General features: G+C 34.1%; 10 protein-coding genes across 17 annotated transcripts; 3 read left to right on the top strand and 7 right to left on the bottom strand.

Annotated features, from left to right (window-relative positions):
- The first annotated feature begins 6681 nt into the window (after positions 1-6681).
- Positions 6682-15829, top strand: LOC107410565 (protein SCAR3). 3 transcript variants are annotated; one of them, XM_048472230.2, is made up of 9 exons: positions 6682-7137; positions 8728-8891; positions 10008-10131; positions 10242-10374; positions 11083-11153; positions 11242-14656; positions 14781-14870; positions 15178-15288; positions 15392-15829. In XM_048472230.2, exons 1-9 carry the CDS (start codon positions 6983-6985, stop codon positions 15440-15442), a joined length of 4314 nt encoding a protein of 1437 aa, XP_048328187.2. In that variant the 5' UTR covers positions 6682-6982; the 3' UTR covers positions 15443-15829. The 3 variants fall into 3 exon arrangements, with proteins under 3 accessions (XP_048328187.2, XP_048328184.2, XP_048328191.2); XM_048472227.2 differs by having other exon boundaries at positions 14778-14870; XM_048472234.2 differs by lacking the exon at positions 6682-7137 and having other exon boundaries at positions 8751-8891; positions 9997-10131; positions 14778-14870.
- Positions 15830-20888: 5059 nt separating this feature from the next.
- Positions 20889-21731, top strand: LOC107410557 (dof zinc finger protein DOF1.5). The gene has a single exon (XM_016018001.4). It carries the CDS (start codon positions 21085-21087, stop codon positions 21577-21579), a length of 495 nt encoding a protein of 164 aa, XP_015873487.1. The 5' UTR covers positions 20889-21084; the 3' UTR covers positions 21580-21731.
- A 2862-nt stretch (positions 21732-24593) lies between these two features.
- LOC112489392 (protein AGENET DOMAIN (AGD)-CONTAINING P1) lies at positions 24594-25010 on the bottom strand. Its single transcript, XM_025067835.1, has one exon. It carries the CDS (start codon positions 25008-25010, stop codon positions 24594-24596), a length of 417 nt encoding a protein of 138 aa, XP_024923603.1.
- Positions 25011-26335: 1325 nt separating this feature from the next.
- Positions 26336-27403, bottom strand: LOC107411042 (olee1-like protein). Its single transcript, XM_016018557.4, has 2 exons — positions 27125-27403; positions 26336-26783 (listed from the first exon to the last, which is right to left on the bottom strand). Exons 1-2 carry the CDS (start codon positions 27276-27278, stop codon positions 26440-26442), a joined length of 498 nt encoding a protein of 165 aa, XP_015874043.1. The 5' UTR covers positions 27279-27403; the 3' UTR covers positions 26336-26439.
- A 1469-nt stretch (positions 27404-28872) lies between these two features.
- Positions 28873-32979, bottom strand: LOC107411359 (14-3-3-like protein D). Its single transcript, XM_016018935.4, is given in 8 exon segments — positions 28873-29268; positions 29404-29462; positions 31030-31123; positions 31125-31179; positions 31333-31442; positions 31914-32001; positions 32075-32381; positions 32738-32979. Coding segments are annotated over 8 exon segments (789 nt in total). The 5' UTR covers positions 32811-32979; the 3' UTR covers positions 28873-29265.
- A 3202-nt stretch (positions 32980-36181) lies between these two features.
- Positions 36182-43914, bottom strand: LOC107411415 (putative lipase YDR444W). 3 transcript variants are annotated; one of them, XM_048480081.2, is made up of 11 exons: positions 42931-43888; positions 42104-42251; positions 40971-41080; positions 40192-40262; positions 39802-40068; positions 38336-38499; positions 38160-38215; positions 38034-38086; positions 37056-37224; positions 36861-36958; positions 36182-36780 (listed from the first exon to the last, which is right to left on the bottom strand). In XM_048480081.2, the coding sequence occupies exons 1-11, from the start codon at positions 43133-43135 to the stop codon at positions 36676-36678; spliced, it is 1446 nt and encodes a 481-aa protein (XP_048336038.2). In that variant the 5' UTR covers positions 43136-43888; the 3' UTR covers positions 36182-36675. The 3 variants fall into 3 exon arrangements, with proteins under 3 accessions (XP_048336038.2, XP_015874486.3, XP_048336039.2); XM_016019000.4 differs by having other exon boundaries at positions 40971-41038; positions 42931-43878; XM_048480082.2 differs by lacking the exons at positions 36182-36780; positions 36861-36958 and adding an exon at positions 37702-37768 and having other exon boundaries at positions 37062-37224; positions 42931-43914.
- Positions 43915-46063: 2149 nt separating this feature from the next.
- On the bottom strand, positions 46064-47846 carry LOC107410547 (heavy metal-associated isoprenylated plant protein 28). Its single transcript, XM_016017992.4, has 3 exons — positions 47676-47846; positions 46671-46746; positions 46064-46562 (listed from the first exon to the last, which is right to left on the bottom strand). Exons 1-3 carry the CDS (start codon positions 47679-47681, stop codon positions 46162-46164), a joined length of 483 nt encoding a protein of 160 aa, XP_015873478.3. The 5' UTR covers positions 47682-47846; the 3' UTR covers positions 46064-46161.
- Positions 47847-50749: 2903 nt separating this feature from the next.
- On the bottom strand, positions 50750-54236 carry LOC107411383 (plant-specific TFIIB-related protein PTF2). Of its 2 annotated transcripts, XM_016018970.4 has the most exons (2): positions 52504-54236; positions 50750-51431 (listed from the first exon to the last, which is right to left on the bottom strand). In XM_016018970.4, the coding sequence occupies exons 1-2, from the start codon at positions 54028-54030 to the stop codon at positions 51426-51428; spliced, it is 1533 nt and encodes a 510-aa protein (XP_015874456.2). In that variant the 5' UTR covers positions 54031-54236; the 3' UTR covers positions 50750-51425. The 2 variants fall into 2 exon arrangements, with proteins under 2 accessions (XP_015874456.2, XP_015874450.2); XM_016018964.4 differs by lacking the exon at positions 50750-51431 and having other exon boundaries at positions 52136-54233.
- On the top strand, positions 50931-51344 carry LOC107410536 (uncharacterized). The gene has a single exon (XM_016017983.1). The coding sequence runs from the start codon at positions 50931-50933 to the stop codon at positions 51342-51344; it is 414 nt and encodes a 137-aa protein (XP_015873469.1).
- A 424-nt stretch (positions 54237-54660) lies between the features above and the next one.
- On the bottom strand, positions 54661-57095 carry LOC107411391 (probable inactive dual specificity protein phosphatase-like At4g18593). 3 transcript variants are annotated; one of them, XM_048479594.2, is made up of 3 exons: positions 56889-57095; positions 55098-55416; positions 54661-55002 (listed from the first exon to the last, which is right to left on the bottom strand). In XM_048479594.2, exons 2-3 carry the CDS (start codon positions 55372-55374, stop codon positions 54848-54850), a joined length of 432 nt encoding a protein of 143 aa, XP_048335551.1. In that variant the 5' UTR covers positions 55375-55416; positions 56889-57095; the 3' UTR covers positions 54661-54847. The 3 variants fall into 3 exon arrangements, with proteins under 3 accessions (XP_048335551.1, XP_024933135.1, XP_048335558.1); XM_025077367.3 differs by having other exon boundaries at positions 56904-57092; XM_048479601.2 differs by lacking the exon at positions 56889-57095 and adding an exon at positions 55870-56858.
- Between the last annotated feature and the right edge of the window lie 13555 nt (positions 57096-70650).

Here is a 70650-nt window from a genome sequence, read left to right as displayed (position 1 = left end):
TCGAAAAAAACCAATACGCCCAAGATTTTTCTCAAAAAGTAGTATTGCTGTCCAATTACTATACCTTAATATTAATCAAACCACATACACAAGGACCAAATAGTGATGAGACATAAAACGGTGAATAACATACACATTACAATAATCATAAATTTATTAAAATATTTATTAAATTTATTTACTAAAAATATATAATTAATTTGTATTTTAATTTACATATTTATTTAAAGATTCGGTTGTTTCTATTTCAGTTATATAAATATACAAACTAATAATAATATATTGACACACATCATTTAATAATTTTTTTTATAAATATTTTGATTTTTATAGTACTACTAATATGTTAGTTTATTTAAATTTGTCTGTCCTATTATAATAATGTTACAATATCAAAATAAATAACAAGTACCATGTATTTATAATTAATTGAGTTATATTTAGTTATATATATATATATATATATCCCTTCAAAAGTTCAACTTAATGAATTGCTCTTAATAATGTTGATAAAACTTGAAGCGGAAGGCAAAATACATGGCATCAAGCTAGGAAGAACAAGCCCGGCTATCTCCCACCTGATGTTCGCCAATGATATATTCCTTTTCTACAGAGCTAATCAGGCAGAAGTTCAAGCATTATTTTCGTGCCTTAATGATTATTGTAGGTGGACAGGTCAGAAAATCAACTTGGCCAAGTTGGGTTGTTTTTTCTCCAAAAACTCCCACGGAAATACCAAGGCAATGATTAAGAGGATCTCAGGAATTAAGGAATTGCCAAAGGAGTCCAAATACTTGGAAACCCTCTTTTCTGTGATCGCAAAATGTCCAAAACCTTTGAGGAGCTAAAGAAGAAGATGGAATTCAAGTTAGAAGGGTGGAAAGCTAAACTACTATCTCAAGCCGGAAAGTACACCTTGGTGAAATCAGTGGGGAATGCCATCCCCATTTATGCTATGTCAGTTAATTACCTTCCCGCAAATTGGTGCAATGACATTGAGAGAATGGCGTGTAACTTCCTGTGGTATCGAAGTGAATCGCGAACACCCTACATTCCAATTTCTTGGTCCTGCATATGCAGTCCCAAATCCATTGGCGGGCTTGGTATACGGAGACTAAAAGAGATGAACCAAGCCTCACTTAGTAAACTGGGGTAGTACCTGGCTACCAATCAGACCAAAGTTTGGGTTAAGGCCTTGAAAGGGACTACTTTGCTGGGAAGTCTTTGTTACATTGCAAGAAAAAAAGAAGGTATATCTAGGAGTTGGAATGGCATCTTGTTGTCTAGACAACTATTATTAAATGGCCTGTGTTACCGAGTGAGAAGGGGTTCTAATATAAACATATGGGAGGACCCTTGGATCCCAAACGACCCAGCTTTTAAACCCATTCCTCTGTTACCACATTCACATAGCAACATCGAAACACTGAAGTGTGAGGATAGAAGTTGGAACATCGTGAAGATCCAAGCGATGTTTGACAGGGACACGGTGAGAAATATCTGCAAAATCCCATGCACTAACCACCTCGTGAAGACCAGCTAATATGGAGCGGAAACAACAATGGTAGCTTTTCAGTAAAGTCAGCGTACCAACTGGAATTTTGGAAAGATAACGCTGGTGATCCTTGGTGGAAACATCTATGGTCCTCCAACCTTCATGAACGAACAAAATTCTTTTTGTGGAAATTGGCAAACAAAGGTCTCCCCATTGCTGCCAATTTACTAGAAAGAAACATGCGGATTGAGAACCAACTGTGTGTGCATGGTTGTGGCTGATATGAGACAGATAATCACTTATTCTTTCATTGCCAAGTCGCTCGAGCAATATGGTTCGCTACTTCTTGGAGCTCAAGATGGGACTTGTTTGAAAACCTTTCTCTCGAGGACAAGTGATTGGTGATTTCCAATCCTACTGGAGTGCTCCCGATCCATCAAGAGGACCAAGGAAACTTCTTCCTATGTGCTTCCATGATTTTGGACCTGTTATGGAAGATACGAAACTCTGCTTCGTTTAAAAACCAAACCTTCTCCCTGTCGGAAGCTATGTCTACCTTAAACCTTAAAATACAGGAAGCAAAACTCCAGCTAGGAGAAATACGACAAACTTTAGTAAGTTCCATAGACGGATTACTTGGAGTAAGCCCGCCCCTCATTGCATTAGAATTAACACAGATGCAACCATAAGGAGAGAAGGCAGTCTAGCAGGTGTTGTAGCCAGAGATCAACAGGGTGCCATCCTAAAAATCAAAGCAATACAGTGTCACTCAAACATCCTGGAAGTAGTCGAAGCCTTTGTAGTCCTGCAGGCATTGACTTTAGCTAAACAAGAAGGATGGAGGAAAATTTGGTGTGAGTCAAACGCACAAACCATTATTCACAGTATAAACAACCCCGAGGACCCAACATGTCACTGGGCAGCTTCAGGGTATATTTTTGAAATTTTGTCTTAAAGAGGGAGTTCCAGGGAATTTACTTTGCTCGGATCCCAAAGGAGGAAAATTTCTTAGCTCATTATATAAGCAGTTGGTGTATTCAATCTAATGTTAGTGGTTTTGTATCTATTTCCTCCCTGCCTAGCTGCTTTGTTGTTTTTGTAACCCAGGAGGAGACTGGCGAATAGCCAACTCCCTGCTTCTTTTGTACTGTGGGTTTTTTGGTTTAATACAACCTATCCAATTACCAAAAAAAAAAAACAAAAGAACAAAAATCTATAATTATTGATCAAATTCTTAATTAACAGTTACATAAGGTTGACTGTATTAGTAAGTTACCTACATATTTTTTTTAGATGGTTGTGATTTTGAAACATCTGAATGGAAAAAAATTGTAAATGTTAAAAAAAAATTCTTGATTCATAATAAATTTATTTTTTTTAAAACTAAAACTACATAAAGAAATATGGTTACTTTATTAGCTTATTATTCGTTGCTTTCAAATTGATTCTTGGAAAAATATGACAGAAGTTCAAAATATTGGGTTTCATGTAATAAACCAACCCAAAAAATTATGAAGTAAAGAATTTTGCCCCTTTTTTTTTAAAAAAAAAAGAAGAAATATCAAGAAGGAACTGCAGATACGAAATAGCCCAGCCCAAAATATAAGCCTAACAAAAATCATAAATTTAGTACCATTCTTATGATCCTAGCCCTAGATGCGTATCAAATATGATTAAAATGGCTTTCAAAAAGTTGGTACATTTTTTTATTATTATTATTTTTTATGTTGTTTTCTTAGAAAAAGTAAATCTATATATTGTCAGCAAGCAGCAATCTGTCTGTCGTATTTGGCCTAATAAATGCATATGCTTGTATTTGGCCTAATAAATGCATATGCATGTCTGGTAGATGGGGCCTAATGATTTCATGCACATATGTGTATCAGAAATTAATCTATATTATGCTAAGGTCGTATACAAGGAATTATTACTGAATGAATTCTATTATTTGGTAGAACTTTAAAATGAGCATATCGGATTTTGTTATATTAAAAAAAATGGTATTGGATCTAAAATTTTATGGAAAATAAAGATGAGTTTTATTTAGACATTATTCTTCTTAGTAGACACGCCATTTTTTTATCAAAGATATATACATATATATATATATATATAAAGGCACAACAAATTGCTAGACTCACCAATGTTATTGTGGACCGATGTGTTCTACTTCTACAATTCTAGTCACTAAAAAAATTATTTTCTACTTTCTGCACAGTTTGCAGACCAATTAATTGCATCCAATATGCCTTGTTTGCATCGCCAAATCTGATCTCCTATTACTAAATATTTTAAATTTCATGATGTTTTAACTGGGCCTTGGGCCCTCAAGGCCCTCATTGAACAACTGGTTACCTTTCTTCCGGGTATGATGATTAAGATTTGTGGGCTTCATTTGTTTTGTTTTTAGTTTTTTTCAGCCTTCAAGGCTTCATAACCATCTTCATTTATAAAAAAATATATAGTTATATAAAAATTCTTCAAAATATCCCTTCGTTTAGTACATGTAAGAAAAAACATAATAAGGAAAACAGCTCACCAAAGATTTGCCTCCCTCCTTGCAGGACGATTCGAGTTCAAGCAGAATAAATAAATAAAACATCGAGATTAAATATGCATAATAACAGTAAAAATTTGAAAGATCATTATAGCAGTGATCCAGAGCTAATAAGCAGCGCGATTTATCGAAGATCGTATTCTGGACCATTACATATATATTTTAATTTCAAGAGGCACTTGTCACGCAACTCACACCTTGAAGTCTGTACTACATAAATTCTTTCTACCTCACTCATCGTTTTCTTCAAATAAAAAGTTTAACATTATTGGCCACTCTCTCTGCCTCGGTGCAACGCATTTATTGTTGCCAGTTCCCCAGAAGCCCACCCTTCTTTCACCTCCACCAACAACTCAATACTTTGGAGCTCTACTGTTTATTTTCTATTTTATTTTTTAGAGAGTTTGGATCCTATTGTCTGCTTGCTTGGTTTCTCATTGAATATTATCTATCTCCATAATTTTATAATACCCACTGCTCCACTATTTGTTTATGGATGAATGAATGAATGATTGTGCCACGTTTAGATACAAAAGTTTATTTCATTCTACCATGATGATTATTATTTTTAGTTGTTTATTGTTGAAATTTAATAATAAGTTATATATATATAAATGTTTCGAAAAAAATAACAATATACAAATTGAGGTTACTATACTGATAAATTGAGATTATTCATGTTGTTTTGTTGGTTACACACGTTTGGTACTTGGTAGTATGTGAAAATGGGGTTAGGGTGCGGTGGTGGCAATAGGATTGTTGACTAGTGTTTTAAGAAAATTCTGGTAAATAAAATTTGTTGATTATTTGTCAAATCTCAAACCTGCAATGTTTTGGGTGGAGTAAAAGCTAACTAAGATTTATTAAGAAATAAAAAAATAAAAAATAAAAAGAAAGCTAACTGAGATTCTAGATTGCTGACAGGGTCAAACCTACTCCAAATCAGATGGTGGCCGTATTCTTTTTTGTGGTTATACTATTGGACAGGAATCTAATGAGGTAATCTTTTGCCCCCATTTGGATCTTCTTGGAGTTAATTTAAGTTTTGGGAACCTCAAATTACAACAATCTCGATTTAACAATTATTGATGGATAGGAGATTAACGTCTAATAGGTCTGATCCGATCTGATCAAACCAAAGAAGGACAATAAATGATGCATTAAAATGATTTCGATCAAATACAATCTCTCTCTCTCTCTCTCTCTCCCTTGGAAGCAAGGATTTATTTTAAACATAATATCTTTTTTAACTGTTGCAGACTCAAAAAAAAAAAAAAACAAGGGTTGCAATCTCATCCTTGGAAAATTTTAATAATGCGATAAACGTTGACCTTTGAAGTAACTTCTTTTGGACCAACTTTTTAGGTAAACTTTCTAATAGTTTGGATGAAGTTACAGTTTTGACATTGCATAGACCCTGAAATAAGTTGTTGTATATACCATTTTTACTTGTAAAATTCTCAAATTATTTATATTGATTTGGAACTGCAATGCTATTGAATTATTAAAACCGCAAAAAAAAGAAAAGAAAAAAACCATACATAGTATATATATATATATATATAATAGTTGCTCTGCATAAAATTATTAAAAAAAAAATTGTCAAGGCTAATTATTGGGTTGGAGTAGCTGCTTCCTCAGTAGTCATTAATGTAATAAAATTCAGATACTTATCATTTTTATTATTGCTATTATTATTTTTGGTTCTCTATAAAAATTGCCTAACTCTTCCAATTTTATCCATATTCAGCCGAAAAAAAAAAAAAAAAAAACTGCTTAAAAAAATTTCTGTGATTCTGGAATCATCTAACTTTACAAAGACTTTCTATTAAAATTTTGAGGAATGGTTGATGGAATTTTCAAATTGCCAAATCATTTTTTTAAAAAAATTATTTTTGCTGGTTCCAAAATCATCTTTAAAAAAAATAAAAAATTTTCCATTACTGATTTGATTGCATTTTTGCTATGCAAAAATTTATTTTTGTTAAATTTTTTTTCAAAATTTAATCTTCTAATATTTTCTACTTTTACAATGTAAAAGTAAACTTTTCCAGTTCAATATTTTGAATTTTCATTTTTTTTGGTGACAGTAACACTCCCTTACTTTTTTACCCAAAATAAAAAATAAAAAATCGTAGTTACTCTGTTAGAAAGAATTTGAAAATATTGTAAGTTACTTATCAAAATTTTAATAGAGTCCTTTATAGAGCTAAATGGTTTTAGAACCAAAGGATTTTTCTCTCATCTTTCAAAGCCCATTGTTCATTTACTTACAGTAAATTGACATTCAATCCAAAATGAAAAAATAAAAATACAAAAATTGAAAAAATATGTTATTGAAGAGAAAATATAAATACAGAAAAAGTCCAAATCAAATCAAGCTGTACTGGTTTGCCAATTATAACCAAAAAGTCGAGGCAAATTTCCCAAAAAAGTGTTGGGCACCACGTTCCCCACACCCCACTGCCAAGTGCCAAAACCTAGGAGCCAAAACCAGCTAAAAAGCTTTTTGTCCAAATGGGGACATCCGAGTCATTCGGTCCAAAATGGAGGACAATTCAGTAATTTCGAGATGAAATTGTACGAACAATGATTTTCTTCTATTCCGGAATGGCTTGTGGAGTTGGCAATGTCCTCTAAAAAATCACTTAGCCCTTACTCTCAGATACTCTCCTCCTCGGCAGTTAAGCTGCTGCAATCGCCCCCCACCAACTCTTTCTCTCTACAATCAAAAAAATAAAAAATAAAAAATAAAAAAAAATAAAAAATTCTCTCTCCTAATTTCTTCATTTATTGACTGATTCGCATTCATTTTCGTTCATTCATTCATGTATTTTCGCTGCTTGCTTCTGCAGAGCAGAGTAGTTCCTGGAAAATTCTAGAGAGAGAAAGCTACAGAGAGAGAGAGAGAGAGAGAGAGAGAGAGAGCGATGCCTCTGGTCAGGTTTCAGGTTAGGAATGAGTACGGCCTAGGTCAGCCGGAGCTTTACAAAGAAGCCAACAAAGAAGATCCTAAAGCTGTTCTCGATGGTGTGGCCGTTGCTGGCCTCGTCGGGATCTTGCGCCAATTAGGCGATCTCGCTGAGTATGTTTTTTTTGCTTTTTTTTTTTTTTTTTTCAATTTTTCCGACTTGCATTTTAATTTTTTTCTTTTCCCGTTTGATTTGGTTTTTCCTTTGTGGTCAAAACGTTGCAGTTTTCAGTTGCGTTAGAGAAAAATAAATAAATAAAGTAGCTGTTTCAGTTTAGTTAATTATAAGGAAAATGTTTCATCCTCTTTTGTGTAATTATAAGGTCCTCATGTTTGATTTTGTTTTTGTTTTTGTTTGCGATTTTCTGTGGAAAGCTTGTAGGGAAAGGTGAACCATGACATGGATGTTTATCGGAGAGTTTCAGAATTAAAATTTTGTGTTCAACTTAATTTTAATTCTGAAAACAATTCATTTTTATCGATTTCGCTTAAAATTTTGTCTTCACTTAGTTTGAGGAAGTTTATATTTGCTCTTATTGCTTGTTTAGTGGTTTAATAAAAGCTGGCAAATGTTTTTGCTGATAAATTTGTGTGCCAAATTGTCATGTGCTAACGAGAGCTATGGGTGGGTTTTCGTTTGCTCTTTGGCATTCCATGTAGGTTTCAATCTATGCCGTTCTGCCTCTAGGTTTCCATACGGTTCTTGAATTGGATTAAAAAAAATAATTAAAAAAAAATTAAAAAGATTGGTACAAATGGCTCTCTTATTAATGCATATTTGGATACCTACACTATCAAATATTGCGTGGATTATAATTGGTGGAATGTTTTTGAATACGTCTGAAATCTTGCACTTGTGGATTGTGATGTAACAAAGTTTATATAGTGCATATATCACTTCTATTCCAGGATAGGCTCAATTTGGTGTTTTCTAGTATTAAAATAAGGTAACTTTGTGTAGCATTGTGGTACCTTCTGAGATAATAGCAACCTGGAATTACCGAATTTTCAATCTGTCATTGGGTTACTATCTAATGACAATTATCTAATGACCATGGTGATTTTCTTCATGGAGGCGTTATTTGTTCTCAAGCCCTTATTGCTGTAACTAGTTTGTAGGTACTAATCCATGACATTTAGTTCCTTATCATTAACATAAATATGGCTATATCCTGTTCTTGTTTGCAATTAAAAAAATAAAAATAAAAACTAAAAAATAAAAATTTCAAAGGAGACATGATTATGGCTCTGTTCAGTTCTTGTTGAACTAGATACCCAACAACGTCTGCCTGTATTAGAGATTGATATAGGTCTGTATAACATTGACATTATGACTGACTAGGTTTACATAAGTTTAAGATCTGTTTGTATTGACGTAATATGTTAAATGTTCCTTTTTCCGTTTAATTTTCTTATCGTTGGTTATATTTTTTGAAATTTTACTAGATCAAGTTTATCTCCTTAAATATGGAAGGCATGATAAAACGATGGCAAGAACATAAAATGTGGGGCATAAATGACTTATGCCAAAATTAGCTGCAATTATTGTACGGCAGTTTTTGGTATAGAATAAATCTCAGTCAAAATCAATTTATATGGAAAATGCTAATTTACGGGAGATAAGTGTCGTTGGAGTCTTCAAGTTGAAATGAATGGATCCTTTGCAAGATGAAATTAACTGAACACTTTGAGCTTTGTTTGCAGGTTTGCGGCTGAGGTTTTCCATGGTTTGCAGGAGCAAGTAATGACTACAGCTTCAAGAAGCCATAAACTGATGGTTCGTGTACAGCACATTGAAGCTGCACTTCCTCCCCTTGAGAAGGTTGTCCTGGCGCAAACAAGCCACATACATTTTGCTTACACAGCTGGTATGACTTATATACCTGTGCCATATCCAGATGTCTTATCTACATATGTCTGTTATTGAATTTTATATTAAGTAAGTTTCTTTCTACAAATTTGCTTAGTGATCCTTAAATATTGGTTGAACAAATGCGTTGGTTCTTCATAAATTTGTGTTGGCGAATTAGGAAATATGAAATATGTATGAACCAAATTATCTATAATTCATTAGGTCCTTTTCATTATTAGTCTAATCGTTATTGTATTATTTTCATTTTTATTAGGGATCAATAGCATCTTCACAAACATAAGCATAAGGTTGATCTAAGTATTGCACTGTCATAAATGACTATCAAGTATCAATTAAATAATTAGATAATCCTCTTCAATTGGAGACAACACGTTGGAAGTTCAGGGTAATGATTAAAATAATTAGATTTTTGAATCTGTGGCTACCCCTCTAAGAATATTTTAGGTTAAGCAGTTGGAGTCCAGTCAAATATTAGCAACAACTTAAGTTATACTTGATTTGAGTTGGGGAGACTGAAATTAGAACTATATTTAGATTACTTATACTGACTGTTTTGACTACAATAAACACACAAAATTGGCTCGTGTTGGACTCAGAATGTGTTTCTTGCAAATCTAGGAACTCAAAGAAGTTAGAGACTGCATGGCATGTGAGAAAACTATATTTTAGAAGCTTGAGCCGTGGTCTAGAATACGGCATTATGTTTCAGTTGTTTAAAGCTGATGAAATGATTTTCAAGCCAAAAAACTTTAAATATACCGTTTCACTATCATCTTGGGAAATAAATTGTATTTCAGAGACTAGAGCCCCTGGAAGGATTCATGTAGTCTGGAAATTATCTATGAAGATATTGTTCAACCACAATATGCAACCTAATCTTCTCGCTTCCCCATTATGGGGTCATTTTTATTTTGAACAGTGAAAAGTCCATATATCAGTATGGGTTGTAGGAAAGTGGTTGTGGCACTGAACGTTGACTTCCTAACTTTTAACTTCTCATTCACCGGCTTTTTTCTTGTTCTTGGTTCATTATCCTGTAGTCAACATCCTACTGTTCCATGTTAATATTCATGACAATTCAAATCCTATATGAAAAGCAGTTGCTTTGCAGGTTCGGAGTGGCATCCTTGTATAAGAAACGAAAGAAATCACTTCATCTACAATGACTTGCCTCACTTTATTATGGATTCTTATGAAGAATGCTGTGATCCTCCACGTTTACATGTTCTAGACAAGTATCACTTTCTGTTCCATAATATTTTCCTTTGTAGAAAAGACCAAGTATGGCTAAGAGATTAGTTTAATATTCTAACCATTTGATTGAATGTTCTACTTTACCATTCAGATTTGATACTGGTGGACCAGGATCCTGTTTAAAGAGATATTCAGATCCCACCTTCTTTAAAAGAGCATCAGCTACCTCTGATGAAGCAAATGCTGAGAAAATCCAAAGAGATAAGAAGGCTCGAAGAATCAAGGTATGAACAGACAACTTGAAGAAACTAACAAGAAGCTTACAATTGAAATTTGATCGTCTTTCAAACTCGGCAGCATCAATTTACTACTGTACCCTCTAAAAGTGTCATTGAAGCAGTTTGCTTTTCATTCATCTTCTTTTTTGTGAAACTCTTTATTGATCAAGATAAAAAATACATTGCCATTAGAAGAGCCCAAACCAGGCTAACAAGGTACACAAACAGAAGCTACAAACTGAATCACAATCCAAGAACAAACATATCTATTTTTATTTGGTAAAAAGGAGATCCATAGAGCTTTGCTAAAAATGAATTTCACTATCTTTTTACTGGTGTACCCTCCAAGAGTGTCAACTATAAAAAGCTACTAGCAGCAAGCCCAAACTAGGCTTATGAAACCCATAGACAGAAGCTAAAAATTAACTGTCAAATCTTGAAAGCAAAATTTCTTTTTTGGCGCTTTAATACTGCAACCAAAATTTGTGATCTTCCCATATATATTATTTTTGAGAAATCTGACTCTTTAAACATATGCAGTAATATTACATTCATTGCCTATAATCTAGGGATTAGTAAATTCTGACATAAACATCTTTATAAGAGCTTAGATTTCTTCATCTATTCCCATAGGATGTGCATTTGGTATTACAAATAGAATCTCTATTACTTGGAAATGGAAGTTTTTCTCAATTAAAATGTTGAAATGGACAGAAAAAGAGATCATCAAAACAGAATGGCGAGGTATCTCGTGGTGCATCAATATCCAAAGTTCATAGTTGCAGGTGATCAGTCCTTAAATAGATTTGACTTCTAATTCATTGCCATCTATGATTTAATGGAGCTGAAAGCTTATGACCTTTGGCCATGCAGCATGCAGTTTATTTCTCCTATTGCTGATGGACGAAGCTCTCCTTCTCAAACTGCCTCTACAGTTGACATGACATCAAAATATGATCTGGGAGACCATTCAAATTCTTTTGATTCAAGAACTGAGTCAGCATACATTGAATGTGTTTTCCATCCAAGTTCCTCAAAGCAATCTGATGAACAAGAATCTCAGGAAATTCCCTCTTCTAAATTGGTGCAGCATAATGATAATCTTGATTCAGTATTACCTAATGGTCATATGGGGTTTGTAGAGGATAACTTTCCACATAGTTCACTACAGGAGCAAGTTACCTCTAGTTCATCTTGTGTTACCTGGGATGAGAAGGCAGAAATAGTGGAGCCCAATGGGCAAGACAGTGGTGTATATGAAAATGAAACTCCAGATATGCTTCTGTACGATTCAAACATAGATGCACAAGGAGGTGTAGCTGGGAACATTGGACTGGGTGAACAAATGGAAGTCTGCCATGATGCTGGTGAAGATAACATTCTAGAATCAATCTCCAGCAGGAACCAGATTGAAGAAATTGAGAGTGAAACAGACAATTACATGGATGCCCTTAACACAATTGAATCAGAATCTGAAAATGATCTTGATTGTCATACGAAACGAGAGGTGGAGCAATTTGCCTCCATTGTTGACAGTGAAGGAAATCATGAAATGCATGAGCTTAGCATGCACATCAAGGACCATAAGCCTCCAACATTTGAATCTCAGACTGCACCCTACATTTCCTCTAACAAAGAAATGACCTCAGATCTACTGTACTCAGTTTCTTTAGAGAGTGTTGCCTGTGAGCATGAGCTTAGCATGCACTACCAGGACCATAAACCTCCAACATTTGAATCGCAGACTGCATCCTGCATTTTTTCTAACAAAGAAGTGACCTCAAATCAACTTAACTCGGTTTCTTCAGAGAGTCTTGCCTGTGAGAATGAGCTTAGCATGCACTACAATGGCCATAAACCTCCAACATTTGAATCTGAGAATGCAACCTACATTTCCTCAGAGAAAGAAATGACCTCAGAGCAACTGAACCCAATTTCTTCACAGAGTGTTTCCCATGAGAATGAGCTTAGCATGCACTACAATGACCATAAACCTCCAACATTTGAATCTCAGAATGCAACCTACATTTCCTCAGAGAAAGAAATGACCTCAGAGCAACTGAACCCAATTTCTTCAGAGAGTCTTGCCTACGAGAATGAGCTTAGCATGCACTACAATGGCCATAAATCTCCAACATTTGAATCTCAGAATGCAACCTACATTTCCTCAGAGAAAGAAATGACCTCAGAGCAACTGAACCCAATTTCTTCACAGAGTGTTTCCCATGAGAATGAGCTTAGCATGCACTACAATGGCCATAAACCTCCAACATTTGAATCTCAGAATGCAACCTACATTTCCTCAGAGAAAGAAATGACCTCAGAGCAACTGAACCCAATTTCTTCACAGAGTGTTGCCTGTGAGAATGAGCTTAGCATGTCCTACAAGGACCATGACCCTCCAACATTTGAATCTCAAACTACAACCTGCATTTCGTCTGACAAAGAAATGACCTCAGATCTACTGAACTCAATTTCTTCACAGAGTGTTGTCTGTGACGAGATGCCTGTATCTGACATGTCCTTGAACAAAGAAATTCCCTCTGATCTGTCCAACTCATTTAGCTTTGAAAATCAGCCTCATGAATTGAGTCAGAAAGCTGGAGGATCTTTGAATTCTGACTGTTCCATAGGCAGTGGTAGAACTGATGACATTTCTGATGGTCTGAAACTGGAATCTGTTACCATTGATAGTGTAAAATTAGCATCTCTTATTGGTGATCAATCAAAATTAGAATCTGTGATTGGTGATCCATCAAAATTAGAATCTGTGATTGGTGATCCATCATCCTCTGCATCTGAAGCTACTGATGAACGAGATCCGTCAGGGGATAAGACCATAAGCAGTTCTTGTGAGTCTCAAGAATCTTCTGCTGACATATCCAGCAATCATTCTGTGAAAATCTGGACTAATGGTTTCCTTTTAGGACTTGAGCCATCAAAGCCTCCTGATTTTGCCATGTCAAGGGCTGTAACTGAGGATTCTCTTAATAGAAGTATAGCCGAGGCAATTGATACTCACATGCTTAAGGGCGAGGAGAATAAAGGGAAAATAAATAGATCAACTGAGAACGTCGTGAGCAACGAAAAGAATGCCAGTTCTATATGTTCCACATCATGCCCAGATGATCAAGAAGAAGGTATCTCCATTATGAAAACATCTCATGTTTTTTCTCCCACATATGTGGATCCTGACAATGGAGATTTTGATGAACCTCACATGCATAATGGATATAGTCATGTCAGTGATAAGCGTGTAAAGGAACCTAGTGTACTTAAACCTGTAGCAGCTCTTCGAGTGGCCCATGATATCAATTCCACTTCTACCGAGGCCAATAAGGAGAATGACGAAACCTCATCTTTGGTTTTTGGACTCAGCCGCAGGTTACTTTCAAATGGTTTTGGTAGAAACATTTCACATGCCGGTGGTGAAAAAAGTAAACCTGCTAATTCTTGGACCAGTGAATCGGAGCAGAGAAGTGAGCACCATAGGCTTCCTGAAAGAGCCTTCAAGGAGCAGTTTGGATTTGGATCTGCTTTAAATTTACTTACTTCTTCACCACCACTTGAACATATGAAAATCTCTTTCCATCCTATAGATGACTTTGAATCTTCCAAATTAAAGCTGAAATTTTCAGATGGAAGTCAAAGCCATGAAAGCACAAGAGACATGTTTCCATCATTTCAATTGATTCCAGAGCCTGCTATTCCTGTGGATGACTTTGATTCTGATTCTGATGATGACACATTCTGTAGATCATCTCCTTATATGTCCGATGATTGTCTTAGCCATCATTCTGACTCAAACTCTGAACAGTGGGAATCTAGAGAAACTCCTGATAGGAACGATGAAATTTATGATTCTTTATGTGGGATATCATCGACAGAATGTATTTCTAGCTCTATGGAACTTGGTGGCATCAAACAAGTGAACTCTGGTAATGGTGTAGAAGCTTCTATATCTGATCCTATACTTGATCTTCCAAATTTTGATGCTGTGAAACCTGCACTTCAGCGAGAAACAAAAAATGATTCTGATTCAAAGAATCACCTCCTTTTGAGTCCTGGGGTAACTCCAGCACCACCACCTCTACCTCCAGTGCAATGGTGTGTTTTGAAACCTCAAATGGATTTGAGAGAAGGCAAACAAGATATTGCGTCTGATGGTTTTGATCATGCATTTGGAGCAAAAATTTTAGGTCCTACTACCTTCCAGCAACCTAAGCTAGCCGCAGCAAAGCAAGAGCAAACTAACGAGGAGCCATTTGCAGTTAAAGCAAAACTAAAGGTAGTAGAGTTGCAAGATCCCTTCTTCTTTTTTTTTTTTTTAATAATAATAATAATAATCTTCTAATAATAAAATACTTATTCAATAAACATAGCATGAAATCAAGGAATTCTTTGTTTAGCAGCTCGATAAGCAGAAAAAGGAAGCGAATGAGGCTCTAAATGGCAAGGATATAGATGAGAGAGGAGATTTCTTACAACAAATTAGAGCAAAGGTGAGTTCCCATTTTGTTGTAATTTTCCCACTTCTCAAGTGAACATGTATGTGGGCATTTTATGTACTTTTAAAAGTGTTTGTCTATGAAGAAACATAAAATATGTGAAGATCCATGGAGGTTTGCAAAAATGATGTCTAACATTATGTTTTAGTGCGTGTTTTCATTTTTCATCAAATTTTCAGGATAATATTTACAATAACCTTGTAAAATAAAAGAGCTATTCGGATCCTAGTTACCAAAGAAAGTAGATTCTGTATAGATTTAACTTAGCTGACTCGTTCCATACATCGTTTTGTCCTTCCAGTCTTTCAGTCTCAGACGCACAGTGACAGAAAAGTCAACAACTATTACACCTGGACCAGCTGCCAATGTCAAGGTCACTGCAATTTTGGAGAAAGCAAATGCCATTCGCCAGGTTCCTAATTCTCCTGTTTTCCCTTCCTTACCTTTAATCTCAGTATGAATTTTTCTTTTGTCATGTTTCGCACAATCAAATTCACAATTAAGTTACTTGTTAGGCTGTTGGGAGTGATGATGGTGAAGATGATGATAAGTGGAGTGACACTTGAAATTTCTGAAGGACTTGATTGTTGGCTCGTTAAAAACAATCCTCTTGTTGCTTGGAAGTTCACGAAGATGGTGGAGGCTATGTTCTATATGTGAATAATTCAAGTTTCTTTGTAAATTAAGTATAGGGCTAATCTTTTTATTCCATTTCAGCCTCTTTGATTGTTTTCTTAAGTAATTAAGTTTGTTGGTGAGGAAGATATAAAATGTTAGGTTGAGCATGATGTAGTTTGCATATTTTGAGGCAATTACTTGCATATATTGCCATAATGCCTTAAAATATGATTATTACATGAATCAGGTCCTAATTTTGTTATAATTTCTTGTTTATGTACTTATTGCAATTATTTTTGTGATGCAAATCGTGAATATAAATTTATATAATGCTATGATTGCTGCCCCGTTGCATTGTTTTTGGTAGTGGAAAAGTGATAAAATGAAAAAAAAAAAAAAAAAAAATTGGAGAAGAAAGTGGAGGAGAGAAAAAGCAGAGTGAAAAAGAGACTTTTTTGGACAAAAAAAGTAGAATGTAAGAGCTAAGCCTTTAAAATTGAAGAAACTGAACGGAATTTCTTTTTCGTTTGTAGTACTAAATTTCTTCATCTCTGTTTGTATTACTATATTTTTTCATCTTTACTCCAAAAAGTCGGTACAAGATTTTTTTATTTTTATTTTTTTTTTTAAGTATTCTAGCGCAAAAATTTTATCTATATCTCAACGAATAACTTATCTCTTTCCTTTATGTCTTACATTCTCGTTTCCTAATTTCTCAGCAAGTGGAAAAAATAGTTTCAGCTTGAATTTTCTTGGACAGTCTAGTGGCAATATTTACACTTCTTTTATTTCACGTAATGATGGAAAAATAAAAAAATAAGTTAAAGCTTGAATTAATCTTCGCAAATTGACAATGTGGCAAATTTAGTATACACGTAACTCTGAAAATAGTCTTGGCAAATAGTTAGCAAGCAGGACTTGTCTCTATCTAAAAGCATTCAACTAACGATTCATCACAAAAAAATAAAATAATGATAATAATTTTAAACTAAGCTAGATGTTGATATATAAATAAATATACATATATATATTCACTAAAAATTAGTAATTAAAAAAGTGTCCTCTTAAAATTGTTTCCAATGCTGACGCGTTTCATTTTACTAGCAAAGAATGGATGTGAAACATAAGCTGCTTTAGATTTTTAGGTAAGTAGACCTGGGAGCGGAGCTGTGTTCTTACCTACCTACAAAAAGAAATCCAATTTTCTTACCCCAAAACTTTAAAAAATAATGATAATAAAAATAATAAAAGTGAAATAAAAATGAGAAATAATAAAATAAAATAAAAGAGAAGATGCCAGGTCTTGGTTGTAATGGTCAATGCTTTCCCAATGAAGATTAGACCAATCCAATTCCAATTGGAACATTTCAAGATAATGAAAATCAATTATAGTCATTTGTTTTATGTCAAGTCCACGCTTTGATTGTGTCTATTTGCTTTATAACCAAGAATACTGAAGAAAAAGATCATTTCCATGGAAAAAGATACTTTGAGTCTAGTTGACCAATTGGTCATAGCTTCATTCTACGCTTTAATTTTACAGTACTGATTAAAAAGTTAAAAAGAAAAAAACCCTAATCCCCGAGTTTCTAGATGAATTATACCTGGTAACTTTTTTGCAACTTGCAGTCAAGCTTTTCCCTACCAGATTCTACAGGTCAAGTTGAAATACTAGAAACCAATGCGTAAAAAACAAGACTACTTTTATACAAATTTAAAATATATAATTGCAACGAAAACCAAAAACAAAAACAATTTATTAATAGCATATAAATATATTGGATTTTGATATGGTAGGACTGTGAGATCCTTTATAGACTTACAATATGAATATGCAATGTGACAAACATGTCATCTATATACACATATAGTTGGTAAAGTAGTTAAAATTAATTACTAATATTGATCAGTTATATATATAAAAATGTATATTTATGTCTTTAATTTGTAAGTGCTAATTTCACACATTTTAATTACATAAAAGAAAAAAGAAAAAAAATTGATTCATTCAAGCAAAAATTATTTAACTAAATTAAAAGAATATCAGATACCTAAACTTAATTATGGCTTACATAAAACTTTCAAATCCTTGTGAATCAAAATCTTTAAAATCTTTTTGGATTTTTCTTACCTGGTCAAGTGGGGAATATTTTTGTGCAAAAGGATGAACTTTCAGTGCAGAGCTAGCTGCAATCCGAACTTTTTCGAATGGGTTCTGTTTTTTTTTTTTTGTTTTTTTATTTATTTTTTATATATATGTTATAATAATAACAATAATAATAATAATAATAATAATAATAAAACTCTTTTGAAAATCTTCTATTAGCATTAACTGAAAGAACAATGGCAACCAATAAAAATGTGTAGAATCTTTCTAAACTTAACAAAAAATTATATTTATCTTTTTAAAATTTAGCTAGTTTGAAGCGGATAAATGAAAGCTTAATTAATTTGTTGGATTCTTTTTCTTTTTTTTTAATATATAAAAACAAGAAGATGACATTTTCATGAAAATAAGACATAATTATGTTAGTAATGGATTCATAGGACACTGTTAAATAGGATATACACAAACACAATACAAAGCCTTTTACAAATGGTTTACTTTGTCTTCAATATTTCTATATATATATATATATATATATATGTGAATTGAGTCAATCCCTTCTCCCTAATAACAAAAGAAATAGTATTACTATTGCATTTTTGGAATCCAAATCTAAAATTGGAGTAGCCGCACTGTCAAACTGAATTTATCCCATGTTTTGAAGACTAAGAATTGATCGATCCCCCTTTTGCTAGTCAAGTAATTACAACTTTACAAGGCACAATTGCCATTTTCTTGAAACCTCATGCATGCAAATCATGGTATATTAACACTTGGTCCCATAATTTAGGCAGCCAAAGATAGTTTAATAGTTATTTTGATTCATTTGTTGTTGCTTAATTTGTCGGTAGAGTGTAAAAAATAATGCCATAACAAAAATGCATGCATCTAGAGCAGGCCAAACCCTGTATGTCTTAATAATATCTACTAGTTCTTTATATATATATATATATATATATAATAATTAATCTGGTTTTGGGCTGGCATGGCAAAGCTACCAACTTGTGCATTGATTGGACTAAGCAAAATGTATATTACTTTAATATATTATATAAATGAAAAGAATAGGAGACTATTCTTTTTCATTTTATAAAAGCAACTTGCTTCTGTGAAGCAACAACTGCAAGCAACATGCTACTTAAAATCTTTCCAACTCCACCCAAGCTTATCTTTAAACTAATTAAATTATTAGAAGATTAAATCCCAGGAATGTGATGAGGGCACGTCTTTAGTTTCTTCTGAGGACTGGGGTGATCATAAATATATATTTACACTACATGAAAAAAATAAATAAATAAATTAATAAAAGTCTGCAACTTGCATCTCCAAAACGAAGAATAGCTTCTGCAACTTCCAAGTTGGTTGAAGTATTCCAATAATTTTCTTCCCCATTAAAAAAAAAAGAAAAAGAAAAAAAAAAGAAAAAAGAAATCCATTATTAATATTAATATTTTGCACTTTTCCTCTTGCATATATATTACACTAGAAGTCTTTTTTTCTACTCTTAAAATCAACCCGTGAGAAATAAGGTGCCCAATTTATCAAAAAGGAAAAAACCCAAAACACTTTGTTCTTTATTCATATCTTTTGATTATTTTAATTAAAAAGGAGACTTGGAAAAAGCATCGGAAAGAAAAAGTGCATTTCCAAGTAAAAAAAACGAAAATGCTACTTTGTCTACATTATATAATTTCCAAATGAGGCTCTCCTTTCACATTAATAAAAAAAAAAAAAAAACTAGGGATTCCTTTACCAAAAGAAATCCCATATCCATCTTACTTTTCATTACTATTTGCAAACTGGGGGTTAGGGGCCCCACAAAACCCCCCTAACTATTTCAATTACTGAAAAGGAAGCAACAGAGTTATAATCATCGATTCCATTGAAACCCTGAAAAGATGGCTTTGAACACAAAAGTGTTGTGCAATACCATTACAAGCATCTAGCTTTATGGATCAATATGCCTTTAAAGTGCTTGTCATAAAAGTTATTAATGAACCCCAATTTTTCATATCCCCTTTTTTAAAATAAATTAATTTGCTTAATTATACACAATATATATATATATATATATATATAGAACCTGATATGATTCACTTGCTAGGTAGCAATCTAGCTCAGTGGAGAGGAATCTGATTGGATAAAATTGATAATTAATTCAAGGCGTATGAATAGTTCTTTTTCTGTAGAAGCTGCTTCTATTCTCCCGAATATGGAATGAAATCTATCATTAACCATTTTTTTATCTATAGAAACACATATATACGTTAATACTTGTAGAAGAAGTTGATGATCATTAATATATATATATATATATATTTTCTTATTCACCAACGTCGATAAGAATGTTAAAAATGAGGACAAACTTAATTTCTCTACTTGTATTATATTAAGAATGATAATATTAAAAATGAGGATAAACTTAATTTCTCTACTTGTATTATATTAAGAATGATGGAGGGTGGAATTGATTCTAAATTATCATACAACTAATTCTGTAAAAAAGAATCATAAAATTCAATACTCTCTCTATAATAAATTATGCTGTAAATTGCACAACTTTAATCATGTTAGGACCACCTTACTAATGCCACTCAAAGGCATGTATTATATGCAAAAACTGAAAAAGATGGTTTTGGAATTGGAAGAGCACTTTGCTAAATACATGCTTTTAGACCAACTAAACTTTTTTGGTTTTTTTTGCAGCTTTTCTACTTTTTTTTTTTTAATTTTTTTTATTTGGTAATTAATAAAAAAGTAGTGTAAAACTTCAACAATGCAGATCTCTTTTAAGGGTACGATTTGGCAGTGTAGGCCATAAAAATTAAAATACCCAAATGCATGGAGATTTCTTTAAAGCAAAAACAGGTCAGGCTTTATAATCAATTAGCATTTATCTTTTTCTTTTTTCTTTTTTTTCCTTTTTTTTTTTTTGTGGGGGTGGGGCCGGGGGAAGGGGTCTAGCTACTTACTTTATTGTGGCTACAGAATATGTACACACAAACAACACTCTCTTTTATCGCTTTATGCTCCCATCATCTTTGACACTTTGTACGCGACCTACCAGGATTGGGACCCACATCTAAGACTTGTTTTTAATTTTTATAATACTAAATGATGATGACGTGTAATAATGATGTGTACAAAAAGCTCATCCTCAGCTTTTCCACGCCACCTACCTGGCTTCTTGGCGGCTGTCACATGAATTTTTTTTTTTCTTTGGTGATCTGCTTTTAAATTGCACTTTTTAGTTTTTTTCCTTTTACCTCTCTTAGTTTTCTCTCTATTTAAGCGTTTTACGCATATATTAGCACTTCCACACCATTCTCTTTGAACCATAATATAGAAAGTCCTCTCTCTCTCTCTCTCTCTCTCTCTCTCTCTTTGTGATTTCTGGCTCTCCCCCTCTGTCTCTCTGATTTTGATTTGGATATCAAATAATTCATTGATTCCCCATCTTTCAAATTCTTGGTTTTCCTTTTGATGGCTGAGGGCCGAATTAACGGCCAAGATGTGGCTGGAATTAAGCTATTCGGAGCAACCATCACATTGCAAAACAGATCACAAGTGAAGGATGAAGCCAACGATAAAACCCATCAAACAGTAGAAAAGAGACCGGAGAAGATCATACCATGCCCCAGATGCAAGAGCATGGAAACCAAGTTTTGTTACTTCAATAACTACAACGTTAACCAACCTAGACACTTCTGCAAAGGTTGCCAAAGGTACTGGACGGCCGGTGGGGCCCTCCGGAACGTCCCGGTTGGTGCCGGCCGGAGAAAAACCAAACCTCCTTGTCGCGGTTTGGCCGGCTTACCGGAAGGTTGTCTGTACGATGCTTCTGAGGTTGTTCACCAGTTTGACTTGGATGGGGTTATGGAAGAGTGGCACCTGGCAGCGTCGCAAGGCAGTTTCCAACAAGTTTTTCCGGTGGTGAAGCGGCGAAGGAGCGGCTCAGGTGGTCAAACATGCTCTTGATCTTTTTTGTGATTTTGGTTTTTTGTTTTCATAGTTTTATTTTGGAAAATATAAAATCAAAAAAAAAGAAAAAAAAAGAAAAAAAGAAAAGAAACGAAAAGAGGGTTGTAGCCTGCAGGTGTATATATATGGAAATTGGTGTTAATGGTATTGATGCATCACCTCTCATGTTCGAATCAAAGTGTAAATAATTCTATGCTTTTTAGAGACAATTTTTAGTAAAAATTGTTACCTAACATGAGGCATTTTGTGAAATATTCACAACATTATACTATGATCATTTAATGCAATTTAAGGTACATATAGACAATAACCATAGCATATTGTACAAGTAGTTAGGGTGCTTTGAAAAACTAAAAACCTAAAAGTCTACGAATGAATATAAGTAATGATATCCTAAATATAATATATATACATAAGTTATAATATTTTGTACCAAATTCAATCATGCCAAGTCTTTTAGTATGAAAGTCCAAAAAAAATAAAAAATTTAGGATGAAAATTTCTAATTGCAGCACAACATGAAGATTAATGATTCTTCATGGTTCATTCGTTGTTGTTGAGAGATATATGTAAATATACTAGCTTTGACTTTCTGGGTCCCATGGAAAAAAAAATCTGAGGGCTAAAATCCATCCTGATTAACTGTGGTCTACAATCCAAAACTTTCAACCGTGATGTCATATATATATATATATATATATAGAAATTCAATATTCAGCAAATGGACAGATATGATGGGAGATTGACCGGAAAACCAAAACAATATCGAGAGGCATATGAATATGAATTAGGAGTCAGAAAAATATAAATTTGTATGTCCAAAAATTAAAACAAAAGGGGGCTATCGATATATATATATATATATATATTAATATGGATCTTGCAAGTGGACCTGGCTGTCAGCTGTCATATAGAGAATGTGATTCACATAGGATGGACGACCCGGCCAGTAGCCAAATTAATGTCCATATTGATTCACAGTATGCTGTCAATAGAAGATAAAAACTTCTCCATTATGAAAGCAACTTTTTTTCTTTTTGGAATTATAAAAGTAAATGTTGTGCAAATGGAAAATGTTAAAATCAGTAGCGTTCAACTCACGAATTGAGTGGATTATCAAGAAAAATTATTATTATTCTGATCTATCAACCACACGTTATCTTCGTCAAGGTGGAATTTTTGAAAAGGAAACTGAACCATCTTTTTCCTCAAAAATTATTCAAAAATTTAAAAACTTAAATACCACTCCTACACGTTAATACTCCGAATTGATGTAAACACCGCGTCATTGGGTTTGTCCTTTTGTTCTGTTTTATTCTTTTGTTTCTACGTGTACTTTGTTTGAAAAAAGAAAGGGATAATATCATAAGTAAAAGGACCCAATAACCTAATAAAATAAAATAATAATGTTTTTTGTTTTATGCTAATTAAAAATGAAAATGAAGAAATTTTATAGAAGTTCCTTTGTGAAATTAATTATGCCAGGAAAAGAATATTCTCGCTATAGAAATTAATTTCAAAATTGTTCGTTGAAAATTAATGTGAAGGAGGCCTGCATTATAAAATTGCTACATATATATATATATATCCCATAACTCTATCCAAATCAAGAGCTGAATACGTCGTGCTTTAATTTGGATTGGATCTATATTAATCATCTATATTGGGAAACATCTCGCACTGTTAAATCATATATAGTGTGGGAGCTATCCAACTCAACTCTATAGAAGGATGCATCATGCTCCAAAACCTTTTGCGAATATTTAGATTTTCACTTTAATTAATTAGGACCCAAAAAAAATAAAAAAAATAAAAAGCAAAATAAATAAATAAATAAAAATAAACAGAATTTGTTGTCATCACAGTTTTATAATAGCTATAGCTCATTCTAATATTGCGAACCTCCATGCATATTCATTCTAACACCACCACAACCAAATTTATTAACTGTGAAATTAATCTGTAAAAATACTGGTTCACAAGATAGTAAAATGCAGATTACTGTGTCTCTAAACAATGAAAAAATGGAAAAACAAAAACGTCGTTTTTGATATGCTAGACAGAAACTAATTAAATTCTAGTTCGACTTTAACACCAACATCAATTAAAAACAGGAAAGGCAAGCGATTAATCGGCAAGCATGCATGCACCAAAAGGTTTTTTTGATTTGAATACTTCACAGACCTATAACCAAGAGTTAAGATCAGTGCTCAAGTACTGGTTGGTAAAGATAATCTGCAAACACATCTTGAGACCTGTCAAATAATTGACATTAAGATTGGTCAAGTTTCGGTAAATAACTATACAAATATCAATATTATCAATAATTTAATCAATATTGAGATATGTTATAAAGAACCAATTATAGACACACAGTTTGAGATGGACTACATATCTGACTTAGATTCACACTAGAGTTTCAGTTTCACACTTTATGCATGCTCGACAAAAACCCAAAAAGTGAAAAAAAATAATTAATGTAGGGTCTTCATGAACAAAATGTTGAATATCGGAGAAGCCTATATGTATATATATATATAGGTCTTCTAGTGTGTGCAAGTTAGTTTTGGCTGTAACTATGCCTGGGAAGCTGTAAACTAATCATATAATTAGTTCAAATATTAGTTACACAAAGTCTATTGTTGTACAAATATTCCCTCCAAAAAAGTCTAAAGAAGCATTGGAAATTCATCGACTCTTGCCATCAAAGAAATGGACAAGAAGGACAATATGTATTATTATTGCCACTTTAACCCCTCTCTATCTCTCTCCATGATTTTCATGTATATACCAAATTATGCCATGCAAGCAGCTTTTTTTTTTTTTTTTTTTTTTTTTTCTTTCATAATTAATCTTGTTTGTTTTATCATTGATAATACTGGAATGGAAAATTACTTCAACAGCAAACACGAAACAAGAACAACATATTTCAAGAAAATGTTCAAGAAATTAACATAAGCTGCTTCGCAAGTCGTACCCATTTGATTTTAATTTCCAGAATGGATGATGGATCAGATCCAATTTCCATTGACCCAATCTTGATGAAGCCTGAGCGAGTGACGAAGAAACATTTCTTCGTTGCCAGAGCCAAGGAAGCGAACAATGTAGTTAAGCTGATCGACTTTGGCAGTAACATTTCCGACCCTCCAACCACCATTCTTATACACATTAACCTTCTGTGAGACAGAGAACTCTGCCGTTGCCGGAGGCTCCGGCTGGGGTCTGATGTCACTCGCGGCCACCACTTCGGTCACCATGCTCGTGGTGTTATCCGCGTTCCTCACTCGGTATTCAACTTTGCAATATTGCTGGCCGTTACTGTTTCCATTACTAATGGCATCCAAAATGCTTCCCAGCTGGTAGTAAATCTCCTGCGAACCCTCTTCTTTCTTGCATATTTCCACCACTGGTCTAACGCGATTCGCCATTGTTGATCATTTAGCTTGCTCTCTAAGAATTAAGAGCTGAGTAGTAACACAAAGAGAGAGAGAGAGACAGAGAGACAGAGTGCAGTTGAAGAGAAAGTGTTTGAACAAAGAGGCATGAAAAAAGAATAAATAGGTCGATCAGATTATATATATATATATATTGTTTGTAAAACTAATTCCCCGACTTGCTCGGGTTAGCGTCTAATCTAACTGATTAATTAACTAACCGTCTTATCTTATAACCATCCCATCACTAACTGAACTAGTCTGTTGTTTTCTTTTTATTTTCTTGAGTTAAAATAAATATATAAATGTACGTAAAAAATCGTATATGTAATTGTAATTAGGTTATGGAAGCCTTTTGATAACTAGCTAAACTCTAATATTCATGTCTTACCGGCTATAAAAGTATATTAGTCTTTTTTATAGGAGTCAACAAATTAACTGTCGCTAATTAAGCCTGTGAATAATAACACAGGATGGTATTTACCTGCTCTAACTCCAAGCTCAAATTTTATTTTGTGGTGAAACAATTTTTTTAATGTATTTAAAGTTATATTATTTAATATATGATATATTTAAGATTCTTTTTTTTTTTTTAAATTAATTGGTCTGGCTGATCGAAGATTGAAATTTTAATCTGCTTGGATGTAAATTTTTACCGAAATTAATCCATTTTATAATTTTAATCAAATTCACCAAATTGATGATCGTATTTCAAACATTTCATAGAAAAAAATTAGATTTCTCAAAATTATAACTTGCAAGTCGATCATGGCTTTATATAAAAATAGATGTAGTTTGAGATATTAATAATTTTTCATTTTGAGTGATTACTTTGTTAAAAAGAATGTTGTAGTATTATTCGAACATAGAGATCCATATAATTAACTAATACACTTGAATTCCTCTCCTACTCGACCATTACATTCTCTGTTGACCCATTCAGAAGTTCATGGAGTAATTAATGGATTCACTCTTGGTCCTAAACAATCTTGGTTAATTAACTCAAATGCTCTTCCATCAAAATTAAAAAAAAAAAAAATCATGAAAATAATAGTCTTAAAAAAATAGATGAAAAAATACAACTGCATATGCATGTAAATATATATATATATATATATTGAAACACAACCACATATGCATACTACCATTAAGAAAATGCTGCTATAGAAGCAAAATACACCATATGAAACGCGGCACCAAAAAATTAACCTCATCAACAATATTAAGACATGGACGATCGACTAGCCCGCAACATTCATGACATTTTAAAATAGTTGGATTTTCAGGGCTAGTAAATACCCTATAATACTTTTGATAAATTGGGAGAAAAGAAAACCATATTTATTAATTGAGTGCACACACACAAAAGATCAAGATGAGAGAATTAAGCCAAAATAAAGTAGTAGTTAAAACGTTGCACTTTTTATACAATCCCTTCGGAGGTGATTCCCAACTCTCTGAGTACCTCAGTGCAAATAGGAAGACGTTCTTTCTTGAGGAAACCAAGCGGGTTGGCCTCGCGAACTGGTGTGGAAATGCCATTGTGGCTGGTCAGACTGACCCTCGCGTTCATGTCATGGTTAGCCTCCCTGTGGATCTCTGCGCAATCCGGGTTCGGACTCTTAACCAGCACGATCTCGCAGATCTCCTCCTCGTGCTCTCCTTCAACGGCGATTCTGTAGCCTCCTTTCTCATCTGTCTCCGCCTCCTTGGAATATGTTATGCTACCTCCTTCACGCTCTCTGCACTCCAACCGAACCTTTGCCCCTACATATGCAATAATTATCATATTAGGATGTCTTAACTATACTATTAGACATAGTTTTTTAACAGTTTAAATTTTTAAAAATCAGTGATAATTTAATAATGATATCAGAAATCAAAATTTTAAAAATCTAGATTCAAGTTACACCATCCTCTCATTACCACACCTACAAACGAGGGGAATATTAAACATAATTTACCTAATCAACACCCCACGTCCGGTAATTTAATATCTATAGAGTAATGCTTTGACCAATACATATGCGTTTCGATGAATATTGAATAAAAAAAAAAAAAAAGGATAAAATGAAGGTGATAGTTGTAGTTTTTGATTGAACACGAACCTTTTATGTACTCGCTGACCCTGGTAACGAACTGTGTACGGCATGTGTCGCAGTAAATCTTGCCTTCCACAAAAAGCTTGGTCTCGCAGAATGCAGAACCGAGGAGGGACAAGAAGCAAAGGGTAGAAGCTAAGACGATGACAGACTTTTCCATTTTTTAATATTTTTTTTGGTTGATTGCTTGCTTGATTATTTGCCTTTTGTTTCTTTCTCTGTTTTTAGAGGAAGTAAGTTAGAGAAGGAGCTCTTATATAATTGGGGAAGAGGTGTTTTTTGCGCTTATTGTTTGGGGATTTGCTTTGTCATTTTGAACGGCGGTTATTTTTGTGAGGTGGTGAATTTTTTTGAGTTAATCTTTTTGTTTACGTGTGTGGCTGAAAAGGTTGTTTTGACCCGCTCTCTTCTGTTCCTTTGTTATGTCTCTCTTTGACCTGGATTTATGCATTAACTTTTGTTCAAAGAAAAAAAGAAAAAAGTTTGGTATTTGTTGTCCAAGTTTTACCTAGCTAGCAAGGCATGTGAAATCAAATAATTACATTTCAACCTTTTTTTTTTTTTTTCATAACTTTTAAGAGAGAAATTGTTATTTTTACCTAATTAAGGATCAATTTATTAACTGCATTAATATTTTTGTGTAACTATGCCAATTGATAAATTTTCTAACAGTTTGAGATATATCATTAATCGTAAAATAAATTGTCCAATTAGTTATTCTACGAATAGTCACTCACTCGATGGGTGGACAATTTATTAATACATTGTTTAAAGCTGTCGAGGTGAGTGCTTCTATCAATTATGACTAATCTTAGGAAAATTTGCTAACGACATTTGTAATTATATATTCCTAATTATTAACGCTTAGATGATGAGTTCCATAGACCTACATGAATCTCTTAATTAGGATTACGTATTTAGATGAATTTTTTACAATACTGAATAACTCATAATCATATTCAGTCCAATAAATAAATGAATAATCATAATATTTTAAACTGGAATTATCTATTTATTGAACTTAATTTGTAAGTATGAAGTAATTGATATTAAATAATCATTTAAGAGTGACTTTAAAATTGTTAAAACCCCTTCAAAAGGATAACAACATTTATTAACATGGCAAAAAATTGTGAGATCATTTTGATAATTTTGTTTATAAAAATCACCTTTTAAAGAAGAAACACCAATTAGCTGATTTTCGAAGAACCACCACTAGAACATTGTTATAGAATATAATTATTACATCTTGCACCAAAAAGATACAGTTATTACATACATGGATTAGTATTAGGACAAACACGTAGAATCGAGGTTTTTTATATTTAGACAATAATCCTTGCTAAAAAATGTGAAACAAAGGTCTAATTTTCAGAATCGATTGAGGAAATTTTCGATAACTAATTTTTTCATAAATAAATTGCAATTTAGATGTAATTTCATAAATATTTCAAGAAAAAGCTTTAAAATATAGACAGCATATGTAAAATTGCAAGTGGATCATTCCACCACTAGTCCACAGCACCGTTTTGGTGGCAAGTATTTCCAGCTAGCTTAGTAGAAGCAAATTTCTAGTACTCGGGAATACAACTCCCTCCTCTAACAAGTGGGTGGCCCCCATACATTCACTTACTAATTTCCATTTCACTCCATCCTGGTAAGGGAATATTCTTGCTGCAGATGATGAAACATTGAAACTTATGCCCACCAAAGAAACAATCCAGTGAACGAAAAGTTAATACAAACAGCAAAAATGAAACATTGGCAACATATGCAATAAGAGATATGAAAGGTGCTAAATTAATAGCAACAGGCTCCATCTAAATGGTGTCACATTTTTAACAAAACATAGAATGGATACAAAGGGAAAGGGCACCTTCCAAAGAAACCTCAACGATACGGTAGGTCAGCAGCATGAAATGGCATTGGGGTGCAAAATATGTATTAAAGAAAGTTCAAACTAACAATCAACAGCGTTACAACCCACACAACAACAACAAATTAATTGATAAATAAGAAAATTAAAATTAAAATAGAAATAAAAACCCTAGAGTTGACCAGGCATTAACGCTCTTTTTTGCTCTGGAGGCATTAACTTCCTGTGTGTATATTTTGCAGGCCCCCACAACCCTTACTCTGCTTCACTTTCACTGATCAAAGGAAAAAAAAGCAAGGGACAAACAGGAAATAAAAAAAAGTCAGACACCCGGCAACGTATCATAATGGCTGACAGCATGACCAAACAAAACATGGATAGATGGTTGCTAGTGGAGTGAACAAGCTACCTCAGCGTCTTCAGCCACTCCAGCTCTAGCAGAGCTGTCAATCTTCTGTGCATCTTCTGCTACAGAATAATATTAAATAAATAAACCATACAAATACTAACTTGTAGTTAAAAATAATTATTAATATCAAGTAAAGCAGAATCGCATTAGTGGTACCTGAATCAAGTTAAAAAAGAGAACAAAACTGAAACACGAGTGATGCATTTCAAAATGTAACGAGTCCAAGGACATAAAGCATAGTAACAGAAGTTGAAGAACAGTTCCAATAGGATCTTGCTTAAACAGCGGCATTATTATTTTTGCGTATGCTGAAACAATATCCCAATTACTATTTTATGACATACATTATCCAATCCCGATACGAAAGTGATCAGTAATCTAAAGCAACTATTCTCAAGACATGCTTCTTTTTCCCTTCCAAATTATCCTTCAGTCAAGAAATTTCAAGTAACCCCAAATCAGAGAATCTCAGAACATAACATACTGACAATTATAACAGACCAACTATAAACAACAAATCAGACTTCTAAATCAATTACTTGCTTCAAATACTAGACAATGCAAGGAAATATGAACATGGATTGTATACAGCCACCATAGAACCAGAATCCCATGCAAAGAGAAAAAATGAACATTCTTCAAAATCTCCATTAAATATAAAAACACGTATAACAACAAATTGCACAAAAGCAAAAAGAAAAGAATGATATTTGGACACAAGCATCTCCAAAAACTAATTCAGTAGAGCCCACACGAGACTAAGGATGACATGCCATTACATCAGAGCTTTAAATAGTATGATTGACCTTACTAGGTACAACAATGAAGAGTACTCCTATCTACTATCGTTACCCATTCTGGACATATGCGCTGAATGCTGAAGATTCACTAATGATGCCTTTGTGCGACAACAAGTTTTTCATCCAATTAATAATTGTTTGTTTAAACTAATATTATTTTTTACATAATTATTTTTTGGGAGGTTTTTTTTCCACATAATAAAAGTTTGCATACACAGAAACATAATTAGAAAATGTTTACATTCACCAATTACAGGTGCTAGGCATGAACCATTATAGGACAGACATGGTTCCTAAATTGATATCCGCAAGGGCTTCCCTGCCTTCTTCCCTTGTCCAAATATTAGATGCATGTTAAAACACCATCCCTTTATAGTTCAAATTCAAAGTTGCTCGGATGTGAAAAGGCAATAGCACCACTATCTCCAGGTAAAGAATAAACTCAACTAAATGCTTGTAACCAACCATATAAATGTTTTATCAACATACATGAAAATGACATCAATGCCTTCTTCCTCAAATAAAAAACAACATAAACTGGATAGTAGAGGTAGAAAGCTTATGATTATGAGATTTCTTAAACCCCTTTATATGAAAAATGAACAAGTAATTAACAAAAACAAACTTGCACAAATACATATTTATGGAAAATTAATGACATATTTTACAAGATTGTTAAACCATCTCCTTGACGTAGTAATCTGTGGAAAGCAGCATTAGGAAGAAATTCCAAATCCACAAGGAAAAAAGAAAAAGAGAATCAAAATCGAGAGCCATTCTAACAATAACATTCATATAACTACGTATTGTCAAATTCATGAATTACCCCCATCCTCTGGAATGTCCGAGGTCCACAATGTGAGGTTGTCCCTCAAAAGCTGCATGATCAATGTGCTGTCTTTGTAAGATTCCTCACTCAAAAGTATCCAACTCTGAGATTGCTTCATCAAAAGCTTGCTTTGCAAGATGACAGGCCCTGGAACAGAAGTTACCAAAGGAAAAAACAGTACTTATTTTTCTATTTTATTTCTGGCTAAAGCAAATGGTAAAAGAAAACTAATGGTAAAACATAGCTACAAAACTAGAATCTCATAATACCCTTCCAAGATAAAGATGATCATAAGATTACCTTTCAGGCGAGTTCAGGATTTCATAATAAAATACAGAGAAGTTCAGGGCCAAGCCAAGTCTGATGGGATGGGTAGGAGGTAATTCAGCCTCTGCTGTACTAGAAGCTGTCTGCATAAATTCACAAAACGGGTGAATAAAGTGCAAAACCAGAACCAACAAGGCAATTATAGCAACTGAATAACTATTTTCGCATTCTACAGTGCCAAAAACGTAGCATTACTTGTTTAGTTTATAGAACCACATCAAGATAGTCATTTAAACTCGACAACTTCTCTCAATAAAAAAAAAAAAAAAAAAAAGGCGTAATGAATAAACCTAAGATTTCATTCCCATATCTAACAACAACTTTCCAGTTATTCAGGACAATAATAACAGTAGTAAAAATATGATCAAAATTAGGTTTGTCATTGCACGAATTTCTTTCTTTTTTCTTTTTTCACTACTCTCTTTATAAAATAATGTTCGGCAATCATCTCAATCTTTTCTACACCAGTCATGGTAATCATTTTGTTCGCTTTGCTAGCATCTATCACACGAAAGCAAAAGCAAAGAAAGAGAATCAAAACTTTATGGTTATACCTCGTAGGCTTTCATTGACTGATCGGCAGCCTCTTTCCTTTCTTCACCACTCTTAAACTCAGCCAAGTACCGATAATAATCTCCTTTCCTAGCACCCCAAAAAAACTAATTCACCTCAAATCAGATAAAAGCATCCCGGCAACAATAGCAAAACCACTCACATTTTGTAGAAGAAGACGGTTGATTCTCCGGCGGAGCACGAAGGAATGAGATGCTCATCGATGACGCTCATAATGTCGCTGCAAATACTGGAAAGCTCGGATTCAACCTTGTTCCGGTACTCCTTGATGCGTTTCACATTCTGTTCGTTCCCTTTAGCTTCTTCCTTCTGCTCGATCGAAGACAGTATTCTCCACGAAGCCCTCCTAGAGCCGATCACATTCTTGTACCCAACCGATAGTAGATTTCGCTCCTCAATTGTCAGTTCTACGTCCAGCTTCGCTACCTTCTTCATCGCATCCACCATTTCTGAACCCCAAAAAAAAAAAGTCAAAACCTAAGTACGAGATCAAGTTTGATGAATCGAAAATGCAGAAACACACTTTCAGAATTTTCCAACAAAACAACATTTTTCTTTTACAAAGTAAATAGATCCTATAGTATACGAAACTTAAATTCAACTCAGACAAGTATAAATTTCAACAATCAGTAAACCGTAAAAACTAAAATAAGATCAATTACAGAACAATCTGATTCCGTCTACTTCTCTATTTCCTTTTGCCTTTGCTAATTCATAGTAACAAGGCACAGTAAAACGATGTTTTCAAAGCTAACTACAAAAAAATAAATAAATAAAAAATAGAAGAGGTGGTAGAGAGAGAAACCGTCATAGCGCTCAGCCTGCTCGGCAAGCTTGGCGATGTAGACGAAGTTTTCTCTTTCCTTGGTGGAAGCCATCGCCGATCTCGTGAGAGCTTTCAATCTCGGCCTCAATCTCTCTTCTCTCTCTCCCTCTCTCTCTCTCTCTCTCTCTCTCACTTCTCTCTCTCTCCCCTCAGCAAATGGCAAAGTCGGAGTCTTGTCTCCCCCTTTTTGAAGAAGAAAGAGAGGGGCGTTTGGTTACAAATGAGAAAACCGAGTGCTGGGGAGGGACAGCCAAAGACCAAGACAGGCCCCGCGCGTCATTTTTTCGCCAATTTCATTCCCACGCGCAGGTTGGGGAAATGATTCCACACGCGTTTTTTGGGTTGGATCGTGGGGAAGAGTTGTATAACGGTAGACTAAGAGAGCGTGAGATCAGATGAGAAGGGAAATGATGATGGCGAGGTCAGGAGTGGAAGGTGGAATTTTAAAGCCAAAAAGTCAGTAGTAGACTAGTAGTCTGGTAGTACCTACATTTACCCAAAAAAATAAAAAAACAAATATAGTACCCCTTTTTTTTTTTTTTGATATTATTTGACCCTAAATATAAAAAATAATTATTTTTAAAATGGTTCTACAATTGTATAAAATTTTTTCTGCTAGGAACAATTGTATAAAAATTATTTATATTTGTAAATTGATTAGATATTTTATTAATTTTTTAAAGAAGAATTTTTGGAAAAAATTTACTACCTCTAAAAGAATTTTTTAAAATATATATTCACGTTAGCAATGTATATTATATAAGCTTTATCACCTTATATTTATTATAATTCTTTAAAATATTTTTTATATTATTTACATGACATATTTATTTATATAATTTACATTTTTATTAAAAATATTTTCCCCAACCTTTTTCTTTGCATCAAATATTCCATATTAATTTTAATATTTTTGTATTTCATCCATCTAGTATCATATCAGCAACAATATTTTGTTTAGTATCATATCAGGAACAATATTTTTTTAAAATTTGTAAATAGTGTAGTAATGGCAACTTTTATGCTATTAGGTTATATTAATTACAATAACTTTCATTTCCATTATATCCCATTCAAAAAATAATAATAATTTCATGTAATGTATATGTACTTTGACAGTTAAAACAAATCATGCTATAATGGTTTTAAATTGACACTATACGGTATATCAGCATTAAGAGAATTAGTTTCAAAAAATTATATAATATAATATATATTAAGAGAATTCAATGTATGTGATATAATTTTTTTATAGGCACTATTCACAGGTATTTATGATAATCAATTTTTTCAGGCAACATGATAAGATATAGCAGTTAGGTGCATGAGCCCAACTAGCATTAAAGTGCGCAATGTGTTGTGTCAGCCTATTTCTACCCTTTCCTCTATTCATTTTTCTAAAAAGAAAAAGAGAATGTTAAAATGTTTTATGTTTGTCAATAATTAACTAATAGCACTCATTCTTCTTAAAAGTTAATTACCTATTGTTTGTAAAATCTATTAATATATATTAAAAAAAAATTAATTGTTTTACTACTGAGGCATTGGTTGTTTTTATTTTGTTTTGTTTTTTTGTGTGTAGTCGGTTTTGTCTTTATTAGGTAGCTAGATAAAACAGATGAAAATGATGATAACTATTTGCTGATAGCTAATAAGACCAAATTTGTTGAAATTTCCTATCTGCATCACCGCGAATAATTCCGCTTTTCCTTTTCATATTCTTTTTCATATTGTCAATATTGAATGGTGACATATTTTGATAAAAGCATTGACAATGGTCCATTCCCCTTTCAATCGTGACATACGCACATTTGAATTTGGATAGTTTAATTCATATTACAAAATTAACTAGGCAATACTATTTTTTAATGATTCTTTTGTATTTAAAAAATATTTATTGTTGAGAAGTTAAAAATATCCTTAACAATTTAAATAAATATCGTTTAGATTATATTTATCAGAAGGATTTATATTATCCAGAATATGTATACTATGCTTTTAATAACATATAAAAACATGAATCCTAATTGTATAAATCAGAAAAATATATAATTCTAATATTCATATATCGGCATATTAATATCATTCAGGTTATATGTATTGTATTTTTAATAATAGGTATTTCAATATACTTGCCGAACAAAAATATATTGTTTCATTTACATACACTCAGCACTTTTAAAGGCAAAATTAACATATTTTGTTAATAGAAAACGAAAATAAAAGTTAATGTTTTTTTTTTAATAAACAAAATAAAATTTAATATTGATGCGTGTGCGAATAAAACTACTTTTTTAATATAAATTTTATTTTTTTATAAATTTACAAAGTGGATTTCATCACTTAATCCTAAACTTGATATTTAAATATTATCATTAGTGATCATTTCCAACCAAATAACTACTTCTTGAATTTTGATAACTGTCTATTTCAATACTTCAATATGCCAAATTTATACTTCATTGCCCCTTGCATATCAAGGAAAAAGCAGATAATAAAAATAATAATAATAACAACGACAAAATGGATAGTTCCAATGGTAGAATATCTCTGTTTATATCTTTAAGAACATGAATTCGAATAATAAAAAATAAAAATTTTATATAAATTATGTGATTTATTCAAAATAATAATAATAATAATAATAACAACGAACGAGAATTCAAACCAAAGTTCCATTCCTTGGCAGATAAACCATTATTCTCAAAAGCACAAATTATACCAGGTCATATGACCATGGCAGACGGCTTTAACATTTAGTGCTAATTTTGGGATTGTACTTTGAAAGTTTGGTGAATAGATGGGTTTTAATATAGAACATAATTACCATAGATCTTATGTACATACATATGAAAGGTCGTGAAATTTTCATTATAAATGCAGCGCAATGTTTTTTGAATTCATTATTCTAAATTAAATAATTAAAAACTACTAAATATAGTTTTTCCCCCTTAATGATAGTCAATAGAGGGGAGAATGAGAGGAAACTGAACATAGACGAAGGGACAAAACAGTGAGTACAGTCTAGTCTAGTGGGATGTTTCAAACCTTTCTGAATTTCGCAAAATTGTTTTTTTTTTTTTTTTAAGAAAAATAAAAAAAAAAATAAAGCAGTAAATCAATTATTGTAATATATATATATATACACATATATATGAAGGAAAAAAATAACAATAAAAACTGTCCGTTGCCAATGATTTCGTAATCACTTTTTATAAATCACTTTTTACCGAGGACTTTGGAATATTTCTTAAATTAGATGCCTTATGATAGAGTGATACTCATAAAAAAAAAAAAAGAAAAAAAAAGAAAAAATTTATACACCTCACGACGTTGGCTCCCAGAAAGTCAATGCTTCTGTAGTGTCTAGATTAAGCTTTTACAACTTTTATCAGATTACTCGGGTGGGGGTGGGTAGAAATCTTCTCATAAAACTTCGGTTTCTTATTCCATCAACAGGATTCAAATTACATTATTGTCCCCCAAAGGACCCGTAAATTACAAAGCTCCTATAACTTCTCTTTCCCCCCAAAAAAAAACGAGAATGTGCATATCAACTGGCCTACAGCTTGGAACTTCTGAAACCAAACTGTCATGAAAATCTTTAAAACATTTTAGAGCTTGAGATTTTTGTTCGTAAGACAAACTAATAATCTAAAAAGAATTTGAACTTTTTAGATTGTAAGGATACAAACATAGTTCCATTGTTCAGTGCCAATAGAACTACTAATCTATGATTCTATAATTAATATAACCTAGTGAGCTATTAATTATCAGACCCTACATGTAAGCTTACATTAGGAAACATGAGACGGGTTTAAATCACTGACCAAAGAATCCGCTATGAATTTACCTCACATTACATCCTCATTAATGATTCATCTATTTTGGACTTGTGTTGTGTAGGCATTGTATAGCTACAAGCTGGCGGCGATATATGAGGAGGATTCTTGCTGCTTTAGGCTGTCTGCAACATGAGCAATCACTCCAACACCAGCATTGTGAAGCCATTCATTTTTCACCTGGATTCAAACTGCAACTTGAGTTTATTTGAAACAGGAAAGAAAACACCTAAGAAAGAAATGTTGAATGAAATCCGTACATGGATGTTGTTATGGGCAAAGAACGGCCAAAATGCAGAATGAAAGCTGACATCCACTTTTTTCCAGCCCAACTGCTGTAGGCCATGTATCATTTCCTCTGTAAACGGACCAAACACGATTACTGCTTGATACGGTCGCAGAGAAAATATCATTAAACATTCATCACATCACTAAATTTTGTTGCATTGATGTACCTTCCATAATTTCAAGATACTCCTTTGTACTTTGTGTGTTAGGTTTATTTTGCGCTGCCTCCTTTGCTTTGGCTGCTTCTGGAGGAAAATGTGGGCCATCAGAGGAGACTGGGGGACAATACTCTACATCTACGACATGCTTATAACCATCTAAAGACCGGCGAGGTGGCTGCCAATAATATTGGATATGTTAATATAGAAAAAGGATAAATTCTTGATTTGAATGCCACAGCATGAGAAGCAAAATTTTGAATGCCCACTTGATAATATTAGCTCTCGATGGATAACATAGTTACATAAAAAAGGATAAGTAATAGGCCAAATGAAACATATTTCATCAACTACAATAGCCACCAATCGCGTGTGACAATCATAATCACATACAAATTTTATTTCAGAATAGTCTAGCAACTAGAAAAGTATTGTGAAGGGCCAATACCGGCTACATCTATTTGTACTTCTCAACTGAAAATGCAAACATAGTCCTAAAGGCTAAAAGGATCAAATTTCCTCAAGATAAATGATGAGAAATGAAAACAAACCTAAGAGCCCCTTTTTTGCATGATCAATTTACAAATTGACTACATAAGTAATCCTGCATTAGTGGTTCTCATATCACTTTTTCACGAATATCAAATACACTTACAGATCATCATTTGCAGATTCCAGAGAGAAGCTTCCTCCTTTACAAATAGATACCTACACTTGCTACACTGTATGGTAACATTTTCTTAGAAATATTTCTATACCTACACTTGCTACACTGTATGATAACATTTTCTTAGAAATATTTCTAGTTAATCCTGTTAATCAGTGTCCAGTAAAATAATTAAAAACCTTTTTTTCATTAAAAAAAGAAAAGAAAGAAAGAAATAAAGAAAGAAATAGAAATATTTCTATTCATTATACAATAATGGATAAGCCAACAATAAACAACACTAAATACAGTGCAAGTTAAGCAGAGAAACAAATTCTCACATTGATAAGCTCTGTTTCCCTCCTAATTGATGATGTCCGCCAACCGACCATATCTATCTAATGTTAAGGAATCAAAGTTACTAAAGTCATCATTTCCCATAGAAAGAATCATGTAGGATAGGATACGATCATAAGATACATTAGCATAAAGAATGCGAGATCTAAAAGCACCCAATGCAGATCTGCAAAATAGAATATTCAACCATTAAATTAATTTGGCAAACAAAGGATAAAAGATTGACCAGAAAAAGCAAGGATAAAAGGAAAAACAAAAGATTACAAAAAATGATTTTTTGACGTACATAAACTTTCCATCTTCACAATCAGATGCCATTCTCAAAAGAAGGGGTGGCTTTTCCGGTTTACCATCAGTGAGAAATAGCTGACTACCGGTTCGACCAACAAAAATAGGAGCAATTGGTGCTGCTAGTTTTTCTAAGAGGGGAACTCCCAGCAGAAATGGAAGCTGAAGAATGATCAGATATAATAAAAGAAAATCATCAAGGGAAATCTGGTTTTACTTGTGCCAGCTAATAGATATGAATATTCACAAACTACCTAATGGCAATGGTATATTCGATATGGAAATCAAGAAGCATGGAAACAAAGCAAGAAATAACCAGAACACAGATGCTCAAAAGCTAATAACTTAACAAAGTTTATTTAGCATATACTCGTAGCTGATACAAATCATTTGGTTTCCCCAGAAAGAAGAACATTTTAATTACCATGGAAAGATAGTAACTCATTTATAGGTTCCAGAGACTATAAATATTTTATATACATATAATACATTTGCATTATCGAAAAATATATTTGGTGGATCATTGAGATAAACTTTCCTAATTTTTGCAAATTAAGGGGCATGAATACCTACATCACAGCAGCAATGGCAGATTCAATTTATCATCTACTAGCAATATGTTGTTTCCTATGGAGTCTTAACATATAAAACACTCATGCTCAACCTGAAAATTATGAGCATTTTGTTTGTGTAAGATATAACTTCAGTGCAATGATGAAGTAGCCAGTTGATATTGTTGCTTAGAGACCATTTCATATTTCCAACTGTAAACTTTGAAAATGCATGGGAGTCAACTGAACAATTTGCACATCACTTTTGTGAACAGCTTTCTTATTTCAGCATATATAAGCTAGTATCTTTCTTTCACAGTAAGTGTCAGCATCACAACTTTAATCCTTAGTGATTGTGTTTATTAACAACTACATTCACAAAAATTTCTGAACATATTCTAGCTTCCTCAGTTGTATAGGCTGAGTTCTTTTGCCAAGTGGCATATGGTCTCAGTTCGGGATTTTCCTTCATACCACCTAAATGGTGGGTATTTAGTTGAAAAAATAAACTTATTAATAAGCAACCAACCAAATAATCAAATAAATAACTCTCAAACATACAAATAACAGAATGTCCCCAAACCAATTTATCTCTTGAAGGTCAGACAGTTGCATCTTAAAATTCCAAACTAAGACTGTATCCATCATGGAGAGGTTTACACCCAATATATTAACTCTTCACATGCCAGCTTGCAAATTAAAAAAGAAAAAAAAATATAACAATTACAAAAGAAAGAAAACAATAATGAATTTTCTGAAGATAATTCATGTTAGCAGAAAGCAAAGAGTGAGAGAACTTTGTTATAACAAAGGACACAACAACATTGTATGGACTGGCATAAAAGTTTAAACGCTACCATTACATGTGATTGCAATAAAATAAAGATGATGACTTATACCGTCTAGAACAAACCTGCCTTTTCCCTCTCACGCCGAGATGTGGAGTTGCCAAGGTAATAAAGTTGATTGGCTCCAACCCAGCAATCATACCTCGTTTTGAGGGGTATGATGTTTCTGAACTTGAAGTTGTACAATTGTCAAGATCACTGAGTTTGCCACTGCTCGAGGCATTTGGAGTGTAAAGAACAGCAATTGCATATCTTGCAAACAAGCCACCAAGAGAATGAGCTAAAAACGAGATCCTCTTGAGACTTTCTTTCTTTTGCACAACTTGCTTGACCTGTTTATTATGAGATCCACAGAAAATGCAACAAAGTTAGGTCATTTCATAACAAACTCACATGTAAAGAAGAACAACTAGAACTCAAAGTTTCTAGACATGATCTCAATTATGAAAACTCACTTCATCTGCTAAACGTTTTCCAGCTCCATCAATCCCAGTAAAAGTTTTAGTGTATGTGTTACATGAACTTGCTGCACACATCAAAAGGGTCTTAGCACTTAAAAGTAAGAGCCTACATCAAACTCATGCATCCAAAACATGGGAAACTGAAAAGTTTAAATTTCATAATATAATAATTCTTTGCGAGTAAGCATAACTACTGGGTTATAGACCATTGCGAATCAACTCTAACCTCATTCTTCCTATGTTAAAGCTCTTTCCTCAACAACCAACAAGTGCTTTTTCTGGGAGGAATCACTAGGGTTTGTATGGTTCAAGATGGAAAGCAGTTTTCACATAATTCATAAATTTAAGGTTAGTTATGCTTTACTTCTCTAAACCATCATATATTTTTCAAAATGCATTCTGAAATATGTTATGTCATATCAGTCTAACGGTGCAATTTTGTTTCAATGAACACAATAAAATTAGTGATGTGCGCCTCATTGACTCCTTATAGGAATGCCTTCATTCCATGTTTATGCAATGTGCATAGCTAATTTCATTATATTCATTGAATGAACCATTCAGACAACAATAGTTCAGGGTGCCATTTAAGGGTTTTATAGTTTTGGGGGCAAACTACATATGTCCTCTAGTTCATCACATTTGGGAAATTACCATATTTCAATAAATGAATGAAGCTATAAACATGTCTAACATCAACTAAGGGAAAAATCTAATTTTTATTGACTGTAAAATAAAATTAGAGTAAGCTGCAACTAAAAATTTGAACATACCATAAATTAAGAAGTTTCTTCCAAGGCGCCTTTTTAACTCTGCTTCTACATATGTCCAGTCACTTGGACTGCAATACTTAACATCAGTAAAGATTATATGAATTTGAAAGGTGAATGAAACATAAGCATGAATCAATGTTGAATCATTGCAACAAAAAACTGTATCAATAAAGGTTTACAAAAATGGCCAACATACAGTTAATTGTGAGATACCAAGAAAAGAAGCAACTGCTGCTAAGCCCCCAAACCAAAAAAAAAAAAAAAAAAAAAAAAAAAGAGAGAGAGAGAGAGAGCAAATGCTGGAAGTAACAATAATTCCAAAAAACATGATGGCATAGATGAAGAAAGAATGGAAGAAACACGTATTAACATCAAGCAGCACTAGGACAAAAATGCAAAATCCATAATAACAAACCTTTTACATTTTAAAAGATCAATTCAACTCAATCATGTAATATTGAATGAAAAATGTACGTAACAACATCCAACCAAGCTAGGCAGTGCTATCAAACTGACTAACAATAACATCAACAGAGCGAAAGTTAGAAAAATTAAAATAATAACTTGGATTATTTAGTTGGATACAACATATGCTAGAAAAATGTGGACAACTTAATATTAACAATTATCTGGTTAAAAGCGGTGTCTAAAGTAGAAAAAGGTATCCAAAAATTCTAATATGGTAAGCTACCAGTACTACGATTGTCTTCTATCAAAGCCATTTCCAGACATGATTATTCTGCAAATAACAAACTCACGCAGATGATGTATAGTCGTAAGACATCCATGCTATGACCCTACCCCACACACCACCACCACTCCCAATTTCCACCAATGTCCATTATCTGCTTGCGTTCTTCACAGTATCACAGAAAGAAGAAGAATATAAGCATAAAACTTTTCCATGTACCAGGAAAAGGTCAGGCTGCTTGTTCTTCACACACACACACATACTCGAGATAATTGTAATTGTTGCATGCTGATGCGCATAGACATGCTTCAACAGATGGCATTCATACAGCATAGATAAACTATATGCATTGTTCTTACTTTCTCTGTACTAAATTTTTACTTTCTTATTTGTCTAATCTTGGTTCCTACTGGTTTGATCAATGTCTCTCATCAATATATACCTAGCCAAGATTCCATGAACAAGGACAAGAAGATGATCGGGCTCATCTTCTGCGTTTGCGACACCCTTGGATGATCCAAATTTTCCTTGAGTTGTTGTACCCATGGCTTGTGCTCTAAGGCCTTGATTTCTCCAACTATTATTCGTGCCTGCACAGAAGTTTATCTGAAAAAATCAATCCAAATGAAAATTGGGGCACATTTATAAAAATTTCCCTTAAAAAATATCGGAATAGACAGATTATGCATCTTACATATAGTTCCAGATGTTAGTAAGCCATATCAACCAACTATTTCAAGTTTTACAAAAGAACTCAAATAAACTTTTATCCTAACCACTTATGGTCCTATATTTGCTTTAAATTCCGTACAGTTTATTTAACAGGACCAAAATGTAGATTGTAAAGCATAGCTTTCTGATTAGTCGAACATTAAAGCGAAAAACAGACGAAGCAAGTTTGTAATCTACGTTCTTCTAATTTCGACAAAGCTGTTGCACATTTTCTTCTTCATTGGTCTGCAATTTACTATACCTTGTACTGAAACTCAAACCACAGAAATCAATGATTGTTTAGCCGAATGTGAAACTCATCCTAAGCACCAAACACTTTTCTTTCCAAAAATTCTAGTAATTCGAGGCACACGACTCCATGGAAACCAATTCAAAAAATAAATAAATAAAAATTCTTAGCTCATATCCAATTCCAAAAATTGAAATTCCAATTTCCTAATTCAAAATTCTCTCCGAAACGCCCGACAGGTTAAAAAAATGTAGAAATTGCGTAGGAAAAAAAAAAAAAAACAAAGAACAAAAGCAGAAATCAATTACCAGAGGTTAAGCCCAAAGACGACGAAGAACAACAAGACGAAGAAGAAAAAGAAGAAGAGGAGGTTGTGGAGGAAGAAGAATACGAAGACGAGCCTATGGAACCATTTCTTCTCCTGGCGGTAAAAATCGGAGCGTAACCATAGCGGGCGAGAAGCAGAGAAGTTGGTGCCATATATGCACAATAAATTGTTGTATATATAGGCATATATGAGCAGTGAGAGAGAAAAGAAAGATCCTTATTTCTCGTTTGAATCAAAATAGAGTCAGCATCGACGCCATAATGTTTGTTATCCTCTATGCACCAAGCCCATGCCTCCTCGCCCTCTGTGCTCTCTGCTTACTTCATACAGCTCTTTAATCCGAATTCGCCTTTTGGTTCTTTTATTATTATGATTATTTATTAATTTATTTCCATTTTCGTTGGCATAATATTTAGTAAAACCCCACATAATTTCCATTTACAGATGGATGTTGGATAATTATCATGGACGCACGCAACAATTCTCACAATTTTTCCACACCTGTGTTTATGGGATAAAAGAGAGAAAAAAAAATAAAAAAAATAAAAAATCTGGAGCTGGAAAACGAAACGATGTGGACGGTTTGGGATTTTGATTTTGGGGTCACCGACCAATAATGGGTTAGGCCAAAGGGAGGAGCCGGAAAGAATTGTTCGAAGTGGGGGACATTTTGGTCTTTGTCGTAAAATAGCCAATTGTGGTATATTACGACGGCCTGATGATGGTGGCTGCAGATCCAAGAAGATATATGTGGATACTGTTACAGCTGGGTTTCTGGTAGGGTCACGCTGATGAAGGATCTAAGCGGCCAGTCAGACGAAGACAAAGGGAGCCAATTATTGTTGGATCAGTGCCATCCAATCCACCTTTGATTTTGGGTCGCCATTAATGGTTCGCAAGTTTTCTACAAAAGCCTGATTTTTAATTTTATATAACTTCGTTTGGTTTGGTCCTTTTGGATATGGTGGTGGTTTTAAATTTTCAATAGAGAAACTGGTGGAAATTATAGAAACCAAATTCACTGCAAAATATTCACCCAAAAAAAAAAAAAATTAATGCAAAATAGGTATGCATAGAGACCTGGAATTTGTAGTATAATTCCTTCTCGAATTTGGTCTAGAATGCTTCTAGCTAGCCAATTCCAATTGTTTGTGAACTTGGACCATGGTGTTGGAGGCTAATTACAATAAAGGAGCATCTACTTTAATAATTTATTTGACGTCATAATTACGAGGACCATATATACAATATTATAATAAAATGTGCTTGTCTCCTAACTTACAAGTCAAGGAAAAAAGAAAAAGAAAAAAAGACTATATACAGGCAGGTTAGTTAATCAATAAAGTACATCAACTTTTTCTTGGTGAATAAAAAGTACATCAACTTGCAATACAAGAATGGGGGAGGAGAAAATTAAGCTAACTAGAGGCCCATATAGACAATATCAATATCAACAGAAAAGCTGTTATATTACGGTCCAATCCAGTCGCATGGGGATCTATAGTAAAATTGATTTTTTCAAAAATATATATATTAATTTTATTTTATATGCGTAACAATAAAATTAATATTTTTTTTAAATATTAAATACATGTGATTCTCATATAAAAGGTTCACATCATACTTTTATCCTATATATATATATATATATATATTATATTATATGGAAAGTTCTTTTCAATTTGTACTGAAAATTAGACTGTTAGTATGCCATCTAGGCCCACGAATCTGCAATTAAGCTGAAAAAGAGTGAAAGACAAATGTGCAGAGCACAATAAAGAACATTTGGGGATATTTCTTCTGCTTTGCCTACAAAAGAGTTCGCATCATAGATTCGAGTCATGACTTGAATCTACTAGCTACGACGAAATTCCTTTTTCTTTTTTTTAAATAAAATAAAATTATGATATAGAAATTAACAATTGCATATACAACAAAAAAATAATTAATATTTTAACTTATTAAAGCTTAATATAAGTCTATCAAAATATGATATAAATGTATATATGGCAACGGTAAACATATAATAACCTTCAAATTTTAATATAATTAAAAAAGAAAAAGGAAAAAAAGAAGAAGAAAAGGTTAGAAACTACAAAATATGCATAATAAACTTCAAATTTTAATATAATTATGTTATTTTCTATATCAAATTCGTGTTTATATAGCTAGCAAGTAAAACATTTATTACTTTTTGGGTACCGGAGTCCGTGGCTATGCAAAGATGAGGAGTCCATGTCTTCAATCTAAAATACATAACTTGGAGGATGATGGAAGATACACACATATATAAATATATATAATCAGTTTCTAAGACGTAGTAAATTTTGATAGTATTCATATAAACTCAAAAATATTTTTTAATCCAATATATTTCAAATATTTCTAACCAGAGATTAATTAACTATATATATATATATATATGTATATTTACTCCACGCACCATTTTAGATGGACCAGCTTGGAAAAACGAAAAAGGGAGGGAATAGCACGTCGAAGGATCTAATTTATGCAAAGAATTCATATACATGCCTCTCTGAATGTGACGCCAATTAATGGATAATATATATATATATATTATCCATTAATTGACGCGTATATTATATTTCATTTTACAAAAATTTAAAATTTAAAAACTGCATTTCATTTTTTAAAAAATATACCAAACAACGCCTAAAACCAAATATAACTACTCTATATCATTGAAAAACCAAAACTATAAACTATCTTTCATGCTTCTATACATTTTTCCTGGCCAAAAAATTATTGACTTTAAAAAATAAAAAGTATGTTTCATGTACATGACCAATAAGGTTGGATGCCCTTCACTCCTACATTTTGAGGTCATGGTGGATACTTTAAACATCATCTCTATGCCAAAGCAAATTTACTACCATATATGTGGACTTTTATTACAAAATTGTCAATGCAATATTATAATTAAAATAATTTTTTAAAAAAACATCTTTGAAAACGTAAAAGTAGAGATCGTAGCTATATATACCAAATAAGGTCTTATTTTTTCCATTAGTTTTATTGGTCAAATTTACAGTTATTAAAGTTCTTTTTAAAATGTAAAGGCATGAAAAGACCGTTGCATTCGGAGAGGCAGAGGCATAAACATACATGCTCAAATAAAACAAAATAACGTTTATTGGCATCGATTATATAGTAGCGTTAGCTTATCTATATGCAATAGTTAACTAGAATATCACATAATGGAACAAGCATGAGGGTTTTCATCGCTAAACATCGCACGTGCCTTCTCATCAAAAGCGGTGGAGTTATCATAAGGGCCATAATTCCGACCATCGTTATTAATGTTGTTGTAATAGCCGTACTCATAGTAGTTGCCGTAGGAAACGAAAGGCGACTCCAGCCGAGATGTATTAATGTTATGAAAATTGATCAACGGCTGCTTATGATTATGGTGTTGCTGATGGTAGTAATACCGAAGGGTGGTGTTGTGATGGTATTCTGGAGTGTATGGATATGGCCACAGCTCAGCTTTCCTTCCTGTCTTCCTTACCGTTCTCAACACCTTCTCTTGCTCTGCCCACCCCATCACTGTTACCTTTTGCATATTAATGTCAACATCCACATCATCCACTCCTGAGAATCACATACAACATATGTATATCTAACTGTTAGAGCTAGCGATGACAACAAAGATGTATGTCTTCGAATGTAAAACAGCTTTTTCTTTATTATGATTAATACCTTTTAGTTTTCGAAGAGCTTTCTTTATCTTGGTTTCACAACCAGGGCAGTCCATGTGTACAGCCATCTCTACTAACTGCATGTATCACACAGCCAATAAATTAAAATTCTTTCATTTCATTTCGGAAATTGTAAAAGCTTGTTTAAGTTGGTGAAATATTATTTTGGTTAAACGTAGAATGTAATTAAGTTTTGAAACCAGCATTCACTCAGTATAAAATAAACCAAAATAGTTTGGACACTAATTTCCAAATAGAAAATACTCACTACTAAGATAAATTTGTTACTGCTAAGCATGCCAAAAAAGATAAATATTATACATTTTCTGTTTAGTTTCTTCAAATATATTCATATATTTGAGTAGAAACTGTTAGAGTTTGGGTCAGGCCCACTTGTGTGAATAATTTTGGGTAGGTTGAAAAAATAAGAATTTTTATCTTTTTTTAAAATGAAAGAACTTTTTAAACGTAGGGGTTGAGAGTTTTGAGGGTTTACAACTTTTTGTATGAAAAGTGGTTACTTGCACGTATGATTCAACATTTTTTCAGTTTTGGAAATTATACAGAGAAAAATTCTTGAGTTTTTTATGTGAAAAATACAGAGAGAAAATAGTGACAGTGGTAAAATAGAAGTACGTAAAAGTTCGAAAGAAGGGTTTTAGAGGTGCCGTGTCCAAGATCTTATAATCATTGTATTCTGGGAGACGTTCGTCACAAAACTATTGTACCGGTGGATGTAAAACTTCTTAAAAACACTATAGTATCACACAGGCATTATTTAAACTTTCAAAAAGCAGATTAATTAAGGAAATACAGGTTTTAAATTCTCTGAATATTTATGTAATTTTATTTTACATTATTATGTTGTATCCACATATATTTACATATATATTCATACATTATTTTCAAAGAAACTTCCATAAAAACATGTCAGTGCGTAAAACAAATTAAAAAACTAGCATTTAATTAGCATAGAAATAGGAAAAGAGAGAGTTGTATATCTCACCGTCATGTTGTTTGGGAGAGAAATCGATCTGTGTGGCTTTGTTTGTGGACAAATATATATATATATATATATGAGCCGCTAAAAGACCAAGTGAAAACCAAATGCCAAGACCCTCTATATATAGACGGCAAAGGATTATGTTTTCTTGTTCTTGCATACGAATCTAATAAGCAGCGGGATAAGAAAGAATATGTTACCGCGTAGTCCCCACAGCCTGCTAACTATATATACATATATATATATATATATTAATTTGCTTAATTCCAAGTTGCTTCGTAGCGACAAAACTTGCAGGGGTAGACTTTCTGGAAAGTGCATAGCAAGTGCTTTGAAATTGAAATGGAGGCGAACTTGCTTCCAAAGCTACTTTTTGTCAAAGCCAACTTTTTTCATTATTAACTGTTATAAACAAGACTTATAAGCTATAATCTACACCTATCACATTATCACCGTACGTTATCATTCGTATATCAGCATCTTTTAATATTTACTAGGTTAGCTCATCATCAGCATATCATTAACTTTAATATATATAATTAGTTTTGATATGTTAAAAATATATAGTTCTCATTTTATTGGACACTTAATAACATGACAAATATTAATTATTACTTGATCCATTAATTTAAATGACACCTACAATATTTAACATGATATTAGATAGCCATTTTATATTAGAAATATATTTTTAATATTACAACTATTATAATAAAATATTATCAATAAATATATAGATGTTACAGCCCTAATTATGGAGAAAATATATACTCGGTGTATGTAATAGATTTATTAAAAGTAAAATGATCCAATCAACTAATGGTGAACTTTTGAAAAGATTAAATTAATTTCTTGACCATGAAAATTTGAAAATTAAAAAACAAAGAAAAAGCAAAACTTGGGACGACCTACAAACCAACTAAAGTTATATATATACATAACAGTTGACTCTCAACGAGCTGAGCTGATGATATATATAAAATTAATCAATCAAACAGTTAAAGAAAATCATTGATAGCCCTATTGTTTATAGATGGATTAATTTTCAGGAAAAATCGTACTTGTACTTCAGCCTTTAGGTGTATCGTAAGCGATACTACCGGCCACTGTCTCTCTGAATTTGGCAGTTTGGCTTTGGCATATACCGTACCTAATAATATTGGCAACATATTCATGGCCATTACCTTCTAGACACAATATAAGAATATATGGAATTAATTTTGTATGGTACAGATTAAACAGGTATTGCTTGAGAATTAAACCAAACAATCGAGAGAGGAGTTTTCAAAGTCTTAAGCGATTGCTTCAGCTGCAATGAACTATTATATATATATATATATATTTATATATTTATATAAATAATTGGGGGATATTATTAAAAGAAAGAGTGGACTTTTAATTCGTTCCAGTCACCATCAAGCTTCGTTCTTGGAAACAAGTGGCTAAGTCAAGTTCTTGAAATACGATTCAATTTGAAGAGGTCACCATCAAGCTTCGTTCTTGGAAACAAGTGGCTAATTCAAGTTCTTGAAATACGATTCAATTTGGAGAGGTTACTTATGCCACTTCAATGTGAAGGGTCCTTCAAATAGTTACATTACTATATATAAATATATATATATATATATATATACAATTTTGATTTGTATGATAAATGCTAAAAATTGTTACTTGTCTGTTAAAATTTTAATATTAATTTATTAATTAAGATTACATTAGCACTTTTAACATTTAACATAGATATCCACCTTAACATCTCTTTCTCTCTCTATCTATATTTTGATTATTAGTTTTATATATATATATATATATAGAGTCATTTTTTACTTGATAACGTTGGACACACAAAAAGACATGTGATGCCGTTCAATAATAAAATATTTTTTCTCTCTTGCTTTATATATATACATTTCAAATTTGAGATTATTGTATGAGGAAACAATTAATCCATTATTGGACTGTTATTGGGGAGACTACCGTATACACGAAAAAGAAATAGAAGTTCAGACTCAAAACTAACATTTTAATTAGATATTTTTATAATTTAGCGCTTTACATGTCAAAATTAAAAAAGTTTTGTTAAATATAGCTAGAGGGAAAACAATTCCTGTATTTGATAGTTGGTAATTGGTTTCTATTTAATTTACGTTCCATATCATTGAGCATATAAACTAAAAATATCTTCTTACATTATTTAGGTTTGGACTATGGCCAATAAATTAATGATATATGATTCATCCATTCTTTATACATACGAGCCTAATAGCCAAGGGTTTTGGGGACAGAACTGAGATACAGCTCAAAGTACCGAGGATAATTTTAAGATAAGTCTTAATAACTTTCCATTTATTTTTCTTCATTTACTAATGCTAATATACATATGTAATATATTTAATTAAGTTTAGGAAAACAATTACAAGGACGTCAAGTGTCTTATGATATTGATTTCAACAGATGCTTTCCATAGTTATAGATAATCATTAAAATAACCATATCAGATTTATCCAATTAAAAGAATACTAAATGCACGAAGTTATACATCAAATTTTGATCATATGTCGGAGGTTTAGATGTTACATAATACATAATCCATATATATATATATATATATATGAAGAAGAAAGTGATGACTCCACCAAGACTGGTTGAATCTCATAGAATAAGCTTAGGCCTTTGGGTTTTCCCCCACAATCAGAGAGGCAGTGCCCCGTGAGGCCCCAATTCTCGACAATTCTCGACAGGAGGAGACACCGAAGACCTCAGCTTTTGGTCTTTTGGTATTTTATTTTGACCTCAGTTTTTTGTTAAATCTAAAAGCATAAAAATTAACACCGGAATCAATCACAATAAAAGCTTTTGGCCTGCAGCAAAATCCCATTTACCAAGAGAAACCGACACATAATTTCATTCAAATACAAATCAAAGCAAGACGTTAAGAGTGGCAAGGATTGCACCCTGTCAAGGCAATTTTTCACGGCTCGTGAATCACGACCCAAAAGTCTTCCCATCTTCTGGAATTTTGGCTCATAAATGGCAAACTAAAAGTGCCAAAACAATTCCAATCAAGACCAAAAAAAAAAAAAAATGAGGCCGGATCAAATAGATACTTTTTGGTGGTTCATACGATGATAATCATCTTGTTTTCTCCACTCTCTTTGTCGCTTACATGTTATGAGTTGCTATTAAATCCCCTAAACTACTCTCAAGTATCCAAAACAGAAAAAACCCAAATCTGAACTTTCAGAAATCCTACTAGCCATGGCAAATCTCAAGGAAGGAGCAATTGTGAAGAACGGTCATGAAGAGGGGCTCAAATTTGCGGTTTCTTTACTTGAAGAGTTTGGACTTCCTCTAGGACTTCTACCTCTTGCTGATGTGATTGAAGTTGGTTTCGTGAGGAGCACCGGATACATGTGGATTGTTCAGACGAAGAAGGTGGAACATAACTTCAAAATAATCAGTAAGCTTGTGAGTTATAGTACTGAAATCATTGGCTATGTTTCAAAAAAAAAGATCTCCAAGCTCAAGGGAGTGAAGGCTAAGGAGCTCATGCTATGGCCACCAGTTAGTGAGATAATCGTTGATGATCCACCCACCGGGAAAATTCACTTCAAGAGCCTTGCCGGCATTACCAAGACTTTCCCTGTGGAAGCCTTTGCTGCTGGCCAGTAATGCATGTTGACTGGCAAGCAGAGAGACTGTCCAATGTCCACCCTGAGCTTGAGAACTTTGACCGGTCCTACTTTTCTTTAATTATGCCTAGTTTGAAAGAAAAATAAAAGTTCAGTTGATGTTAAATTATGCCACATTAGTTTCCAAAAAGGCAATCAAGTGATTGAAGAACTAACTAGTTTGTTCATTTTCAAGCTGCCTCACGTGATTAGTACCCCAAAAAATAAAAAAATAAAAATAAAAATCTGCCTCAAGGGATCACCCTACTCTTAACATAGCAAACAATAAATCCACTAATTCCATGACATTTGCTTCATATTCGATCACTTTGAAGGTAGCAATTCGTTAAGGAATACAACCCAAGTTATACTCATACATTCGTTAAGGAATACAACCCAAGTTATACTCATACAGAAAGGCTGAAATATAATTTTGTAGTTTCATCGAAAGATTATAAAAACTTTTACTTAGGAGATGACTTTAGCCCATTAAGTAATAGACAACTCAAATGGCAAACCTAAACTACAACACCAATGTAGTTTCCAGCAAATAAATAAAATTTCTAATGAACACTCGATTTCAGAGAATTGAGAAATGCAGAGATATAAATAAAGAGAGAACTACAAAAACTTCACAGATTCCAACAAGCATACAAGTATTATAAACACTTCAATTTAATGCACAGTGAGAAGAAAGTGAAATTAAATAAAGTCTTTGGATTATTGTGCAGTCAACATAAGACTGATTAATTTAATAGATAATTGCAGAATGCAACTAAAAACTGTCAATCGTCGAGAAACAATACTAAGCTGCGTATATAACCACCCTCATGCATCCACCCTCTGAACAAATGATCTTGTGGAAACCATCTTTTGTTAACAAAATCGTCAAAGCACGTATACATTTACAGAAGTGTATACCAAACATAGAAAAAAACCCAAAATTTGTATAAGATAAATATCCAAAAATTGTAATTCATTTTTTTTTTCCCCTTTTTATTGGGGCAATCCAAAATTTCTATCCCGCTGTGGCAAAATTGTTCAAATGTAATATCAAACTATCATGTGTCATGCTGATACTCTCAAACAATTCCAGAGTTGAACACGTACAAGTCCAATAAGGTGTTATAATAACCTTTCTCTATTTCCTCCTCTTTTACCTTATGAAGGAGAAGCTTTTCTATAATCAAATCTTCCCAATCAATGCCTTCGGTTTGTCCTCTTTTTCTCTTCTTTCTAGCTTGTATATTTTCTGAAGTAGAAAAGCTGTAGTCGTCACATGGATTAGGATTTGATGGATTCATAATTCTATTGATGCGGAGCTTAGCAGCATTTATCTTTTCTCTCCTCCTCTCATAAGCCCTGCATCCATTCTCAAAAGAAGGGGGCAAAGCATCCAATCCTACCTCGTTATCCAATATTTGCTTGAGTAAAAGTTTTTTGCTCAACTCTGATTTTCCATTCCACCACTCATAGGCAAGATCCTCAAAACCCCACTTTTTCCTTCCATGAAACTCTTCAATCTCTCCACCAGATTTTGCATTCTCTATCTCATTTGAAAATTTTTTATAGATCATGGATAAGCATTCAGGAGAAAGTTTCAGCTTCTCCACATCATCAACGCCATGTAATGCGAACCTACTAAAATCTTCTACCTCAAAATACCTTGAATCATCTTCCACATAAGACCCATCAGTCCCATACTCAATTTCTTTACTCAAACACTCACTAACCACACCTTCCAAATCAAACCCACCATTCACCAAATCCTTCCTCTTCTCACCAGGCTTTGACATGGACTTCTTCTCCATATACTGAATCACAAAAGGAGCATTCTTAACAATATTTTTCCTAGTAACATCCTTCCCCCAAGGCAATGCTTGAGCGACCTTCACAAGCTCTTCCAAAAGCTCCTTATACCTCAATTTACTAGTGTGAACCACGGCATGGACTTGCTTCGCTACATTCTCAATTCTAACATCAACATGATTCAACTTCGCCACCAAGACCAACACCGCGGCCACCACAGGCAGTGGTTTCCGACCGGTGGTCAAGAACCACTTCACCGCACACTGCATCAGAAAAATCCCCTGCTTACGCATTCTCTCGGCCGTTTCTTTCCCAACACCGACGAAACTCGGCGACTCCTTCAGCGCCCTCTCAAACGAACCGACTATGTCGAATTCGGGGAAATCGGGCTGCTTCAGATTCAGATGATCAACAACACGCAAAACCATCCTACCTAGCTCGTGGTCATCGCAGCCGATTACAGAAGCCACCTCGGCGATCGGCAACGACCGGTTGTCCTTCCTCATGACGACATAAGCACAGGCGCCGATCAAGACGGTCAGCCATTGGCCTTGACCGAATTCGCCTTCCGTAATGGCCGAGACCATAGCCGTGACGTCTTTGGATTTGGAGCCCGATAATTCCAACCTATACATAATGTCTTGGATTAATTTCTGAGCCTCATAGATTTTCTTTTCCTTGTAATCGAGAACACTTCCCGTACCTGAGGTCCCCACGCGGACGAATGTTCCTTCTGGTCCGGCGATGCCGCCGTAGTTGGCCTCGTAGCTGTCGAATTCTTGAAGAAGACCGCACGAATCGCAGACTAGATTGCCGGTGACGTCGTCCCGGACCAAGGACTTTGATTTGCAACTCGTGCAGGAGTTGGAACTCGACATGTTTAGGGGAGTGGGAAAATCTGGACAGATTTTTTCGACGGAAAATTTCTATGACGTGGAGAGAGAGTTTTGGGTTCGGAATTTCATTACGTCTGAGAAAAATTGACCGCTCCGTCTGTCTTCGAACCCTAAAGTAACCCCTTTTCCGCAGAATCTGATATGTAGACTACAAAACGTTACGTTTCTGGAAATTGGGCCTGGGCTGGGCCTGGTTTCTTTGCCGCCCTTTTTTTCGAATTTTTTTTTTGTTTTTTTTTTTTTGTTGGGTCAGGCCGAGCAAATACCTGAAGGTCCTGAAATAATTCTCTCTGCGTTTATGTTGATTTTTTTCGACAAAACCAGCCATTTGTTTCAATGTCCGAAAGTATAGGTTAAGAAGTCTGTTATATTAAAACATTTTATTTAGTAATATTTACATTAAAGCATTTGAAGCTGAGAGCTACAAGCTCAAAACAGTTTTAGCATTGTCTTATAGAGTCATATAACGTAAAGTAAACTCTTTAACCATAAATCATACCTAGATTGTTGTCCATCTATGGACCCTATCAATGTACAGAACCATACACTTGTTTGAATTGTCCAAGTATGGTTTGTGATTTCATCACCAAGAATGACTAGCGCAATAGCACATCATTAAAGCACCGTTCACTTCATAAATCCATTAATGCACCAGACATAATTGTATAAATAAACTATATGCATCTAAATACAAAAATAAACCCCCAAAACTTTCCTCACCAGTGTGATTACTGAACTTTTGAATTAACTTCACCCTATTATGCCCAAAAAACAAAAGAGAGAAAATACCCTGCCATTCTCATCTATGGCACTCATCTAATCGGCTCTTGTGCAACTGAAATGCAGGATTAATCCAAGCTCCACAGTTGCACTGCATGCCAGCCCAATTGAAGTAACCCAATCGCGCTTTGCATCCCATGCATTGAAGTTTTTCCTCCACGTGACCTTCTTGAACTGGCCAGATCAAAATTCCAACTTAGTAAAAACTTTAACAAATCACAAATATAGCAGAAAAGCCTAAATATGAAGTGTGGGATATTTGAAATCACCTGCTTCCATCCACTTCATTGGTTCTACAAAAATGGAGGTACAGTCAGCTGGTTCTTCACCGCTTCTCTTTTTCCACTTGAAGGATGTTTCTCCCTTCCCACGCTCATGGGAAACTATGTTCTCCTCTGCAGCAACAATTCTCCTACATTTCTTGCATCGGTATATAACATGAGGTATTGAGTTGGATTTCAAATCAGAGACAGTAGATTCAGCCATTTGCAATGTGTCTTGAGGTTTTGGGTTGGATTCCAAATCAGAGCTAATAGCTTCAGCCATTTGCAATTGCTTGATTAGATGTTCTTTTGCCCCCTTATACGACTGTCGAAAAATAAGAGGACAAATTATATCTTAATGATTACCTTCATTTTGATTAAAGTTTGGATTATGAACAATTTCCAACAGCTATGTCCAACGGACAAGACTGTACATTTAAAATGCAACTGAAAGTAAACATCTTTTTGACAAAAAGGAGAACAAACAATTAGATCTATGTTCCATGGACCCTTCACATAACCATACCATCTCCATGTCCGTAGGTCATGACATTGGTAAGGGTATATCTATTGGATACTCCAAATACATGGAACCCATCTCTTGCACCCATTCCACAGTCCATGTAATTCTAAGAACAGACTCTAATAAAAATAAATATTGCTGACTTATGGGAGAATGCCAAAAGGTACTATGCATTTTTTCCAAAAAAGCAATTGGTTTTCCACATCCAGCTCTTATGCATATGAAAAGCACCAAACTATAGACAATACATCTTACTATGTTTTTCTTAACCACAAGTCATACAGCTACAATCTCATCTTAGAGATTAGCTTATGGAGTTTGATGGGTATGATGACCACAAGTCAATGGACAGCTTCCTCTTCTTCCTTCCCCCACAAAATAAAAAAACCTATTAATAAAGGAAAAAGCTCCATCGACCAAAGAAAAAAACAAATAAGCTCCATCCTCCAACCTCACTCATGATAGACAATAAAGATACCCAAAAACAGTAGCTTCCGATTTGCATCACGCATCCATCCAATAGACCATTACATCTCTTTTCAAAAAAATTTAGTAAAGACACTCGGGCGCTCTTTTTTTAGGGCCAAACCGACATATCAAATGCTTTCACGACCATTGTATCTCGTTTTGGATATCACGTAATTACAGTTACCAATAAATCAAAGAAAATGAGAAAAGAACAAATAAATAAGATTTAGACCCACTCACTCATTTGGAACCTGTATTCAAGAAAATCACCTAAATCCACTTATTCATTAACAGCCAATATATGATACAGCAATCAGCTTAGTTGATCAATCTACTTGGCATACAGATATTCAACCGCCACTTGTTTATTCACATTTGTAATCTTACATTGATAACTATCTAATAAGGGAAATTCGAAATTCATTCCAAATTGAAGTTAACGAGCCATGTATACTCTCAAAAAACCTTCAAACCTCCCAATTGCAATGTCCAAAAAAAACAAGAATGCAAACAAACAAACAAACATTAAGGAACTTGAAAGGGAAAGAAAACCCTAGCTTAGCCTCTGTTGACAAGTTCAGCCTCCAATGGCTTTAATTTATTTGCAAATTTACAATTACTGTAATATTCAGAATCACGTTAAACTGATTTAAATCTAGGGTTTAAATATACACAATTATTTATAGAAAAATGCTGATCACAATCCAAAACTGTTAAAAACTGAGACGAAAATTCCCCAAATAGCAATAACGTGAGAAAATTACCGTAGAAGAAAAAAAAAAAAAAAAAAAAGTTGGTTCAAGGACCTTGGAAACTCTGACCTTGTCGATGATTGAAAAGATATTCGGTAGACTCTGCTTCAGGCTGCTGCTATGTTAAACAATGCTTTTGTTAGAACTTATTCACCCGAAAAACCAAAAAATGTTTTTTATTAGAACTTGCATATCGCAGCACGGTTAAAAAAAATTTAAAAAATAAAAATACACTGAGAACCGCTGAATTTTGTTAAAATTAGAAAGACAACCCGCACCAAAAATATATATATTACCAATCACCCCCTAAAAATATTAAAAATTTGCACTTTGTGTGGTTCCACACTTCATCGGTCAAGAGTTATGACCTATAAAGTAGATATGTCCACTAGTAAACAAAATTGACTTTTTCAAAAATAATATATCACATTAGATTTTTATATAATGGAATAAGTATAGTGCTTTATATGATAAAATTGTATTTATAGAAAAAGTCATATTCACGTTGAGATGACCTAATAGTTCTAGTATCAGCTTTTTATTTATTAAGCTTCCAAATAGATACATCTATTATTAAACAAAATTGACTTTTTTGAAAATGATATTTACTGTCAAATTCTCACATTAAAGAATGAATATAACCTTTTGTATAACAAAATAATATATATATATATATAGTTAAAGTTGACAATACGATAGTTTCAATATCATATTTTTTTTTATTAACTTTTAAATCATATTAAAAATTAAAATTTAATATTTAAAAATAATAAAATATAAATTTAATGATATATTAAAATTTTATTTAAGAAAAATGAATTATAATTATTAATAAATATAATTTTCAATTTCAATTTTAAATATAATTTATAAGTTAAAAATGTAATTTTAATATTAATTCGGATATTAAAAATCTAATTTAAACTTAATTATATACAATAAATATATATATATATATATGGGCTCTCCTTGCTCTCCTTATATAAATAATGAAAGACTGGCGCATTTTTTAACAAAATTATATATATATATATATATAAATCAAAATTAAATATGTGCATTTGTTACCAGTTTACATATAATAGTTACATATAATAGTAACATCTGATTCTTATTAAGCTGGTGAAATTACAATTCTAAGTTGTTAATAGATACCAGATAGTAAAATTGCCCTGAGTGTTATTTTTATAATTTGCATAGAGAAAGGAAAAGTATATTCTTATTAATTTTGGAAAAGGACAATTTGACAAGGGTAAATACATATTTTGACTAATTATATTTGAGTGTTTTGTATTTGGCTAGATTGCAAATTGAATTTTTTTTAGTTTAAAAAATTTCACATTCACCTTTTAATTTATAATTTAATCCATATTACTTTAATTTTTAAATTGGTTATCATAAAGTTTTTTTAAAAAAAAAATAAACTAACATAAAATTTAAAAATTAAAAATTAATTTAGTTTTTTCAATTTACAAATAAAATAAAATAAAAATCATCTATTTATTGATCATAAACATAAAAATCAAATTCAACACCACTTTAAATTGAGTTGATTTTTTTTATTTTTAAATTAAATAATTATTCAAAATGTTTGATAAACAGTAATTATCATTAATTAATATTTACATAATTTGCAGGTAAATTATACATAATTAATTAAAAACATAAAATATAAATAAAAATTAACCAAATGTTCTCTACTATTGGATTTTTTTTTTTTAACAATTGGATAACTTGTCGGTGGACATGTTTTTTTTTTTTTTGGTCCTTTTTGGAAACTTGAATATTTCATTGAATGACATTATTCAAACAAAAAATCATTGAATGTCTCGTACTGTATTTAGGACATTTCACATGGGTATGTCTCATCGGGTTGTCCACGAACATCTTACCAATGACGCTGGTATTCGCGATGCCTAGGAGAGAGAGAGACAAGAAGTAATGCTGGTATTTGGATAACTCAAAGAGATCAAGGGGGAAGTGTGATGAAATTGATAGAACTCCAAAACTCACGAAGAATCTCGTCGTTGCTCGATAAAATGGGACTCTATTAAATTAGAGAAAAAAAAAAAAGTTACATTACAAAAATAATGAACATTAACCACTAAATTTTTGTTAGCCACGTCGTCAAAATCATTTTAGTCACAACAAAAAATTTTAGCCTGAACAATTTAGCTAAAAAAAGATAGCTACGGCTGAAGTTAAAAGTGCTTCTAAAAATGAAGCTATTGTCCACAATATACCAGCTAAAAATATTTCTTCACAAATTCATAAAAAAATGTTATTGCTAATATTTTCCATAAAAAAAAAATGTTATGGGTAATATCTAGTTTTTTATTAGTGATGGAAATCAAATTAAATAACCAAAAAAAAAATTTCTTTTTTTTTTTTTTTTAATAAATGTAACTTAATGGCACATATACAAACAAAAGCAAAATTTGATAAAAACTAAGGTCCACCTTGATCAAAGTTCTTTAAAGTGCTCCATATCTAGAGGAGACAAATACCAGATAATGAGATGTTACTTAAGATGAAAACAGTAAGCTTTATTGATAATCCTTTGATGGGGTTCGGATGCATGACCCACATAAGTGGGACGTGGTGTTGTGATTGACCGAGTCCATGGGTTTGATTGAGTCCAAGTTGGTTTCCAAATTGTTATTGAGTTACTGTTGTTTTGGGGTGTTTAGTTGCAGGAAACTAATGCTTAATTGTAGTTGTTGTTGCTTTTTCGTAGGAGAGTCTGTTAGAGTGTTAGTGTATTTATTCTCGAGATTTCAACAGAGGAAGGGCAATAAATTTAATCTCATATTTTCCAACCCTCTTCTTCTTATCTTTTCTTTTCTTAGCTGTTCTTTCTCTATCAATTCTCAAGGGACCTATCAGTGGTATCAGAGCAGGTTCATCCCTATGGAGCATAGGACGCTAGCAGTGACACAAGCTAAATTTCAGACTGCTGTGGAAGAAACTTTGCAACAGCATGAAACGAGCATTGGGCAAATTAATACTAATGTGGAGCACATCAATGCAACTTTGAAAACCATGCTAGCTGACCTCCAAGACCTGCACTCACAGACTCTGAAGAATGCAGAGGAACGATTAAATGGAAACTACAGCACGGGGGGGCCATCATTCTCAAAACCGAGTCCTCATTCCAGAATGGGTCAACCATCCAACTTCTTCGAAGCCAATCCGACAAGATTGAAGATAGACTTTCCCAGGTTTAACGGTGAGGACCCAAATGGTTGGATATATCGTTGTGAACAGTACTTTGAGTTCAAGCTCGTCAAGAGTCACAGCAAGTCCAACTCGCTTCTTTCCATTTGGACGGACTAGCACTACAATGGTACCGTTGGCTTGGTAAGTTCCGAGGGCCTTTAACATGGAATGAGTTTACCCGAGCTGTCTTGCACCGATTCGGTCCTACTGACTACGATAACCCGTCTGAAGCTTTGGCCCGCCTAAAACAGGTTCCATCCGTCACTCTATATCAAGCTGAATTTGAAAAACTTTCTCAACAGATAGATCATCTACCAGAATCCCATTTAGTGGGATGTTTTCTTGCGGGGTTACGAGATGATATTCGGGTAGAATTGAAGATGAAGCAACCACGTTCCCTGTCAGAAGCCATTGGAGATGCCCGGTTGATTGAGGAACGGAACCAATTACAGCGAAGAAACATGGGTGCCCAACGGGCAACATTAATAAGCCTGCCTCAGCGTGCTGCTGCCCAGACTTCAACCGGACTACTGGGGCCACCACCAGCAAACCGAATCAACTCCACCGATTCACTTCCAGTTCGCAGAATTTCTGCACAAGAAGCCCGAGAGAGACAATCGAAGGGCCTCTGTTTTTACTGTGATGAAAAATTTGTGCCCGGCCACCGTTGCAACAAGCCTCAACTCTACATGATTGCGGAACCAAAGCCGCACGATGGGGAAGGGGAGGAAATGATCATTGAAATATCCGACATCGAAAATTCTCTTCCAGAAATCTCACTACATGCCATTACCGGAGCCACCCATCCTTAGACCTTTCGGGTTAAAGGTAAAATTCAGAACATTAAGGTAACAACCTTGATTGACGGAGGGAGCACACATAACTTTATGGATCAGACACTGGTAAAACGTCTTGGTCTCTCCATGGATCAAGGGAACAAGCTTCCTATAATGGTAGCTAATGGGGACCGAATTGAGTGTGTTGGAAAATGTATGGGGCTCACATTAACAGTCCAAAATTGCCCCATGCAATCTGATTTTTATGTACTTCCTGTAGCAGCTTGCCCGATAATTCTTGGGGTGCAATGGTTGGAAACTCTTGGTCCAATAGAAACGGACTATCGTCAACTCACCATGAAGTTTAAACTGGATGATCGGCCCTACCAACTTCAAGGCATCCACCGAGCATCAATTTCTGCTTTGGAAGTCAGCGACCTCTGTGGAGTGGAGCAGGTCGCATGTTTTTTGCTAACGACTGAGGTGGATACCTGGTGTGAACGTGAATCAGCCCCGGAGGAACTTGAGTAGCTGTTGGAAGAATTTCAGAGGGTGTTCGACACTCCCAGTGGGCTGCCTCCACCACGGGCTCATGACCACACCATTCCTCTCTTACAAAATCAGCCCCCGGTCAGCGTTCGACCTTACCGTTATCCATATTATCAGGAATAAATCAGAAATTGAAGCAATGGTGAAGGAGTTTTTGGATGCAGGAATAATCCGTCCTAGCAACAGTCCCTTTTCTTCACCGGTTTTATTGGTCAAGAAATCAGATGGTAGTTGGTGATTTAGTGCGAACTTTCGGGCGCTTAATAAAATTACCATCAAAGACAAATATCCAATTCCTGTCATTGATGAACTTCTAGATGAATTACATGGGTCGAAATTTTTTACGAAGCTAGATCTAAGATCGGGGTATCATCAAATCTGGATGAAGGAGGCTAATATCGGCAAAACAGCGTTTTGTACACATGAGGGTCACTACGAGTTTATAGTCATGCCCTTCGGGCTCACAAATGCTCCCGCAACGTTCCAAGGTCTAATGAACGATATCTTCCGACCCTATTTGCGAAAGTTTGTTCTGGTATTTTTTGATGATATTTTAGTCTACAGTCAATCTTGGAATGACCACTTAATTCATCTACGCACTGTATTGGATATCTTAGCTACTAATCGGTTCTTTGCAAAGAAATCAACATGCCATTTTGGAGTTCAACAGGTGGATTACTTGGGCCATATTATCAATAGCGACGGTGTTAGTGTCGACGGGGCAAAAATTGAGGCAGTCATCAGTTGGCCAAGGCCGACAACGACAAATGGGGTCCGTGGTTTCTTGAGGCTTGCCGGTTATTATCGAAAGTTTATCAGTGGTTTTGGAGGCATCGCCGCTCCTCTTAATAAGCTACTGTCTAAAACTAGGTTTCATTGGGATTCCAACGCCGAGGAAGCCTTCACACGTCTGAAGACAATGCTCACCACTCCACCAGTTTTATGCCTTCTTGATTTTACTTAGCCATTCATTATCGAAAGTGATGCTTGAAGTGAAGGAATCGGTAGCTATTCTGCTTCAAAAGGACAAACCAGTCGTTTATTACAGTGCGGTTTTAAAAGGGGCACCGCTTTCATGGTCCACATATGAAAAAGATATGCTAGCAATTGTAAAAGCCATACAAAAATGGAGGCCTTATCTGCTGGGGAAACCTTTCTTAGTTCGAACGGATCACCGAAGCCTGAAGTTTTTGATGGAGCAGAGAATAACCACTCTAGCTCAAGCCCGTTGACTCTCGAAATTAATGGGCTATGATTACACAATCGAATATAAAAAGGGTAGAGAAAATGCAGGCACTGATGCGTTATCACGAAAAGCAGAGCTTTGTTGTCTTGCCGTCTCATTGCCGAATCCCAATTGGTGGAAAACGTTGCAAGAAGAGGTTGGTGCTGATCCTTATTATGGTCAGTTGTCTACTGCTACTCAAACTCTTTTTAACAGTTGTGCCAAAAGAGATGGAGTTTGGTTCAAAGAAGGGCGCATAATGTTGAGTCCTCACTCAACTCTAATCCCACTTATTTTGACCGAACTGCACTCCACGCCAATAGGTGGTCATTTTGGTTACCATAAAACACTGAGTCGTGTTAAGCGTGACTTCCATTGGCCTTTGATGAACAAGACAGTCAAGAAATTCATACGGGAATGTTCAGTCTGTCAACGAAACAAGGCAGATTGTACCAAACCTTCCGGGTTGTTCCAACCGTTACCAGTTCCTAATCAGGTGTGGACTGAAATCTCCATGGATTTTATTGACGGGTTGCCGTCTTCAAGAGGGTATACGGTGATTATGGTGGTCGTCGATCGTTTATCAAAATATGCTCATTTTGCCCCTCTCAAGCATCCTTATACGGCACCTTCAGTGGCAAAAGCTTTTGTGGACTCTATTGTTCGACATCACGGAGTTCCAACTTCAATTGTAAGTGATCGGGATAAAATTTTTACAAGCACTTTCTGGAAAACCTTGTTTCGATTGCAGGGGATGGCTCTTAATATGAGCTCGACTTACCATCCGCAGACCGATGGGCAGACGGAGGTGGTCAACCGAACTCTAGAACAATACCTCCGTTGCTTTGTGGGGGAACAACCGAGGTGCTGGGCAGATTGGTTGGCTTGGGCAGAATTTAGCTATAATACATCAACGCATTCTGTCACCAAAATTTCTCCCTTCTAGGCCGTCTATGGTCGTCCACCCCCTTCCTTGCTCTCTTATGTTCCGGTACAACTAAAGTGCATGCTGTGGATGCCATTTTGAGCGCGAGGGATACGATATTAAGAAGCCTACGACGTAATTTAGTCCTTGCCAAGGATCGCATGAAATCGAAGGCGGATCAACATTGTAAGGAGCTGGAATTTAGCATTAGAGATTTTGTTTATCTGAAATTACAGCCTTATCGGCAACAGTCCCTGGTTAGATGTACTTCACAGAAGCTTTCTCCTAGGTTCTATGGTCCTTATCGAGTTCTAGAATGAGTGGGACCGGTTGCTTATTGGCTCGAGCTACCAGAAGGATCGATGGTTCACAACGTCTTCAAGTGAGCCTTCTCAAAAAACATGAAGGCCCAATATCGTCTGTACCGTCTCCCCCGCAACCATTACAATTGGATCATCCTTCATCTCCCTGGCCGAAACGAATTTTAGACGCCCGGGTTATTCAAAAAGGCCAATATTTGCCCCGAGAGGACATATGAGTTAAGTGGATTGGGAAGCCTAATTCTGATACAATGTCGGAGAATCGTCGTCGTTTTCAGCGTACCTTTCCAACTTTCATTCTTGCGGACAAGAATGATTTGAGGGGGGAGGACTGATGGGGTTCGGATGCATGACCCACATAAGTGGGACGTGGTGTTGTGATTGACCGAGTCCATGGGTTTGATTGAGTCCAAGTTGGTTTCCAAGTTGTTATTGAGTTACTGTTGTTTTGGGGTGTTTAGTTACAGGAAACTAATGCTTAATTGTAGTTGTTGTTGCTTTTTCGTAGGAGAGTCTATTAGAGTGTTAGTGTATTTATTCTTGGGATTTCAACAGAGGAAGGGCAATAAATTTAATCTCATATTTTCCAACCCTCTTCTTCTTATCTTTTCTTTTGTTAGCTGTTCTTTCTCTATCAATTCTCAAGGGACCTATCATCCTTTTTGCTAATTATGAGTCAAATATATCATTATGTAAACAAGAATTTGGAATTCAAAGGATGCATGTTATTTTGGACAGTAACATATATAATAGTGATTAGTGATTAGCATAACTAATTGTTATCTATCATTGACAAACTCATTTTTTTCAAATGCAGTTGACAGTGGTACCAGTGAATAAACAGGAAGGCACAGGAAGATGCAAAGTTTTGTGGTATCCATGTCTCTAAAAGGGTTAACATTTGGATCTTCATTATAGCACTGCACTATGATCCTGAATTATGGCGACCTGATGTTAAGTTTAACCCCAAAAGGTTGGCTAACGGTGCGAGTGGCTCTTGCAAACTGCCCCATGTTGACATCTCTTTTGGCGTGTCTGTTTAGGACAACACTTTAAACCAAATATGTAACACCCCGTCCCAAATCGCACCGGAATCCGTGCACGTTGACCGTTGACCAAAGGGGTCAAAAGTTGACTTTTTGACTCGGTGGGAATTTCGAGATGACTAGGGTACCGTGGCGAAGTGCACGATGCCACGAGTTCGTAGACTGGTAGCACGTCGAAAACGGAGCTACGGTTTGAAAGTTATGGACGAAACAAGTTGCGGTCCAAACTGTCCAAGGGGTGCTGGAGTTGACTTTTTGTTTATGGGGAATTGAGCTTTGACTCATGCATGGTTGTGAAGTGCTCGTCGATACGAGTTCACAGACTAGCGGCACGCTCAAAACGGACATCCGGTTAAAAAGTTATGGACGTTTGAAGTTTACCGGATACCGTATTATTTTAATGTTTTTTTTGGGTCAGTGAACAGTGAAATGCCACGTGTCAGCTTCTGATTGGTCCACGTGGCATGAACAGTGTCACGCAGGATTTTAATTTTGAAAAACTCTCGGGGAAGAGAGAGAAAGAGAGAGAGGAGAGAGAAAGAGAGAGAGAGAGAGCCATCGCCGGCCACCGGAGTTTTCCACTGTTCCGGCCGAGTTACTGTACACGCACCGGACAGAAAGCTTGCCCACCTCATTTCCGGCAAAACCTCCAAGTTTCACGGCGAACGGCCGCCGGACGCGCCCGGATCGGACGTCCGAAGTTTGGCGGCGATTTTTCCCCTCCACCGCCGGCCACCGCGAATCGGCACTGTTCCGGCCATTTTCCGGCCACACGCGCCTGACAGCCTTGATCCTCTCCTCAAGTCCGGCCTACCCACCAAAAATCACGGCCATCGGACCACCGACGCGCCGGGATCGGAGCGTTTTCCGGCGAGGGGTCGAAAATCTTCAAACGGTGATTTCTCCGCCGTCCGACCTCCGTTTTGCTCACCGTCGGTCCCGTTGGATTGCTCTCCTCACGATCTACAAATCTGAAAAATTTCACAGCAAACGGCCACCGTCGGAAAATACTGTTCCGGTGACGGTTGCGGGTGACGTGGCGGCCCGCCGGAAATTACTGTTCCGGCGAGTACCCGAAAATTCCGGCCAGCTCCAGTCCGCAGTGTTCGACCTCCTGAATCCGAATCCGGCTTCCGTTTCCACCAATTCGCGACGGTTTGGGAGAATTGCAGAGCCGAAACTCGAAAAGCTTTCCGGCGAGATTCCGACCCCATCGGGTTCGATCACCGGAAAGTAAGACCGAATCCGTGATCCTCATCACGCGAGCTTCGATTCGGTATATAACTCGTAACCCTTAGATTTCGCTTGGTGTTCGCTCCCCGGGTATCCATTTGGGAATTACCCGAATAAAATATTAATATTTTTGGTTTGTGCGCTGTGGTTGTTTAGGTGCACGCGCGAGTAGTGGAGTGGATCCCTAGGAGGATCTTAGTTGATTTGCGCTCTCCAGGTGAGTGACCCACCTTCAAAAATTATTTTGGGCAATTAATTAAATTTAATTGGTATTTAATTTAGTATTTAAATTATGCTCATGTGGTGTGGTTTAATTATGGTTTTAATGCGGTTTAATTTAATTTATTTGTTATGCATGAGCAAGGTATGTTTCAGTATTAATTTTACGTGGTTTCAAATGTGATTTCTCGGGCATAATTGGGTTAAATATTTTATGAAAATATTTGTTTAAATTTTATAAATTATGCCCGCGGTATTTTTATGGTTGCATCTCGTGTTTCGAGGAAAATTGTGGTTTGTTGATTATCGCTGTTTCGTACCGGGTTGTTTGAATAAAAATATGTGGGATGGTGTTTTGTGAAAATATGGTATACTTCCCACGGTGGTTTTTGGAAAAAAAAAACGGTACGGTTGGTTGTTTATGTTTATTTTTAGACGCACTCATACAGTATTGGTGTTCTGGTGTATGGTGTATGGACACGTGGTTTAGCACGCGGTTATTATATGGTTTAGCGTGCGGTTATTACTTCACCCGTGAGTTGCCATTGGACCGTGGGCAGGCAAGGTTATTGTTGCGCACAGCCGCCCCCCTCCTTGGCCGGGTGATGGTTTTTAGCAGTCGGTACTGTCGGGACGCCGAAGTGACCACTGCAGGTTTCTCTCTTTAACCCCCCCGCCAGTCGGTACCTTGGGACGCTGGGTATCGGAGGGCATCACCGGTATATGGTGTGGTGCGTCAGGTGTAATTGTCGGTGTAATTGCAAATAATGGTTTAAACCCCAAAGGTGTTCAAAATTTATTTATTATAATTTATTATATTTTTATTATATATTTGGGGTATGTATTTATTTAATTGTTGTTGTTAAATTATTTAATCCCTTGGTTTTTGGGAGGTATGCACATTAGGTTTTGCGAAAAGGTTTTAAAAAGGGAACATTTCAAACGGAGCGATTGGTGAGAGTTTTGAGGGAAATCATTATTTTCCAAAGGTTATTATTATTTATTATTAATTGTTGGTATTTGTTCCACTCCTTAATTGTTATTATTTTATTATTATTATTAAAAGGTGTTCAGTAGTTCGGGTTACTCACGGAGATGATTAGCATCTTACACTCTTAAATTCCGTTCCCTTAGGTGCAAGTGGTGGTAGACGTTCTTCCGGAGCGAACCAAGTTTTCCGCTGCTGTTGTGTTTCGAGAAGTTTCTTTGTACTCTTTCATTTCAGTGTATTATTTCTTTTCAGCCTTGTTGTATTTCTGTTGTTTAGCACTTCTTAAGGCTCTGTATACTATTGGAATACTTCTGTTTTATTTATGCACTGGACTGTTGTTGCTTTGAGAAGTGCTGGAATTTGTGGAATCAGTTTGTAGTTTGTGGGAGGAATAAGGGGATGTTTTTAGAAGTGTGTTTTCAGTGCAGGTAATTTGTGGTAAGTAAATCCCTTAGGGGAGGCTCTGTCGGATTTTCCTTTGGAGGGTCCGGTAGGGTTTCCCTGGGATCAGGGCTGTCTAGGGTTCCGGGGAAGGAATTCTGGACGTGTCCTGACAAAATATGACTGAACTGAAAAATTCTTCTTGCTCTAATATTGCCCAACTTCTCATTTACTTTACTACCAATAAGCGTTCTCGGGTTATCAAGATGGTTATAGAGCCTAAAGATGGAATGAATAATTTGATCATCAAAAAGCTTTAAGATTTTAATTTGTTTCATTTCTTTTGGATTCGTAGGGACATTTTAACTAGGTATTTGATATTGTACTTTTTTCCAAGTGCTTCATCATTTTTCCTTTATAATATGATTAGAATTCACTTGCCTTAAGGACCACCATTATGGAAATTCCATTAATTCTGTCATGAATAATTATTATCCCAATTATTATACAGTCAGTCACATTTTACAGAATAATGGTAAGGAGAATGGACATATTAATTTCGTAGCATATATATGCACAGTAAACAAACATGAGGTAGATATACAATTTAGATTTCACTAAAATATAAAAAATTACTAAACTGATTGATCATATATATATATATATAAGGCGAGGCTACGGTGCGGATGATCTGCATGCACACCAGCACCAAAATCGATATTTTAAAAAAAATATATATATATCGCTTTTGTTTGTGTATGTATAACAGCAAAACCTATGTTTTTATAAAAAAAAACATCGACTTTGGTGCGGATCCGTACTATAACCTTGTCTTTTATATATATATATAAGTGTAAGTAAATACAGGTCTAACTTGTCTTAGTCAAAACTCAAAAGAAGATAAAAATAAACTAAAAATAGTTTTCAAAATTGAACCATAGAAATCAAAAGATATTAAATAATGTGCAAATGGAGCAAGAACGAGATTCTAATGACTTATTAATTTTTTATATTAAAAACCAATTTACTGATTGGAACAGTTATTTTAATGACTTATTAATTAGTTTTTAATCTAAAAAGTATAAGTTTTAAATAAATTTGTATCGAGAAATTAAATTAAAATAATTGTAAAATGTTTATAATGATCAATTAAATCCGAGGTTTAATAGTGAAAGTTATTAAACATAGTAAAAATCATATTAAATATTGGATTTAATCTCCTACTTAGTTGAGGCCTATAAATAATCTAACCTTCTTTTTAATTTTGATATGGAATTTGAGGCAGAGTAGAAGGGAAACAACTAGAAAGGCTCCATAGCTCTCTTCTTGTGTTATTTGAAATTATCTTAGGTTTGTCTGGAGGTTATTAGTGTGGTAGAGGGAAGACAATATCAAGTTTATCAATATTTAAAATTTTTGTTATTTATTGTATCTTAAAAAATAAATGCATTTAGATTCATTAGCACCAATAAGAAGTAAATTTGTTTTAAAAATAATTCTACACATATCGAATCCAGAGATTAGTTCCTATGTTCAATTATAATTTTTCAAGCTTCTATATTAATATTGTTTTATTAATATATATCTTTTTTATCGTTTAATATGTCCATGTTATATCTTTGTAAAGCTCTCTATACGTTATTTTTACAAGTTTTTTTTTTCTTTTTTTATATTTAGCTCCTCTATATTTTATAATTTATTATATCCTTTCTTTTCGAGCTTTATACATCAATTATGAATTATTCTATACTCCTCATCCTTGCTCTATAATTGTTATATATATTATATTTTTATATAATATTTCTAAGCCTACTCATCCTTCAGCTCGATCCTCTTATAGATCGGTGCGGAAAACAAGTTATGTGACAAAGAAAGGCAGACATATAAATTTATTTCTTTATCTATTTATCATAATATAAATATAAATTGAATTAATTATCAGTTTCACAATACATATTAAATAAAATGGGTTTAGTGGATAGGAGTTGGGATTCACATTTATAGAATATACTATAAAAATAAATAAATAAACATGCAAATTTTTTTTAAAAAAAATAAAAAAAACCTTTGATTGATTAATATTAGAAAATGAAATTATCACAGTCCATAATGGTTAGTCCAAGCAAACTGGCTCGATTAGGCCACCCAAAACCCATATTATAGGCTCAGGTCTGCCCTAAACAAAACAAAACCTCTGGGTTTTGGTAGATACCTCTTTCTCGTTTGTTGTGAGAGGTGACTGGTCACTGGCATAGAGTATCCTCCTCCAGAAAACCAAAATACCCTTCAGCTTTGCAAATTTTACATCAGGAAAGGCTGTGTCTCGCGCCACTGCCGATATAATTCTCTAATACAACGAAATACAATGAGAGGCCTAAGTTTGTAATTTAACATCTGAAAATTAATACTGCTATGCTGTGGTCCATATGTAATTAACACTTGTCAAGTACTTTCTCGAGGAGGACAGCCTCGTTACTTCCTAGGTGGCAATTCAAAAATAATATCGGTTTTCGAAATTAAATTCAATATACAATATATATACCACATATATATATATATATATATATATATATATAGAAATTCTATTGTGAGGTATATATATATAGAAATTATATTGTGAGGACGGTCGCATGAGAATTGCAGATGGTTTTTTATAGTATTAGTGACGATTTTATAATGGACTGTATATATATATATATATATTGTATATTTATTATATATAATAATATTATACATAAATAGATATGTGGTATATGTATAAGCTAACATGTTATATCCTTATTTCTATTATTTTTGTCTATGTATTATGTTTGTATTGATATGTTTAATAATCGTATTAAAAATGTTCAATTTTAATCCGATTTATTTTTTAATCATCTTAAGTATTTAAAATATTTACCTAACTTATTTATAAATATGTTAATTCGACATA

Source organism: Ziziphus jujuba, chromosome 1 (assembly GCF_031755915.1).
Source record: "Ziziphus jujuba cultivar Dongzao chromosome 1, ASM3175591v1".
NCBI lineage: Eukaryota > Viridiplantae > Streptophyta > Magnoliopsida > Rosales > Rhamnaceae > Ziziphus > Ziziphus jujuba.
This window is presented reverse-complemented; position numbering and strand designations above follow the sequence as displayed.

Bases quoted from the DNA above. Each gene is read 5' to 3' on its own strand.
- LOC107410565 (XM_048472227.2), top strand. From the start codon at position 6,983: ATGCCTCTGGTCAGGTTTCAGGTTAGGAATGAGTACGGCCTAGGTCAG. The intron at 8,892-10,007 runs GTATGACTTATA...GTTGCTTTGCAG, and splicing joins ACATTTTGCTTACACAGCTG to GTTCGGAGTGGCATCCTTGT. The intron at 15,289-15,391 runs GTTCCTAATTCT...GTTACTTGTTAG, and splicing joins AAGCAAATGCCATTCGCCAG to GCTGTTGGGAGTGATGATGG.
- LOC107410557 (XM_016018001.4), top strand. From the start codon at position 21,085: ATGGCTGAGGGCCGAATTAACGGCCAAGATGTGGCTGGAATTAAGCTA.
- LOC112489392 (XM_025067835.1), bottom strand. From the start codon at position 25,010: ATGGCGAATCGCGTTAGACCAGTGGTGGAAATATGCAAGAAAGAAGAG.
- LOC107411042 (XM_016018557.4), bottom strand. From the start codon at position 27,278: ATGGAAAAGTCTGTCATCGTCTTAGCTTCTACCCTTTGCTTCTTGTCC. The intron at 26,784-27,124 runs GTTCGTGTTCAA...TTGCATATGTAG, and splicing joins GGTCAGCGAGTACATAAAAG to GGGCAAAGGTTCGGTTGGAG.
- LOC107411415 (XM_048480081.2), bottom strand. From the start codon at position 43,135: ATGCCTATATATACAACAATTTATTGTGCATATATGGCACCAACTTCT. The intron at 40,069-40,191 runs GTGAGTTTTCAT...CATAATAAACAG, and splicing joins GAAAACGTTTAGCAGATGAA to GTCAAGCAAGTTGTGCAAAA. The intron at 38,216-38,335 runs GTACGTCAAAAA...TCTATTTTGCAG, and splicing joins TGTGAAGATGGAAAGTTTAT to ATCTGCATTGGGTGCTTTTA.
- LOC107410547 (XM_016017992.4), bottom strand. The intron at 46,563-46,670 runs GTATTAATCATA...TGTGATTCTCAG, and splicing joins AGCTCTTCGAAAACTAAAAG to GAGTGGATGATGTGGATGTT.
- LOC107410536 (XM_016017983.1), top strand. From the start codon at position 50,931: ATGGCAAATCTCAAGGAAGGAGCAATTGTGAAGAACGGTCATGAAGAG.
- LOC107411383 (XM_016018964.4), bottom strand. From the start codon at position 54,030: ATGTCGAGTTCCAACTCCTGCACGAGTTGCAAATCAAAGTCCTTGGTC.
- LOC107411391 (XM_048479594.2), bottom strand. From the start codon at position 55,374: ATGGCTGAAGCTATTAGCTCTGATTTGGAATCCAACCCAAAACCTCAA. The intron at 55,003-55,097 runs GTGATTTCAAAT...TGATCTGGCCAG, and splicing joins AATGAAGTGGATGGAAGCAG to TTCAAGAAGGTCACGTGGAG.